The sequence below is a fragment of the Meriones unguiculatus genome, chromosome 21 (genome assembly GCF_030254825.1).
Source record: "Meriones unguiculatus strain TT.TT164.6M chromosome 21, Bangor_MerUng_6.1, whole genome shotgun sequence".
Lineage (NCBI taxonomy): Eukaryota > Metazoa > Chordata > Mammalia > Rodentia > Muridae > Meriones > Meriones unguiculatus.
Window position 1 is genome coordinate 50,582,376 of NC_083368.1, and position 72,089 is coordinate 50,654,464.

Consider the following 72,089-nt stretch of genomic DNA (forward strand, 5'->3'; position numbering starts at 1 on the left):
ATATCTCTGAGGCAGGGATAATGTGAAAGGATTTTGAAATCTCTACTTGTGATAAAATGTTTAATGTGTTGACAGTTAATTGTTCACATTGCAAGGTGCTGAGCTCTAACTCAGAATCCTTTACACATGGCTATTTGAGGCAGTGCGACACTGTTAACATAGAGCAAGAGAAAAATTTCAGATGTCTCTGAGGACTTTTTTTCCAACACAGGGTCTCATTATGTGGCCCTGGATGGCCTGAAACTCACTATGTGGAGTAGGCTGGTCTTGAAGTCATAGAGAGCTATCTGTCTGCCTGCAAAGTGCTGGGATTAAAGGCCTATAATACCATGCCCGGCTCTGCAAATCGTTTTATTCCATTAAGAAGATACAATGTAGAGGTAGGGGTTCTCAAGGCCTCACCCCTAACTGAGGAGTCATTGGCAATTGATGGTTGAGGGAAAGAACCCATTTTTCTTCACAGCTGCCTCCACTAGTAAATGAGGGTCAGTGGGTCATTTAAAAAGGTGCAAAACCAGGAGAAGGGACTTGTTGGGCAGAAGACAAGGTTCCAAGAAAATGGTAGGAAGTGAGATAAGAGATGGCAAATGAGATAAAAAAAATTATATATAGGAATGAAATTGTCAAAGATTAATTTTAAAGAAATCTAAAGGTGTGAAGGTGTAAATGACAACCCCATATGTCTCTGGATCTGTATGAGAGACTTGGTCCCACCTGAAGGTCCCTTGGATTGTTTCTCTCAAATTTGAGTGTTTGGTTAAACAAACAAACAAACAAACAAAGACCCTAAGGTCTCATCATCTCATCGTCTCATCAGAAAGCAGGGGACAGAACAATTATATGCAAAAAGCCAGTCATTTATAATCAGCAAGATTACAATGAGTCCGTTTCAGGCAAGGCATTTTGAATTTTTACTATTTGATGTCCATTTTTTGTTGTGCAATTGCACACATGCAGAGCACCATCAGTTAGCTTTCTTGAACTCCTGGAGGGAACCAGGCTCCTTTGCTGCTGTGAACTTCTCCAGGCTTCCTACTCCCTCTCAGATATTAGCTGGTCACACGGAATCTTGCCCCCTTTCCTCAGCCGCACTACATTTCCCATCTTCTAGTCATGGTTGTCCTGGAATTACTGCAATGTCCCCATGTAAGATAGGCTTAGGAAAAATGTGTTTCTGCACGCACTCTCCTAGTTTTTCCACTGATTGCACGTGATAAAGGTACCAGGAATGTGACTAGTGACAGCTGTCTTATTCCCTCTCTCCTTTCATCTTACATATTTTCTAAGCAAACTGAGTTTTGACCATAACCATTACATTAGCACAAAGAAAAAAGCATACTAGTTGTGAAAGGGTCAGCTCTGAACTGGATGGAGATGACTCGCATTGGTGTAAAGAAACCCACATCACAAATACCTAGCTGCTCCCAGAAATTCAATCACTGCTCTCTAGAGTTTTATCTGGGCTTTTGTCTAGTCAAACTCATGTTCACAATTGTTTATTACCATAAACAATGGGTATACCTCTTGAATTACATACGGCCATTCAAATAAAATGTGAGAAAAAAACTTAAAAGAAATTAAAATGTGTGCAAATCAGAGAATACTTACTATTATATATTTTAACTTCTAATGTTCTTCATATGATCTTAAATAATTGGAAAAAATTGATTATTTGAACACACAGAAACATAATAGAAAGCCAATGACCAGGGTTGAGAACAAGATCAGATAAATGGTGATGTCTATGTCAAGGGTACAATATTATAGTTATGTAGGGTAATACTACAATATCAAATTAATATTCTGAGAATCTAATGTGTATTATGAGTATTGTAGTTGCTAATACTGTATTATATCCCAGAAATTGCCTATTTTAGCTCTTTATCATATGCAAAAGTGATTTTAGCTCTTGTATCATATGCAAAAGATGACAATGTGCAATGATGGATCTGTTGATTTTCTTGTGTATGAATACATTTTCATATATTAGTAATACATTAAAGCATCATGTTGCATCCATAAAACATGCATAAATGTCTGTGTGTAGTGAGTGGGGACTTTTTAGTGGCTCCCTTTCTGATTGGGGGCAGTAGTAGAGAAACACTAATGAATATTAATGAGGAATTATGATAGATTTAAAATCCCTTTCGTACACCTTAGAAAGGGTCCACAGAATTCACCTACTGCAGTATAACACTGCACTGAGTAAACAGTGTGAGGCAACATCCCTTAGACTTTCAGCACATTTTTCCTGATGTACAGATTGCACATTTTATCTGTTTCCGTCTTAGACAGCAGTGTGATCTTACCCATCACGAGCTCACTCGCTCACACACATGCTAACCAGGCAGCAGCGTGTTCACTTCCTTAATTAACATCAACATTCTACGCCAGTGGTCCAAACTAGGGAGTTACCTCGCTTACGCTTAAAGCTGTTTGCTTATTGTAAAGATGTGTGGAACCTACCTAGTGTGGAAAAACTGAATCTTTTTAGTAATATTAGCACATTCTTGGAATATTCTGTTTGTTCAGTTAGCAACCGTACAATGCGTACTGGGATTAACTGAAGACTTTTTTTCCTAAGTAAAGATAAAATTCATCCAGTTTCATAAATTACATAAAAAAAATCCAGTTTTTGAAAAAAAAAAGCATTTGTACTTGCATTATATGTATTTTGTCTCTAACTTTTTGTATTGACATGTCATTCTTTGTGTTACGGAAAGAACCACATTTCCTTGCCCACAGTATGATCCTTGTGACCTCTTTTGGACCTCCGAGTTTTTAAATCAATAACTAACTCACGTGCTTTCTAAGTGTTAGGCTTCTACAGAACACTTTTGTTTAATGTGATGCTGTTGTGAAACCACTAAAATCAGCTGCTGGTCAGAGTGCACCATTAGCACTCAAGGAGCCTGTGGAAAAGGACAGTGCGGGGCATGTTTGGGTACAACTTCTGTAGGCACTGTCTAACCAACACTGAGACCACATCAGTGGGAGGAGCCAAGATTTTCAGACCTTTACTGCTTCAGAACTCAGAGTGGAATAACAGTTACAAAGCAGTGTATAAATTGATGGACAATAGTTATAGGTTTTGCTTAGAATCCTGCTGATGCTCCAGAGTTCTGTGCTCTGGATCAAAGGATCCATAATACACTACTTATGACCCAGAACAACTCAATGCATCACCGTTTGTAGAGAGAAATATAGTGTATCTAGCTTCTATTGAGTCATCTTGTTTTCAGAACAGCATAGCTGTGCACATAGATTCAAAGACTGCTGGCTTTGTTACTGTCAAGTCATCGTTAGAAACATTAGTTATGTACCTAAGACTGGGTCTGCAGTGTTATATAATAATGACACTTGTCTGGTCCAATGGAAGCAGACATTTGAGAACAAAGGTTGACTTGATGAAGCCAATGCTTATGAATTCCCCTTAAAAAAGGTCCCAAACCCTGGCTTTAGGGCCTACAGGGGCTTTGCTAGCCTTCAAGTTGGGTTGGGGAGGCTACTTCTTGGTAGTTCTCTAAACCTCAGAACCTTTGGGGACCTTAAGAAAAGCATAGATCTGGGATGGATCTGTGATTGGTTACCAGTCACAAGAGGTGCATGACTGTCCAACGTAGACTTTCCAGAGACAGCTTTCTGCAAAGCAAACTTATTGCAGATGTGGTAAGCTACCATTCCTACTGACCTATGCAGAGAATTGGGCCCAATCTAATAAAACAGAGACCACATTATTTTGTAATCAAGAGTGGCTGATGCTATCATCAGTCAAAAGATGGCAACTAGGAGATAATTTTAATTTCAGCAGAACATTGTAGCAGACATATTTAGACAATGAGATTTAGAAAATAGTTCACTTGTCTTTGACCTATTTTTATCCCCTTTTGTAAATTGCACTTAATTCACAGATTAAAAAAAAAACATTATGTGTTTGGTTGAGATTTAATTTTGATTTATTTCCACATTATTGAAAAACTAATTTTGTCACTTGAGATATAATCTTGTTATTGATAACAAGCTTGCCAGTCTTGACAAATGTTCAGTTTTTCCAATTTTCTTCTGAATCAGAGTTTGCAAGTTTTCTCCCTCCGAATTCTTTGTCATCCCTAAGCACGAAAGTATGACTACCCAAAGAACTCTGTTGATATCTGGGTTGCCTTGTGGATGGCTTTTCACTGCCAGAGTTGTGGTATGAAGAAGTCCTGGGAGCAAAATGCAGCTGACTCAATACGTGCCCGAAGGACTGACTCATTGTCACAGGGGTCCAAACAGAGACTGGATTCGTATTTGGGATAAGCCACTGTCATGGCCACCAGAACCACCATCCACTGCAATGTTCTGCAAGAGCTTGCATGCCCTTGATAAGACAGGCAGGAAGACTCAGCAATGTCCTCAAGCATGTGCATATAGCAAGATGCCCAGCAGGAAGGGCTGCGTGATGGTGTCCCCTGAGGCCTGTGTCCACAGGACTGAGCACTGTCAGTGCAGTTCTCACTCATCCATTCACTTAATATGAATATTTCTGTTCTATGTCTCCGTCCTCTCCACAAAAGCTACTCTGGAACTCAAGATTACGCCAAGTGCTGGGATTACAGGCATGTGCCACCACTCCTAGCTTAAGATGCCATCTTTAAACATGCCTGGTCCTTAGCTCTCAGACAACTGGTCCTTGTCAAGAGACTCATTAATAAAGTTCAAGAAGGCAATTTTTTTTTTTTTTTTTTTTTACTCACCTCCTGTATTACACCTTTGCAGAACAGGACATGCCAGAATGGTCACGTGTGTTACGTGCCTCATATCAAACTAAAACATATAGAAACTATCCAGTCTCTTAAACTTAACAATCGATTGAGCCTGAGTCAAGATAATAAGGGTGCTGCGGTTGGAGAGAAAGCCCAGTGTGTAAGGGGGTTTGCTGCCAACTCCTGTTCAGTCCTGGGTCTCGCATAGGGGAAGGAGAGGATGGATTCCCACAAGTTGTCCTCCGACATCCTCATGTATGGATCCATCTTCTTCAGCCTCTGGAGTGCTGGGATTAAAGGTGCTCCACCACAGCCCAGCCGAAGTTTTAGCCTTATAGGGAAAGAACTATCAGATGACAAATTCAGTGCTATTCTCACTCTGCTCTTCATGCCTCTGTCTTCCTACAAAGGCAAGCTCACCTGTTCACCTCACACGAACACTGTTTCATAGAATGTGCTGTTGCCTGGTTCTCAAATCAATAATAGAAGTCAGTCAGCTTACTTTTACCTTTTTCTTGCAGTTCTTGAAAAGAATTACATCTCTGTGTGTATGTGTGTGTGTGTGTCCATGTGTCCCACAGTCAAAAGAGCCTCTCTGGCCAAGGCTGAAAGCTACAGTAGTCTATGGTATCATCATAGATATTTAGAAGGGATTTTAACTACTGTTTGTTCAGGAAAAACATTAGTAGTAGAGTCCCCACAGGGCCTGGGATCTCCCTAACCACAGGCTTTTGGCAAGTCTACGGTATAAGGTGTACATTCCCTCCTGTGAAGGAGGCCTCAGATCTAATCAGGAAGGAGTTGGTTTCAGTCCAGACTAGTCATGCCACTATTTGAAGTAAGCTTTATTAAATACCAGCCCAGGATAAGGGGCATTGGCCGGGTCCACCCATGTAATTCCCAGGGCATGGCGCTGAGTTACATTATGAAGGCAAAAGTCACATGGCTGTGTTCTTCCCATCTTCTTGCAATCAGGTGCAAGCATACATCAGACATAGTTCCTGCCCCCCCCCCATGTGCCACTGGGCACACCTCGCTTGGTTGGACAATGTTGTAGTACACAGGGGCTCACAGCTTAAGTCAAAACACCTGTGTCTCTTTGCTTTCTGGGCCATTTAGTTTCAGGAAGTGTGGAGAGCAATCCCCACGTGTTATGAAGAGCAGATGCCAAGGTGAGGCTCCTTTCCATTCTGTTTCACCTCCCAAGCAAGTGAAAGAAACGGAATTAGAAAGTTCTCATGTGAAAACAAAACAAAACAAAACAAAACACCCAAGTGTTACAAGCAATATGCTGAGACTCATAGCCAAACTTTGGGCAGAGTTCAGGGAATCTTATAAAAGAAGGGGGAGATAGAAAGACCTGGAGGGGACAGGAGCTCCACAAGGAGAGCAACATAACCAAAAAGTCTGGGCCCCAGGGTCTTTTCTGAGACTGATACTCCAGCCAAGGACCATGCATGGAGATAACCTAGAACCCCTGCACAGATGTAGCCCATGGCAGTTCAGTGTCTAAGTGGATAACCTAGTAAGGGGAACAAGGGCTGTCTCTGACATGAACTCAATGGCTAGCTCTTTGATCACCTCCCCCTGAGAGGGGGAGCAGCCTTACCAGGCCACAGAGGAAGACAATGCAGCCAGTCCTGATGAGACCTGATAGACTAAGATCAGAGGGAAGGGGAAGAGGACCTCTTATCAGTGGACTGGGGAAGGAACATGGGAGAAGAAGAGGGGGGAGAGGAATTGTGAGGAGATGAGGGAGGGGGCTACAGCTGGGATACAAACTGAATAAATTGTAATTAATAAAAAGAAACAGCAAACAGCAACAACAAAAACCAAGTGTGAAGACAATGAGAGACACTAAGACACTAATCATGTTTTCTGGCAATAATCTGCACTTTGGAGGTATAGAAAGCAGGGCATTTTCAGTTCTCAAAGAGTTTATATTGCTTTGGTGCATTTCCTCACTTACCAAACCAATGATTGTGTTACTGTCTTCAGGTCTACTCATTTAGCACATTCCTGTGCTCTGACAGTGACACTTAGTCACCCTGATTGAATCGAAGGGTTGGGAGGAGGGGAACACCAACAGCGACTGAGTGCCCAGGGCCAGGCTCTCCACCTCCTCCTTAGGAGTCTGTGTAAGGAAGTGTCCACTAAGGTGCCACTCCAGTTAATAACAGAGGAATAAAATATGTCCTAAAATCGGTGCTGTGTCCTAGTGGAAATCATCAACTGACAAATCTTATCATTCAAGAGGTCCCCAAATCTGGAAGTTAGAGTCTGTTTCCCAACATCAGCGAAACAAGGGCTCGGCTTTGTCTGAGGCTATGGCTTTCAACTTAACGGATGCAATCAGGGTTAGAGTCAGAGAAACTGCCATTTAAAGACCCCAGAGTGCAGTCTGAAAAACCCAGCTCAGTGCAACAAGGAGCTTGTTTGTCTGACTTTAGACAAGACACCGTCTAGCAAAACCTCCATTTCTAACTTTCTTTCAGAAATTCATGCAACACGGGAAAAAGCTTTTCTGTTTGTGTGCTTCTTTTGCAGACTGTATTTTAATTACAATGTTTCTCTTTGCCCTTTCCTCCCTCTAAATCCTTCCACACACCAGTCCCTGCTCTCCTTCACATTCATGGACTCTTTGGGAAGGAGCTTTTAAGGTCCTGTAATGCAGCCTTTTGGCTTGGCAGAACACTGACTAATCATCTCAGACAGTTCATAAAAAGAGAAGGAAAACGATTTTGAAAAAAAAAATGACAAGGCTTAAATATGATAACAAGTACAATTTCTATTGGAATTCTATGTAGTTTAAAACATTTAGGGCACAGTATTTTTTTCACAAAACTACTAAAGTAATTTTCAGATTTTTTATTTTTTTTTATTTTTTATTTTTTTACTTTTAAAAGTGGAGTGTTCTGCAATTTAAGAAATGCTGACAAGGATGTTTTAGGGCTCCCTCGCCAGTGTTGGCTGTTTTAGAGTCTCCTGGCGCCATCTAGTGAAAGCAACAAGCAATAGCATCTGTGTTTGACCCAAATGCTTTCTGGTGCTGAGGCTGCTCTCAAAAGTGCCAGTGAGCATTTTAGCCAGAGTCCTCCCTCTTGATTACTTTCTTTAGGTGTACAGATTTTAGTAGGTTTAACCAAAAAATTTGAGCACAGGGGCCTTTCCTGAGACTCATACTCCGACCAAGTACCATGCATGGAGATAACCTAGAACCCCTGCACAGATGTAGCCCAGTGGCAGTTCACTGTCCAGGTGGGTTCCATAATAATGGGAACAGGGACTGTCTCTGACATGAAATGATTGGCCTGATCTTTGATCACCTCCCCCTGAGGGGGGAGCATCCTTACCAGGCCACAGAAGATGACAATACAGCCACTCCTGATGAGACCTGATAGACTAGGATCAGAAGGAAGAAAAAGTCCCTATCAGTGGACTTGGGGAGGGGAGTGTGTGGAGAAGGGGGAGGAAGGGAGGGATTGGGAGGGGAAGAGGGAGGAAACTAGAGGGGGGATACAAAGTAAATAAAGTGTAATTTAAAAAAAAAAAGTGCCAGTGAGTGAAGTGGGTTTTGTGAGTTAGTAAGAACAACTTGTCAGAGAAAGGAATTTAAGCCCTACTTTTAAAAAGTTCAGCTTGAGCTCTGACAGCATTCATAGTTTATAAAACAAACACATGAAACTTGACCAAAGTTTGGAAATCTGATGAATTATGTATATTTATGTATATGTATGTGTATATGTGACTGTGTTAGCAATACAGCAATAAGCTCATCTCCCCTTTACAACTTATAGAACTTCCAGTTTAAATAATCAGAGCAAATCCCCCTTTGGAAAAAACCTGCTATTTTATGAACGTTTTGTTAATGGCAGGGGTGAAATTCACCTATGACTAGAAGCTTCAGAAACTCCAGAAAGGTTTCCTTGTCATGTTTAATCTGATGTTCCGAATTCGTTTGCCAGAATGTTTGCTTTCCAAAACAAGAAAGTTGACAAAACTGAAACCTTTCAGGATGCCTCACTAACTGGCAAAAATGAACAAACAAACAAACAAACAAACAAACAAAAAGTGACTGCGACATTGCTATACATTATCTTGAGAACAGATTTGAAAGAAGAGCAATTGAGATCTTCTAGAATGAGCTGGAGGCAGAAAGCAACTCCAGAGGATGCTTGCGCCAGCTTTCCCCAGATTCTGTCTGTTTCCTGTAGCTTCCATAATGCTCGATTGGCTTCAGAGCCATGTTTGTATTTGTCTCATTGTCAGGGAAGGATGTCTTCCTCCCCCCTGCTCCCTGCTGCCCTCTACTGACACCTGAATGAGGGTGACAGCCACACGTTCCCACTCTGGAGTGACAGACAGTCTTGGCTCCATGACTTTCAACAACCTGGATGAACATGGACCACAGTTTTGTTGTTTTTCTGTCTTCATGTTTGTTCAAGGCCACACAGTGATAATCTAAACCCTCACTGTTTCTTGACTGCCTCTTTTCAGTCTCTGGCTAGGAAGAACAAAAATTTTATTTTGGACCTCACTCCCCCTCCATAGCCATTGGCATCTTCAGTTAACCAGCTTTTTCAGATTCACATCTAAGATATATGAGGGGGTAAAGTAATAAAAATAACACAAACACATATATACATACACATACACACACATACACACACACACACACATACACACTGAAAACACACATTGCTAGATTATTCCCATGGGTTCCAGGGTACGAATTCTGCTTGTCTTCTCCTAGCCCTCTTTTTTTTCTCTATTTTATAATTAGTACTGAGAGTCTTAGCTGTACCATTGAGGAGAAATAAGTGCAAGCACATCTATTTCACCCGTTAGAACTCACCCTCAACATCGATACCATACCGAGAATGTTCTTTGTTGCAGTGCGGTGCTCTGCATTTTACCACGGAGGAATTACCAAACACATTTCATCAGGTACAGAAGGGACCTTTGTGTGATCTTTCCCTTACAAAACTGAAAGGAGAAAATTGGGAAGCTAGTCTGCCATGGAAGATAGAGGAAGGGTAAGTTTTCTGTTAAACATCTTAAAATTACAGTTTTGTGATTTAGTCAATGACACGCATCCCAGTGAGCAGATTAATGAGGTGGTTTCTTCCCCCATTAGATGGGAAAAGAAGCACAGCACAAGACTGGGTAGTTAAGGAATCGGGGCTTCTACAAAGTAAAGTACAAGGCTTTGCCGCTGGGTAACCCTGATGAGAAGCTGTCTGTGACCACGCCAGAAGCCGCCCAACATCTGATAGAACTCATAAAACTGCCAGGGACAGCTACATGTGCCAAGCCATCCCCCATCAGCTAGCACCTTGCCAAACTAAGTAATGACTCAAATGCTCTCGGTCCATCGACTCTTGTGGGTTCTGTGGAACAGCTAACCGAAGCCTCAACATCACTCCTCCCTCAGAAAGCGTAATCATAGTCAAATTCAGTCCTAGGCTCAGTTTCCACCATATAGAAAATAGCAAGCTTTTTATTGTACACGGACACCTAAGTTTTTTTTCCTTTTGAAATATAAAAATTAAGTGATTTTCATGCTTGATGCTTGGAAACAATTTTTGAAGAGAAGGGAATTCTGCATCTGAATATTGTAGAATTTAAATATTCAAACACTAATGTTGCACGTGAGCTGATGTTAGGCCAAGTGTGGTAGTGATGATATGTTAAAGACAAGCGTGTTTACTCCTGAAAGCAAAGAGAATTTTTAAAAAAGAAAACAAACAACAACAGCAAAACAGAGTTGCTTTCTGAAAAGCAACAGTTTTAAAGGACAGAGTTTATCATGAGGAAAACAGGAACCAGCGATGAAGAAGAGATTTCCCTTTATCTCAGAGAAGCAGCCGCTCTCCGAGCCGCCAGCATTCAGTTGAAACAAATCAGAAAGAACTAACTAGACTTGCAAGTTCTCCTCCCACCCCGACCCCAGGCTGCTGATTCAGATTTTCTGGGGATGCAGCCCCACACTCCGGCAATTTGTGTTCTGACAAGCCCTACAAGTGACTTGACATATATGTTAATCTCTGAATATCAGTATTTCACATCAAAATAAGGAGAAGTGTAAGTATTTCCCGCTGGGTGCACAAACTTTTGCTACTTTGCTTCTCTTAATTAAGAAATTATCAAATAGTCTAATAGTTTTATTACTGTAATAATTTTATGTTTTTCTAATGAAATGTTATTCTTAGTGCAATATGGATTTTCAAATGTATACTTAACTTTCAATGACACTAATTTCTTTTGACTTCATTACTCATTTGTGTAAGTCTTCAGACTTTATAGAAAGAATTTATTTAAAGAAAGCTTTATAGAAAGAATAAGAAAGCCCAACATATCAGAAAAAGCATACCTAAGCTGTGGCCAGACAGAGAGATGTGAAAGGAAGAGTTATGCCTTCTTGACTCGGGACGCAGTGGGCAGACTCAACAGGACCTCATGGAAACTCATAGGGACCATGCCACCTGCTGGGTTTTAGATTATCTTTTGGAAATTAAAGGGGGGATGAAAGTGATTTTTAAATCTCCAAGGCTAATTTTACTGGATGAGTAAAGAAAGGGCTCTCTGAGAAAATTATTTAATTAGAAAAACAAGCAATTTGTTTTCCTGGCCATATCAGTGACTAATCAATCACGCAGAACAAGTTTATGGAGCCAGTATTATGTGCTTGCATGGTAATAAATTGTGGAGCTGAAAGAGCGTCCCACATTTCATGAAACAAACCATTTAGGACAAAAAGGACACAAATAAACGCTCGGCAAGTCAGAAATTATCAGAAAGGTGTTTTTATAAGAAATCACGGCCATATATTGGTGTGTGTATGTGTGTGTTTGCAAGCATGTGTGTGCACGTGTGCACTGCAGGGGAATGAGCTCATTTACAATACAGTCTGACAATCTTTGCTGCCTTTTTCTCACTCCTGGCTTGAGTGACACAATGTAGTGCAGATGAAGCTCGGAGGCTTCTGAGGCAAAGTCACAGAAGGCCTGGAGGCTTTCTCTGCGTTCCTTCGCAGCACCCACACTCTGGATATCCCTGCTTCCACAGTTCCTTTCAGAGCACAGTAGACTTGACAGAATGAGAAGTCTAAGTCCCCTGGAGAGGCCACGTCCACTTCGTGGTTCTTGCCGAGTCCAGCCTCCATCTCTGTCAAGTTACTCTCCCCTTTGCTGTGCTCAACTCCCTCAGCAGCAACTACTCAAGGGAAAAGGGTCGCTTTAGCTCACAGTTAGAGGTTATAGTCCGTTAGGGAAGGGGAGGTTACAGCGGCATGGTCCTGAGGCATCTATAGTCAAGATGGCAAAGCCATGGATGCTTTGGAAGCCATGGAAGCTCAGTTCACGTTCTCCAACAGCGGAGGATCCCTCGCACAGGGAACGCTGCCAGCCATAATCTAGCTGGTTCTTTCCACGCCAATTAAAGTAATCAAGATAATCCTCACAGGCACACTCAGAAGCCTGTCTTCCAGATGATTCTAGCTTCTGTCAAGTTGACGGTAATACCCAGCACAGGCTTATCCGGACTCTTTACCAAGCACGCGGTAAAGAAGCCTTTGGAGGATTCTGCTTGAATGGATGGAGGTGATGGAGGTCTTCTTAGTTCACGTCTCAGTTACCATGCACAGACTTGACACATCTGGATTGAACCGTGTCCAAATGGGCCCAGAGAAACCATATCAGTATAAGCTTCTGGTTGCCTTAGGCTGCTACGTGTGTGACCTATGTTAAAAGGCAGTAACCACAGCAGGAGGAGTTCAGCTAAGGATCCACCGGGCGTGTGGACGGTCCTCTTATCATCGTTAGGAACACAGGGTTAGGACTGGAGATGGGTGGAAGCCTTAGTTCTACCGTCAATTAGAATCACACCACATACATAAGTCGTGTGGGTAATTAGCTGTGGCACTTATATTCTGGAACGTTCATTTCTATGGGTGACACTAGTAACTGACAAGGCTTCTCACAATGCTATCATCAGCCCATCAGTGCTTGTGAGAAAATAATCAAATCAAAACAAAAATGCCCCACAAACAAACAAACAAACAACAAACAGTAAGTTGTAGCTATGGCAGACGTGGGGTCTCTTTCCATTCTGGTGCTCACGTTACATGGCTTGCCCAGGGCGATTCGTTTATACCTGATGTCAAAATATCCTTTGTTTCTTAACGTGGATCCTTCAGTTTGGACTGTTTATGTATTTTTTAAAAATGAAGCATTTACATTAGTCCCTGGATTCAAATGAGTTATTCTGTGTTTGTCAGACCTTTGCCTTGGACTTCTGGTTCACAGTGAACAGTTCTGGCTAAACTTTGTGCTTTACGCCAGCGAAGACCATCTACTCAGATTTTCCCATCTCCTTTCAGCTGGAACACACAGTTACCCTCTTTGTCTCACAGTCAGCATGAAAAGCTCACTGATAAAATAAAGTGCAATAGGATGTGAGCAGAAAAGGCAGCCTAGCCCTGGGGTCAAGGGGTACAGAGAGTATGCAAGGCTTCAGCTCTGCTGGCTATTGATGGGTGAGGCTGCTGTACCCAGCCTCTGCTTCCGTCTTCCAGAGGCACAGCTGCCAGGGTGCTGTATCCTGGGGAACAGGAAAGTGCAGCCTACACAGATGTATGTGAGGGAACTGGGAGAGTCCGAGCAGTCGATAGAAGTCAGCTGAATGCCCTTGCTGTAGCAATGTTGTTGTTTGTTATAGAAACCACGTGCTCATTTATTTATCATGCTTTTAGTTACTCTTTCTATTTTTTCAATAAACTTTTCTGAGTTCAATAAGCTCAAAACGAAAGGAACAAATAGCAGATCATTGAGAAGGACAAAGTGGCACACGTTTATAGCTGCTTGGGAAGCTGAGGCGGGAAGATGGCCAAGGGTACAGCTGCACTACATACCAAGACTGTCATAAAGTAAACTAATGAAACAATAACCAGCTTGTAACCTAGTAATAGAGCATGTACCTACTGAGGAAAAGGCCTTGGATTCAATTCCCAGTCTCACACAAAAGAGGAAAATAATTCAAAGTACCTGTCTTGTGAAAAGGTTAGCAGTTCCTTTCTGTTTCTCCGTAACGATGAGGATGAACCCAATAAGAATGCATAAGTTTGAAGATGTTTTCTGTCAACCATGGATGCCATTGTGACGTTACTGACTGCGAATCCAGAAGACAAAAATTCTTTAAAGCTGCCTTGGCATCTACTGGTGTAGTGGCCATCTTAAAAGATGAGAGATAACTCCCACCTAAAGAAAATGAATCCCTTGGAATTCATTCCGGTAATTTCTAATATGTGTCCTCCCTCACAACTCAGCCTATTAGATAGCCTAGGCCGGAATGCATTGTACACCCAGGCTGGCCTTGAGCTGGCCATCTGCCTGCCATCTTCCTGAATGATGGAAAGGACCCACTTAAAAGTGAAGCAATAGTTACTAATGTGCTATCGCCGTTAGGCCTTCACAAGCAGCGAAGCCAGTGTATGTAAATGACATCAGACACCTCATATAGAAATTCAAGTAAATCAGCACTAATGGTTCCATTAAGAATCATCCCGGTGTGGTGTCACACGCCTTAATCCCAGCATTCAGGTGTCAGAGGCACATGGATCTTTGAGATTTCTAGGCCAGCCTGGTCTACAAAGTGAGTCCTAGGACAGCCAAAGCTACATAGTGAGACCCTGTCTCAAAACAAAACAAACAAAAACAAAACCAACAACCAATAAGTAAACGAATACACTAAAAATAAACAAAAAAATAAATCCCACCCACAGGATCAGTGAAAAGCTCCTGGAATTTCATCTGTTGAAATATCTTACCATATTATAGTTAGTGCTATAAATTATGTCAAATATTTAACATTGAGGCTGTTTTTATACATGTTGATGTGGGTGAAATATTTGTGGTAGACAGCCTTATAGGGAAACAAGGCTGTCATTGCTTCAAGAAACGTACGGAGGATTTCCACTTGGAATGAGGTGCGTTCTATATTGTATTTGTCAAGACGTATGAGTTGCTGACAGCTATGTGATAGCCATACTATCATGCGGTCTCATAACTGAGTAATTGGAGTTTATGCGGTGACACAGTCAGATTTGAATGGGGAGTGTTCATCACCAAAGAAGTGCATGCCTCCATCCTGCTTATCATCGACACTGATCATCCTAGAAACCTCTTTTGGTACCTTACACTAGTGTTAAACCTAAAAAGATGAACCTTCTGATTTTTTTAATGCTTTATTCAGAAACCATTAGAATTGCTTAATAGAACGATTTTGTGAAATGCCAACAATCTCTTGACATTTTTTTTTTAATGTCACCATGTCAAAAATCTTCCCCAGTTTTAGGTCATTCTAATTATAGATTCAAACAGTGCCAAAGGAAAAGCACTGAATTTTAATATGACACATAACTGCAAGGGAAAAACTGAACAAAGTCAACGAGAGACCCCATATGGTGTAAAAAAAAGTGAAATTCTGTGATTTTGTTTTGGAATATCTTGATTTTTGGATGCAGCTGAGCTTTTGATATTCTTCTGGCCAAAAATGCCTGTTGACTTTATCAGAATAAGTTTTTCCACCCCAGGTATTACATTTTTACTTTTAGGAGTTCACTGTTTATCTTGCTTGTTTTAAAATCTTCCATTATAATTTTTTAGGCTTCATGATCTCTTTTATATTATTGAACATTTAGAATGTACTTACAACTGTTTTAAGGACTTTATCACCTAACTCTATATTTGTGTGATTTCTGAGTCCATTTCTACTGACTTAATTTGGCAGTTTTTGCTTGGAGGCCACATGCTAAGAATTTTAACTCTTGGGTACTGGGTAATTATGTGTTTATGATGATACTGCTAAGCTGTATTCTGTGGCTCTGTTACTTGGGCACCATATGAACCTTTTGAAACCGTTTTATAGTTTTCTAGGAAAGGTTGAAAAACAGAACAGCTGCTTTTCTAAACCTATGCCTCCATGCCCCCCATATTTGAAGAGAGGTTACAGTCTGGCAACTCTTCCCAAGTCTGTGTGAGTGCTGAGATTGTTCCCATGATTTTGTTTTTGTTTTTGTTTTCCCTTGAGTGGGGGTTTTCCTCCTAATACACATGCTGATTGAGGAATCAATCAGCATGTGTATTAGGGAGGAAATTGTGGAAATTGAGGAAACTATGGCTCTCTGAAATACTGTCTGACTCTCCTTTCTCTTCATAGTTCTTTCTTTCTCGTACCCTACATTGAATTTTTTATTCCTTTGGCTTCCAAGGTTCTCTGCCCTTTCAATTAAGCAATCTTGCCACCCTCTGGTTGCAGTTTTCCCTCCCTGGAAACTAGGTACCAGGTACGCCTGCCAGTTTTATGTCAATTCACACAAGCTAGATAGAGTTATCCGAGAGAAGGGAACCCCAGCTGAGAAAATGTCTCTGTAAGATGCAGCTGTAGAACATTTCCTTAAGTAGTGACTGACAAGCAATCAGCAGCCCTTTCCCCAGCCTCTGTATCAGCTCCTGCCTCCACGTTCCTGCTCCGTTTGCATTCTTGTCCTGACTTCCTTCCGTGAAGAACAGTGATGTGGAAGTATAAACCAAATAAACCCTTTCCTCCCCAAGTTACTTGGGCCATGGTGTTTTATCACAGGGCTAGTAACCCTAACTAAGAAAGCCAGGTTGAACAAATGTTCTCTGCTTTACATTTAACCCATGTGTTCCTCCTCTTTGTTTCATCCTTGCCCTGGGCTGCTTGTTGTTTAGAGCACAAAATCTTTCCTTTATATATTTTTGTCCACTTTGAAGTTCCTTAATGTGCAAGTAAGTAAAGTTGTTGAAGATTATTGGTAAAAGCAGAAGTGTCTGAAAATGACATAAAACTAGACTCACCAGTTACATCAACCTTAATATGATCTTGCCATCTATCAGCCATTTATGCTTTTATTATTTTTACATTTGTTATACTTGAAAAGTATTCCAGTCTGGCTGTTCCTCCCCATCTCTCTTTTGTCATTCTGGAGACTGAACCCAGGTCCTTGTACATGCTAGGCAAACATTCTAGCACTGAGCTGTGTCCACAACCCAACTATCCCAGTCTCGATGAGAAATTGCTTGCTTACTCTATTCCTAGCATTTGTTTTTATTTATCAATTGTATAGTCATGTGTGTGCATGTGCCTGTGCAGAAATGTGTACATGTATGCCATGTTTGTCCTTGGAGGCCAGAAGAGGCTGTTGAATCTCCAGAGCTGAAGTTATAGTCAGTTGCAAGCCAACTGATGTGGGTGCTGGGAACTGAATTCATGTCCTCTGCAAGAAAAGTATGGGCACACACACACATACACACACATACACACACACACATGCACAAACACACAGAGACAAAGACAGAGAGATAGCTCTGTGCTCTTAACCACTGTGCAGTTTTTCTGTTCTAAGTCTAATATTTTAATAATTTACTGTAATGTTATATATTAGAACAATTCACAAAAATTTAGGTTAAATTCTTTCTTAATCTAAATAAAATAAGGATGTGTCAGAGTCTTAGTTCTGTTCACTTGCTCCATCATGAACACAGCTAAGCTTCCTATCTGAGCATGTGTCATCAGTGAGTTTACTACCATAACCCCTTCTCTCTCTGCATAGCTCCTTTCTCATTTAAATGTAGAAAACACTTCAATGTGTTTCCCCAAGGCTTGCTGTCCACCAGTGGATGCTCCTGTACTTATTAAAAATGAATTGTCACATAAAAAACACAGGTACCCGAATGCTGTGAGCTCTTGGGGAATTGAGTTCTTGCAGAAAATTACTTGAGCATGTTAATGTATTGGTTTTAAAATATGAGTACTTGATATGCACCAAGCACCGTAATTAGGAAGTTTAAATATGTTATTTTATTTAACAGTCACAAAAACTCAACAAAGTAGGTGCTTTTGTTCCCATGTCAGAATGTTCCGATGAACATGGGAAAAGTTAGATAATGCTCAGTTCCTAAGAAGTAGATCAGAAACTTGAACTTCGACAGTGATGTGATTTCTGACTATTAAACATATTTTTCTTTCACATGGCACTTGGCAAAGGAAGGACATAAAAAAATTTAGAGTTGTGGAAAGAATCCTAAGAATTCACCATGTGAATAGAAGCCCAAAAATGAGGCAGGGGAATGAATAATGAAGATTAGAGAGAAGACATGGATGCTGAGGGCCTCCAATGGATTACTCAAACAGCAGCCACTGAGTGGTCTTCAGAACCACACACACAATGAGATTTAAATCGTATTGTGCCATTGTGTTTGGCTACCCTGTGCCCGCTGCCTCTTCCCAAGGCCCACGCATTAAAAGCTGACTTTCCACTTCTGGCAGCATTCGGCGTGGGGCTTTGGAGAAACAACTGAATCTTTAGGACGCTGCTTTGACCACGGAGCTGATTTGCTGGGTTCAACATGAGACTAGATGATTGGACGGTGGTGAGCTGTGGAAGGTGCGGATGTTGGAGGCACTGGGCCATCACTGAAGGAGCTCCTTCCCCGAACCCTTCTGTTCTTTCCTCTCTGCTTCCTGACCACCATGAAATGAGCTGCTTTGTTGCAGCATCCTTCTGCCTTAGTGATATTTGCACTCACCTGAGGCCCAAAGCAATGGATCCAGCAAACCAATGAGTCCATGGTATCAGTCTTACCTTTGAAAGCATGACCAAAATACAGATCTATCGCCTTTAAGCAGTTTCTATTGGAGACTGATCATAGCATCAAAGAGCCCTAATATTTAGGTGGGTCTATAATTAGCTTGAGGAAAGGCTTTGTCCTTATTAGTATCTGTATTTCTGGGATTTACTATAGCAGCTATGACTAGAGAGATGATAGCATGTCAAAGGTCAAATCTATAAATTCTCTCTCATGAGTAGTTGGCTCATTTTATAATTGTGTCTATAAACATAACTTTATAGCCACAAAACTCGCAGTGCCAGTACAGACCCTGATTTTTGCGCCCTCCCCCCATCTTTTTCATTTTGTTGATCTTTGAAGTCCTAGATGACATAAGTATCATCCAAGGATGGAAATCTATGATATCAACCATCTCCTGGATCTTTTGGCTTCCACACATTGTAACTGATCATGTGGTTTCAAGAGAATCAGCCTTGATGACCCCTGAGTTACCTGGTCTTGAGGGAGTCACATTCCTTATAACCCAGAGGAATCACTGAATATTTTTCGTTCTCTATTGGACTCCTCCAGGAATGTGGTCTACTGTCTGCTTCCCTTGTGTCTTCCCAGGAGTGAAAACATTTCTGGCTTCTCCTTAACATGACTGTAGGCTGTCCAGACTCTGTGAGCCTTTCCTCAGATGCCAAGAAAAAAAAAATTACCCCTCTACTGCCTAAGAGACAAAGCATCATTATTATCCTTATTATTGTCTTTGTTTTGGAACCACATAAGACTTATCCAAAGTCCACCTAACCTGTATTCCTCAGCCTGAAGATTCTCATGGCCATTTTGCACGCTGATTTTAAATCCACAGTGATTTTATCTCTATAGGTTTATGTTGTTTAAAGGCAAAATGATAAATTCTGATTTGAATATGGTGTAACCTTACCTTCTTAACTTCTATGTCGGCATGTGCCCATGTAGTCTGTACTTATTTTATATAACTTCATGATATCAACATATATACGCCCATACATTTCCTTTTCCCATCTGCATGTATTTGTTTTATCTTTCCAGCTACAGGTTACTTTTGAAAAAATTTTCAGTATGTGCAAACTGCCTATCAATTGTAGCACTCCTTCAAAGTCTGCAAATGTCCTGACACTACATATTGGGTTTGCATCCTTCCATCAACTTTTTACCATCAACACTTTCTTGGTGAATAAAAAATAGCAAATTTTATACTAAATCCTGATTTTGTCAGAAAACAAGTTCCACCAGAGTGACGATAATTTTAAAATGTCAAGAACTATTGTTCAGCATTAGCCATGACCTACTTATTTCAAACAATTCTCACTATTGCAAGATTCTAGTATGACAATAGATTTGGGACAATCTTTAGGAATTCATGGTAATTAGGTTTGCAGATGCCTTTAAATCTCATTTTTTTTATTAACTCATTTTTTAAATTAAGGATTAAACACAATGGGAAAAAGAGTTAGATATGGCACGTCAGTTCAATTACATTGTAGAACAAGCTTAATATCAAATTATGTATGCCATCTATCTGTGGGCTTATCCAACTGTATAAAATAGTATCACGTTTTGTAAAACAAGGCTAAGTTAAAAGATTGAATCCAACAGAATCAGTATAAGGAGTAAAATGTGACATGTATTTTTGTAAAGAAAGACCCAAATGCATGGACAAACACCTATGCTTCAGAGGGATAGACGGACATTTTTTTTTTATTTTGTTCAGATTGTGCCAAGTAGAAATCTAGCTCCAATTATTCTGAGCACGTGTGTTACCAGCACGTTCATGCTAAGTTTCTTCTTCCCCATGGGCTCTAAGTTTCTTATTTTCACTTTCAATCCAATATTGATATTTTCCTATTTGAATGTTTTATAAAATCCAGTGTGGCCTATATGATTTATTGGAACATAAAAATGAAAAATTATTCTTCCCTCCAAGTTTTAGGTAGTTTGGGGATAGTTAACTTACAAAATGATTTTGAAGAGACAAACATTCTTCAGAATATAGCTACTCAAGAAAAATTATCAGAGATAAAGTCATCAGAGGCAAAAAGCAATGGAATAAATGAATGGTGGACAGAAAGTTGGAAGAGGTCTAGAAATTGGAGGCCCCAAACTAGTTTTGCCACAGACAGATTACCAGTTGGCTGACGTGTTTCATGTGTAGGGAAAGGTCAGTAACAGCAGGCTCTGCCATTTTTTCCTTTTTTGTTTTATTCTCTAAACATGGTCTCTCTGTGTACCCCTGGCTGTCCTGAAACTCACAGAGATTTGCCTGCCTCTGCCTTCTGAGCAGCAGCTGCCTCACTTTCAGTGGATAATTTCTATATCTCAGCATCTTAGATCTCTCAGCCTCCAATCTTTCACTGTACAGCTGTTCTGTCAGGAAGGAGCATCAGGTAGAATGAGGATGAGGATTTAGTCCACTCCCTCTCCTGTATCATTCCGAAGGCCACACTGCCTATAAAGATCAGTACTGTCCCATATCAGAACTATCATTACATTTTCTTGTCCTGCTATTTCATCAGTGATTATTTTCTTGCCCTGGAACTCCTAATAACTGAGAATTTCCAAAGGGTCAACAGTCCTTACAAACTGCAATTGTGATGAGAGCAAAGCTTTGGGTAGACACAAATCAAGTATCAGAGAACACAGTTAGGGAGTCATCCTGCCTCAGAAAGCCAACAAATGCATGTCCATTACCTGGCCTTCCGAAGGTGTAGCAAATGATGAATATAGCTCACAGGGTATTGCTGAACATGGTTGCCACTCCACCAAATCCCCCTCAGTCCATCCTTCAGCTACTATATGCTAAGTTTCTACCCACTAGGTCCTGTGATCTTCAGAAGACCACCCTGGGACTCTTGGAACAGTTTACTGGAAGTTCGACACAGCACCCTGCCTACTTCAACTTACACATAGGTGAGATATAGATGAGAGAATTGGATGGAAGCTGTGGCACCAAATTGCAGTGGTCATGACAATACTGATCAGGAATAATTTTATGTAGGAAATGGTATGTCTTTTATACTTTTAATGAAATGATATTAAAGTGCCTCATATTACAGAACTCTGAAAATTTCAGAGACTCTGAAGTCAATTTTTCTTCAGTCTTTCCCTGTTATGGAGTTTCACGAGATAAAAAATTCCATTGTTCTTGGAATTCCATCTCTTCCCATCATGAATTAAAACAAGGTTTTAAATCTTCTGCTCAGCAGAGACTTAAACTCTCCAGGTTTTGTTACATTTTCTTTGGTTTTATTTTATTTGGAAATAGAGAACAATCTGTCATGGTTGTCAGGATAATAGTCCTTAATACCCTGGAAAACTATTATTATGTTGATTTCTCTTGAGTTGACACAATAATTCCCTTCATGCAATTCCTTCCTTTCTGACTATTTAATCATCATGCTATTTTCAGATTCCTTTCAAATTCCCTTTCGCTCTTAGTATACACCCAAGGATAACATATTAGATAAATGTTTTTCATACAATGAATTAGTAAGCAGAGCTTGCATTTGATAGTTCTAATGAACACCCTGGAAGCTTACAGTCTGCTTTTTTCTAAAGTGGCGCATTAATGCCTCGCTTCAAGTGTCTAGACTCTATGAATGCGCATGTGAAAGAAGAAGCACAAAGGCAGTTTATGTGCATCTCAAATTTGCTAACCCTCAGCATTTTTTTTTTCTGTCCTTCAAAAAAATGGAATTTATCTGGATGTGCTGGCGATGCCTGTAATCCTACCGCTAGGGAAGTGAAGGAAGGAGTATCTGGATTTCAGGGTCATCCTTAGCTACATCTGAGATAAGTGACAGCCTGCATCAAGAGGAGAAAAAAGCAACATAGATGCATCATTTTATCTTTGACCTGGTGGAATCATAGAAAGAGAAGTAACTTGGGCTGTTGCAAAGAGCATTCAAGATGCAGGTTTGGAACCTACCTATTCTTTCTTCAAATGTAGATAGGCGCTTAGGCCAGTGGATTATCTTATCATGACTTAGGTTCTTTATGAATAAAGTGGACTTTTGGGTAAGTGCTGTGAAAACTGTTCTGAAGCTTCAATTCTACAGCCTGGAGTTTTAGTGAATGTCATGAGAGCCTTCAGTTTCACGAAAACTTAGGATAGATTTGGTAGCAAGGCCTTGGCTTCCTGGACAGGATGATCTTCCCAGTAGTGGCTCTGTTTGAGAACTCTTTTACTTCCACAAGCTTACTGGCTAATTTGTGATAATTTATGCAATTAGCTACTGGGTCTATACACTGTGCTGTGACAATCTCTGAACAAATCATGAGTAAGTCCTTCAATCTTCATGAGCTCCAGTTTCTACAGCAATAACAAAAAGGGAAAGAGAACAGAGGATGCTAACATCTCTTAAATTGTTATGTGATTCCAGCATTTGTTTAGAAGAGATCATGAAGGAAGCGAAAATATTTGAAATAGCAGAGATACAAAGAAGGAACGGTGAAAGTGCAGATTTTGGGGTTTGATTTGGAGTGTAGATTTGGAGTTCATTAGGTACAGTGCTTACCAGACATGGAGCCCTGAGCTCCACCTCCGGCATGAATTTGGTGTGGTGCTAGGAAGTTAGATACAGGTGGATTAGAAGTTTACCATCATCAGCGAGTTTTAGGTCAGCTTACGCTACATGAGACCGTGTCTCAAATACGAAAGCAAAAAAACCCAAAACATAACAAACAAACAAACAAAAGTAAGCCTAGGATAACTTTCAGAAAAGAAAGATTCTTAGAGTTAAACTAAACTTTGTGAACTGGTAAAATGGAGATAGGCATAATAACAGAGTGGGGGTGGTAAGAAAAGGAGAGAGAAAGGGGGAGATGATAGAGAAAAGGGACAGAGAAGGTATACCTATATTTTATTGTTACAAGCTTCCTATGACTATTCACTGTGTAGAGGCATTAAGAATCAGGAAACGCTTACAATATCCATGAAGCAGTATGCTTTTATTGACAACTGTCTTATGGCCTTGTTGGATGAACTAGAGAACAGATCTAATAGTTGGCATCTAGAACACAGCTCCCAGAAGATGGCAGCTACAGAAGTTATCACAGTGACTGTGAAACCATCTTAGTTCTTCAAAGAAGTCATTTACAGACTTGCACCCACTCTGCTCCCTTTGCCTGGTCTCAGGGAAAAGTCAGACCAAAGGCCCTTCAAGATTCTGTGGACAGGAACAAGGAGTGCTAAGCTTCTGTTTCCCGTCAAGGTCATGCTTGACAAAGACAGCAAGACTGGTGCCAGGGCTCCAAGGAGGTTGAGGCTGGGGACTAAAGCTTGACATTTTCCCTCTAAAGCTGTGGCCAGATGTTTCAGCCCCTGAGATGTGAAATGCTTTGGTTACGGTACCAGCATGTACCTTGTGAACAGAAACGAGAGCTGCTCTGAGCTCCCTGCTGTCTGAAGTCCTTTAATGACTTGTTTTCTGCTCATCGTTTGAGGGGTATATAGGGAGCTAGAATACAAATAAACATGTTGGCCTGAGTCACCAGCCACGCAGCTCTCCTGACATCAACTCTTGACTGTTTTCTCATCTCCAGTTCTCTCCGTTGAAGTTCCAGGAGGAACAGCTGGTCCAGTTTAGCCCAGAACAGTCCCTTCCTATGTATAGCTGCTACTCTTCAGGAGTACATTTCCACTCTGCTTTCCTGGGATAATGTTTCTGTCCACACCTCCAAAGCCTCAGATGCCTCTGCTCTATACCCACTCGGCTCAGAATCTTTTACATCTCTAGTCCTGATACTTAAGTACTTTTATGGCAATGGCTGATTTTATTGCTTTTCTTCCCCATTTGCTATCATGTTCTATGAAAAAAAGAAATCATGTTTGTCTTCTAGAAAGATTCCCACATAGATATATATTAAGCTAATGATAATAACTGATAAAATTCTGGAAAAATAAAAACAAAGAATGAGTGATCAGAAAAATAGGGGGAAAAAAAGCAATGACAGTAGTTCCATAAAATTCATGGACAAATGTGTTTTCCCAAGGAACTGTACAGTGTCAATCTCTGAGAGAGGCCAGGTAAGCAGAGGACTCACGGGCATACACCGCTTCAGCCTTTGGAATGAACAAATACTCAAAGGAGAACCATTATCAGAAGTGGTGAAAAACATGTCTGTGCTATGTCTATACATTTATAGACATAAATGTACATTTATAATCATGTATGCCTGTCTGTGTCCAAATGTCTTTCTCCACCCACTATGGTGTGGGTGTGTGGGTGTGCGCGCTTGTGCATGTGTCGGTAAAATGTTTAGGTAAAAGACATATATATCTATATATTCCTAAGTTGAGAAAAGAATCAATAGGAAGATTTTTGGTCACACCAAGAACCTAGAGGGTAGAAAGGAAGCTGAGCTTTCTAATTTTTGCCTGTGAGAGTATAGTAATACTGTCTTATTGTCATGTTTTATTTAAACCTGCAAGTATTGATTACATATACCATTTCCAGACTTACCAACTCTATCATTCTCTTGCAGCACTCATACCTGACTGTAGCCCAAGTGTAAAGGACTTGAGAAAAATGAGGCAATATTTCAGCACCAGTGATATTTTTGAATGTCATAAAGACAACAAATTAACTTTTTCATTTTTACATAAAACATTGTTCATATTACCTTGTAAGAAAAGCCTGAGAGAAAATTGAACAAGTGAGCTAGTGATACATTCATGCTTTGGAAGGAGAAGTTCATTCACGTATTCCATAAATGAATTTAGAATGGCCAAATTAAAAATGTATAGGATCATAATGTTGAAATGTGTGCTTTTGGCTTGAAACTTTGGATATTGTTCATTTAGAAGAATACTGGCAGGGTTTTCAGGGACTGTTCAAGAATCCATATTAGAAAGAATATATAAAGAGTCAGCCACTCTGTAATTTAGCACTATCTAAATTCCTGGGAGATATGGAGACTTACTGAATTTATATTTATTAGAATACAGTACAATAGGCAATCTTTCAATCAGTATGTTTTGTAAAAGAAAAAAAAAACAACACAAAGTACCTGCTTTGAAGAATGTGATTACCCGTGAAAAGAAAAAATAAAAAAAGAAGAAGAAAAAGAAAAAGCTCTCCCGGACGATGCCCCCTCTCGACATTGTGAATTCTTTTTTAGTGGAGCTAATAAAGACATATAGACAACGTCTTCAAAGTTGGGGTTAGAAGTCTTTTCACTGAGTAGTCTTTAAAAATTTATATTGACTGGAGAATATAGGCAAATGTAAAATGCTCAAACGATGGAAAATAAAATTCAGTTGAGAGGAAATCTATTTACCTCTCCTCCTAGTCAACTAATTCTCATTTTGGAAGCAGCCTCTTACACGACTCAGTTCCTTGGGGGTCTCCCTGGAGACATTCTTTGCATTTGTTAATATTTATACATTTATAATTTCACATCTATCAAGGAGGAGGACACTGCCACTCACTTCACTTTCCTCTCTTCCGGAAGTTTTAACGGTAAAAGCAAGGTAACGGTGGGCGTCCTGAGTTTCAGCGCAAGGACTCAGAAAAGACCAGCGGCGCCTATCTATGCCACTCTTCCCTGCCAACCACCAACAAGCACAGACCATTCTGGCTTCTGCTGGGATAAGAGGGAGAAGAAGAAAGGAATTTGGGTTGTGGCAGTTGCGGTTGTGGGAGCTAAGGATGGGCGTGGCTTTGGCCCTGCAGTAAATTGCCCCACCCACGCCTAAAAGAGGAGTGGTCAGGAAAATAAGGGCACTCTTGTTTGTTTTCTTTTCCTTTTAAAGTGGGGTTTCTTGATTGGTCTGGAAGGTTATGAACGGTAGGAGATGGCCCACAGTTAATTTCTGAGAGAGAGGAGCCATTTCAGGGTCTTGGTGAGATGTGTCGCGCGATATATGAAGAGAGCATTCGCTCTACTTCCTCTTGGAAGCCAGCCACAATCTGACACCCTTCAAATCTGGAAACAGAGCATTTGGAAAATTATAGGTGAGAGTAGGAAAGGAAGGAAAAAACCAGCTACCACACAGTTCCAGCCTGGGCTGTGGGCAAGTGTGTGGCACCCTTTTGGTAAACTCCCTAAAATATCTCAGGGACACTTGGGGATGTGGTAATTATTAGTTGGAGCTTCTGCCAACATAATTTAGAAATAAGTGGATTGCAAGTTTGTTTTTCTTAATTCCGAACTGGGCAAGGCCTAGGACAATTTGGTATACGTAAAAAGGGAAACTATTAAATATAGAACATATGTTATAACAAGGTTGTAAAATGGAAGCTTAGGTTTCAAAATGGCAAACACCTAGCCCAAGTTGGAGTCTTGGACAAGGGTTTCCAAGAGAGAATCTGAGAAGCAGATCATTCTTAGTCCTCCTAATCCTAACCAAGAACATCCAAGCATGAGAAGAGGGTTGAAAAATGAGTTCTGTGGAGGCTTTCATGCAAAGCTGTGCTGAGGGCCCATTACTCTTACAAGGACCCAGTTCTGACAGATGCCTGCCCCTCTCCACATTGATGGTCAGATAAGTATCCCTTCAGTTTAAAGTGTTCCTGACTCTCCGAAGGAATCTTAAGTGTGATATTCTGTGTCAGAATCAGAGCATCTGTGCCAGAAAGTAGTTCTTTTTGGGACCCCTCCATTAATCATAGCATTTACTTGGACTAGGACAAGGTAAGCATTTCTTATGAATGTGAGTGGCCATGGATAGAAAGGTCACCCTTGTATTTTAAGATCTTTTAGATGATGAAATAGAAATATCACTACATTGTTGGAGTTTGAGAAGTCTGTTGCCAGCATCACCCAAGTCCAGAGATCCTCAGGTGTTCTTTTTCAATTAATTATTGTTATTTTATTTTTATGTGTATATGTGTATGCTTGCCTGAGCTTATGTGTAGAAACTGGCTTAAGGAGCCATCAAGGCCAGAAGAGGGTCTTACATCCCCAGGAGCTGGAGTTATAGATGGTTGTGAGTCACTATGTGGATGCTGAGAAGTGAGACGGGTTCGCTGCAAGAGAAGCAAGTACGTTTACCCTCTGAACCATCTCTCTAGTCCCTTCCATGGGTGTTTGTAAGAAATGGAGAGGATTCTCCAGACAACTCACTAAAGCATCCCTTAGTAGAATCAGCTTTAAACAAATGCTAAGCTAAAGGTGTGCTGCTGTCCTACAAAAAAGCCTCTGCTCTCTAAATTCTTTCCCCCACTCTTGGCTGTACATCTAAAAGGCCAGAATCCCTCTCTGGATGTTGGCCAGCATGAAGGAAGGAGGAAAGATGAGACAGAGAAGTCCTTGGAGGAGAACAGGAGGAGTATGTCCAAGGCGAGGAAGATACTTCCATTGTTCAGATTTAGAATTTTTGGATCTACATGGGAATAAACATTTGAACTGATGTGTGACTATTAGCAACTAGCAGTAAGCAATCATTTTCATTTTGTACTCATCAGCAGGGGAGAAAATAGCTTTGCTGAATACATCAGGGCAATACTGTGGGACCACATCCCTGTGAGCTGTCTATGACAGGCAGCTCATGCCTGTAGACGAGGGGATAACTTGACTTTGTCAGCACTTTCCTTCCCCTCTCACAAATTCTTCACTTGAATGGTTTTCTTTCTTGCAGAGTCACTAACCTTCCCATCATGGCTTCTATGTCATTTCTTCCCCGAATTCTCTCAGATTTCTTTCAATCTCTTCAACATTGCCCTGACTATTAATTCTGATTTTTAGCAGGCTGATTTGCTCATTATTCATGAGTGACAGTGGCACTCATTTTCATATGACTGTTTTCTTCCCTTCAAGAAGTACAGAGCCTCATGAGGGACAGGCTAGGAGTGTCATACTCTGGTTCCAATGGACACCTGTGAGCCAGGATGGCCATGCTCTGACTACCTTCGGCAAGCCAGTAACTTTGATTCACTGGAGGTTTTTTTTTTTGGGGGGGGGTTAACCTCTGAAAACAGAGAACACTTAGTTGATGGCAACCAACAGGAGTCACTTTGGACCACTGAGTGAAAGCAGGTTATCAGTTTGACAGATTTTTTTTTAATTTTTACATTAATCACAGGTTGTTTACTTTGTATCCCAGCCGTAGCTCCATCCCTCATTCCCTCCCAACCCCACCCTCCCTCCCTTATCTCCTCCCTGCCCCTTTCCAAGTCCACTGCTAGGGGAGGTCCTCCTCCCCTTCCATCTGACCCTAGCTTATCAGGTATCTCCAGGACTGGCTGCCATGTCCTCCTCTGTGGCCTAGCAAGACTGTTCCTACCTCTGGGGTGGGGAAAGGTAAAGGCGCCAGTCATTGAGTTCATGTCAGAAATAGCAAGAAAGAGGACCTGGAGTAAGATGATCAGTCCTCACTTAGAAAGATAAATGGAATGGACAGGGGAAGTAGGAGGAAACAAGTAACAGGACAGGAGCCTACCACAGAGGGCCTCTGAAAGACTCTACCTAGCAGTGTATCAAAGCAGATGTGGAGACTCATAACCAAACCTTGGGCACAGTGCAGAGAATCAAATGAAATAAGGGAGACTTAGTATGACCTGGAGAGGATAGATGCTCCACAAGGACAAAATATATCAGGGTACGGGGGCCCTCTATGAGGCTGTTTCACCAACCAAAGAACCATGCATGGATATAACCTAGAACCCCTGCTCGGATGTAGCTCATGGTAGCTCAGTAACCAAGTGGGTTTTCCCTAGTAAGGGGAACAGGAACTATTTCTGACATGAACTCAACAACAGTTTGACAGATTTTAGGGTACCACATTATAAACACCCGAGGAATCACAAACTTGAAGCAATCAGCCCTATAGACCATCAAGTCTCATGTTTTCATCTTTAACAAAGGGTGTGTTTATGTTTGACTTAGGATGATAACCCTGTGGAGTAGATCAGTGATGTCACCTGTTTGCAGAGATCAAAGGAGATCAATAGTATTTTTAGCAAAGTCCTAGTGTTAACTGTTTGCTAAGTACAGACCACCATCATCGTTATTATAATCCTTATTTACTTTAATTCCCAAATTTCTTATTTGTATTACAAAGCTCTTAAATATTTCTTTCTCTTCTTCTTCTTTGTCTTTTAATTTATAAGCATTTTTTTTCCTTTCTAGTGCAGTGGTTCTCAACCTTCCTAAAGTTGTGGCCATTTAATACAGTTCCTCATTTTGTGATGATCCTTGACCAAAAATTGTTTTAGTTGCTACTTCGAAGTAGCTGTAACTGTGCTACTGTTCTGAATTGTAATGTAAATATCTTTGGAGATAGAGACTTGCCAAAGTGGTTGCGACCCACAGGTTGAGAATCAGTTTAGTGCAGGGACCCCCCCCCCCAACAAAACCATCTTTCAAGACAAATTAAATGACTTTCCAAACAATAATTCAGAAAACTATGCCCCTGTGACACTCATGGTTCAACTTCCTTCCTATTACCTTAGTAGTAAAGCTATAAAAGGGAGAAAACATGACCTAGTTCTAGAGTATTGCATTTGTATGATATTTTCAGACTTCTAACCCTCATTTCACATACATGGTTGTTATTTCATTTTGTCATACTTTCTTCTTGGTTAATTTCTGAGCACATGGAGAAGTTTAAAAGGTTTTTCTTTTCTTTTCTTTCTTTTTTTGTTTGTTTGTTTGTTTGCCCGTTTTTTTTAATGTGATAGTGGTTTGGGACTCTCACTGAGAAGCCTCCACTTATATGGGAATCCCCAGTATGTGGTCTTCTCAAAAGTATGTTAGCATCAGAAGCCTCTATGCTACCTATTTCAAGTAGAATTGGAATCCCTAATTTGCATATTATTGATGTTTTTACTCCTTGATAATGGGGGAGAATGAAAAGTAACATCTAAAAGAACAGTTCCTTGTATCACCACTATGGTGAACTGGGTCATTAGGAGGTCAAATGTGAACCACATATTTCAAAAGGATTTAAAAACACACTGAAAAAGTGCAAGTTAAGTATCCACTTAGCCTTTTTGAAGGCATGCCAATCTGTTCTGTTTCTATACTTGCTTTGGTTTCATAATAATTACAGTATACATTATACATAATACATATATGTATATGTATACATATAATGTATACATAATATATTAAATTACATAATAATTACATTACAGGGAAATACATCCACTGGGATTTATCAATTCTTTGAAATTTTAATAACTTTCTTTTTTGGCTACAGGCTCTATCTCAGAAACTTAGAAGAGTTAGGGATCTGATACATACATACAAACATCTCATCAGAACTTTTCTGCATTAACTCAGCAGTGTTGCTCCTCTTTTAGCCACTTTTTAGTTTCAATTTTACTATTGTCAAAATTAGTAAATTGGATAAATGTAAATTAAATTAATGACAAGAATGATCACAAGTTCTCATTCTCAGCATGTTATTTGAGGATAAGGCGTCTTGGGTGAAACGACTTGCAGTTTGGGGACCTATTTCTCAACTGTCATGTGCTCTGTAGCAGGAGAGAGCATCAGGATTCAAGGACTGAATCGTTGTGCTTTTGGTTGCTTCTTCCTGCTAGTCACAGATTGACTTGAATATCCCTTCTCCCCAATTCAAAGTCTGTTTAGTCAATCAGGAGGTATGAGAAAGAACGAAACTTTCTATGGTGTTTTTAAAATTCAATTTGTATTCAAAGCATTTCATTAAACGTCTTTAAACTCTAAAGTTTGGAGAAAAAAACTCAGCAGCAGGAAACTGTGCATGTTATAAAGTGATGAGACAGAACACAAGGCTTCCCATCTCTAGTTCATTATCCAGACTGATGGGCTGGTTAAATTAGCTTTCCTAGAGAGTTTTTATGTGAAACAATGCACCATTTCATAATTGTTCTACTAAAAGAGAAGGTAACACAGATTGAAAGCTAAGCGCTAAATACTGTAAACAAACCTGAAACACCTTTGTAGCTAATTAGAGGGATTTCAGAAGATTTTTTCCCCTTGATCAACTCATAAAGACCAACAAGAAAAACGGTAAGTTCAAGGCTCCATTCATGGCAAAAGGATAAAAGGTTCATGTTTAGATTTATATACTCTGTTCCCTAGAGAATGAATAGGAAATTAGACCAAAAATGAAAGCTCCTGAAGATCCTTGTACACACTGAGATAAATACGCATGTGTACAAACACACAAACAATGCCCCTGTCAACACCAAGTTAAGGGGCTAGGTCACCACAGCGTGAGTGGTAGCTCATTCCATTGTTCATCTTTGTTCTGGGAAGAGCAAAGAAAGCCCCATATTTTCTAAAAAAAAAAAAGAGTTCATAAAACCACTATGTAATAATCTGTTAGGGGATAAAGAAGAGTGGGAAGTGGCTCTGAGGTCACCTCTCACCTCCCACCACATGACTACAAGTGTTCTGGTCAGTCCCAGGTAAGCTAGAATTCAGTCTTTACCTGCAGATCCATCCATTCTAGCCAGGGAATCAACCACAGCAGATGCTTCTACCTCATGCCTACGGCAATCCCGTTGTGTAGAACTTGGTGTGGGCAACTGGAGAGTGACGAACATTTAATACATTTTAATGCAACTGGATTTCCAAGCTGCCTGCCAAAGCTTTTCATGTTGTTTATAATTTCATGGGTACCTGCAATAGAAATATTATTCATTCTTTTACCCAGGCTACAGTGTAATGACCCTGTCATGACTTCAAATTTTCATATTTCCTTTCAAGTTTTCTCACTAACTGCCTCCGGGATTTGTGGTCTAATCGGGAAAAATTAAATCAACTTTGTATTAAAGTGACTTTAAGTTTATAATACTTAGTTCTACTCATTTCACACCAGGTCAGACTTCCCATGAAGAGAATGAGAAGCAGAGAGTTCTAAATACTTCAAAAACAAGCCGTAAGTTTCAAAGTTATTAATATTTTATAGAGTCAGTCAATGTTTTTCTTAGTAAATCATTTGCTCTAACCTTTTATATAGTAAGATAGTGGTTGTTTCTTTAAGAAACTTTTTATTGATTCTTTGTTAAATTCAAACCATGCACCCCAATCCCACTCATCTCCCCATCCCTTCATACTGCCCTGCCATCCCAGAAAGAAAACAAAAAAAAAAAAATAAAAAACAACCAAACAACAAAAAACAAAAACATCTTTTCATGGAAGCTGCAGTGTGTCACACAGTATACCCTTTTGTCCAAACATCTTTACTTGCAAATAATGTTCACTCCAACGAGTCACTGGTTTGGTTTAAGGCCTCTGGCTCCTGCGACGTCGTCAATACTGGATGCTCATTGGAACTCTTCCTGGATAAACTGTTGTTGACCTGGGTCATGGCAATCCTGCAGCTTTGGTTCTGCAGGACTCATTCCTTCATGCACTCCAGCAGCTCGTAGATGGGATAGATGGTAAGGTGGGCCAGCTCAAAGCCCTGAATCTGGGCCTGGGTGGCAGCTGGGCTGATCAGCCTGCCAGCACTTCTGCTCCAGTGCCACCAGGGCCAGCTCTCCGACTTTGCCCAGATGAGGGGAGGGGTCAGCTCTTTTGCCTGCTGACAGTCAGCAAGGGGAGGGAGCAGCTCTCCTGCTCTTATGCCCTTGGGCAGGCTCCCATCAACAGGACCAGCTCTGCACAGCCCTTGGACCTCGACAGCCTCAGGCAGCAGCCCACACTGGGGGCCCGTGTACCTAAGGTCTTTGGTGTTAACATGGGCCAAGGACAGCTACACAGACCCTTGCTGCTGCAGGGCCAGACATGAACCCAGACATGGGCCTCAGTGGCAGCACAGGCCTAGACTTCACCAAGGCCTCAGGTGATAGAGCAGGCTACTCACATCAGCTGTCCCTCAGCACCCTCCTATGCACAAACTGTTCTTGTTCTCCCTCATCTCTCCACTACATACTAGCATATCATAGTGGTGCCTGTGGTGGATGGGCTGCGCTTTGGACTGGCAAGACAGCTCACCATGGTGATGTTTGTGTTGGAGAGCTAGCAGGCTGACCAGCACAGCCTCCTCTCAGGTCCAGATCCAGGGCTTTGAATTGGTCCACCCCAACATCTACCCTATTGATGAACTGCTGAGTGAGGGACCTGGCCTACAAATCCTAAACTAAGGGATCTCCACAACATAGGGCAACAGGATATCCAAGAGGAGTCCCCATGAGGCTACAGGATTGATGGTGTAGCAGAAGCCAGAGACCTCACACCAGACTGATGACTCACTGCAATGAACAATTGCAAGCCCTCAAACCAGCCCACTTGAAGACTCCATGGATCTTGAGGTCAACAGGAAGACATGCTAGACTCAGTCCTGGACACTGAGATGGTCAGGGGAAGGGCACACAATGGTGATGGTGGTAGGGGGTTCAGAAGCCCTGTCTTTGGGCTGTCAGGCAACTGGGTCACTGCAGGGGATCTGCTTTCAGATCCCAGCCACACTTTTCAGTGGCTGCTGCACTCCATTTCTTTTCCTGAGCAGATGTGCTTCACTGCAGAACCTTGGCGGCAGCTCCCCTGTGCTTCCCAGGAGCTTGTTTTTGAGAAGAAACTCAGAAGAGGAAAGTTGGTGAGATGAACCAAACATCGAGCTCCTCAGTAAGTACCATGGTTCGTCTCCCTAACTTCATCTTATGTTTTCGGGTATAGATTTAATGGTAAATCCGCCCCAGCCCCCAATCTCAGTTTGCACTTGACAGGTCCAGTCACTTATGTGAGTGTGGAGATCTTCCTTCAGTTGAAGGCCTTGCCGATCACAGTCCTTCCATAGGGTGAATGAGAGTGTGCATTCTGGGCTGCAATGAACGGAGGTCGGTTCCACGAGGGTGCTTTCCTGCCGAGGCCATGTCAAACAGTCCCTCACCTCCCGGAGATGAGACCTAGTACTGCTAAGAAGACAGACGCTGAGCTCTGAAGAACTACAGCTGTCTGAATGGTAAGTCTTAAGATACTTCTAGCTTTGTGATATTTGGAAACCATCAACTAATAATATGTGATCCTTGAGTGTGTGAATGAGAGGACTTATGATTCTTGTGCCTTCTCTTGGGCTCTTTTCCGTCTGTTGGTTTGTCCTGTTCAACTTTGATGTGATAGTTTTTGTTTTATCTTATATTTTACTTTGTTACATATTTATATATCTCTTAGAAGCTTGTACTTTTCTAATGAGAAACCAAAAGGGAATGGATCCCAATAAGAAGAGGTGGAGAGGAGTAGAGGGAGGAAAAAAAAAACATAATCAGGATATAATATATGAAAAAATAATGTGTTTTCAATAAAAGGAAAAAATAAAAGAAGAACACACACACACACCAGCACCGCCAGCATCACCACCACCACCACATACAACAACCAAACCTATTTACATAGGACAATGGTTCCCAACCTTCCTAGTGCTGTGAACCTTTCATACAGTTCCTCATGTTGTAGTGACGCCCCAGTGGCTACTTCACCACTGTGACTTTGCTACTGTTATGAATCTTAATGTAAATATCTCATATGCAGCATATTTGATATACGACTACCAAGGGGTCACAACCCAGAAGTCCAGAACTCCTGGAGAGGTAAGGCTAGTGTCTGTTTGAAATCTTCCACACTGTAACTCACAGAAGGTCAGTCTGCCTAACCATGAAGCTCTGGCCATTGAAGGATGACAAGAACCTTTCGGACTGGCTTTTTTTTTTTTTTTTCCGAGTAGGTTAGAGCTAAATCTGCCCATTTCTTTCTCCCGCCTTTGAGTTCATCATGTAAGCTCCATCGTTTGTCTGCACAGTTCTTTGTACTAATTAATTACTTGCTGAAGAATGTTCATTCTTGGCCAATGTTATAACGGATCTGACCTACGGGGCTATTCCGTATTTAGTCAGTGCCCATAGTACCCATTAAAACACTCTACTTTAGATTGGACTCTTATGTCCGCTTCAAATAAGAGGGTAAGACCCATATCCGGAAGGGCTGGCTGAGTCAGGACTTCAGGAAACCACGTGAATTACCTGGTAATTAGGCACACCCCACTGACAGAGCTCGAACCGCCAGACCAGCTTCTGGCTGTCGTTGCCTTAGGATTGGGGGGGAAATGCTCAAGGAGCCTGGGGTTTTGTTCTAGGACCTTCTTTCCCATCTATCTCACCAGCTTCTGTAATCCCCTTTCAATGGGAGGCGGGTGCCAGAACTTCCTTCACCGCGCATTAGAAAGCAATGGGGTTCTCCGTGTTTATCCTGTGTCTTCCCGAAAGCAAGCGGCTCCCATTCCAAGACTTTCAAACAAAATTCAAAACAGTACCGCTGGAGCAGCATTTCAAGGGAGGCCCCTGCTCAACCTGCCAGCTTCATGGTTTTCAGTCAAAGGAACTCCGGCCTCAGTCTTTTGAAACCTGGTTCAAGTAAATACTATTCTCATACCAGTTTGAATCGCATTTCCTCTGTCCACACAGCTTCTATAGCCTTGCCAGAAAGAGCACTAACCCCTCTACTTCCTGATTAAAAAAAAAAAAAAATCTGGCTGGCCTATTTAAATATGCTAATTATCTCCATCTGTAAGTGCTTCCTAGCTTTTTTTTTTTTTTTTTTTTGGCTCTAACTCAAATCCTAGCAATTCTTCCGAGAGGGTGTGTGTGTGTGTGTGGGGAGTATGTGCCTTACAGCCAGAAACCAAGGTGCCTAAAGATAGAACAGAACCTTTCTATACCTAATTACAAATGTGGGCATCCCACAGCAGTCAGAATCTTAACACCAAATATTTTGAAAGATAACGCATTTAAACGGACTTGTTTTCTTAGCTATGAAGAACGGTACCCAGCATACTTAAATCAGGAGAGTCGTTCTGACCCTATCCCAGACATGCAAGAAAATCAGCGTGCTATCCCGTTTAAGGCTTCACCTTTCCTACCAACCACAATTATATTTTGTCCTCAGACCATGTGTTTAGCTGTAAAAAATCGCATGGGCCACCACATGAAACCTCATACTGTGTGAGGAAGAAAATAATAACACCCTTGAAAAACCAGATACGTTTTCAAGATGGCATGTTTTCCTTGGCGTCTTGGAATTTATTTTTAAAATTGAAGGCAAGCCCCAGCGTCCTCAGCGGAAGCCACTCTTCTTCCTGTTTGAGTGGGGAGTGGATTAGACAAAACAGGGATTGAGATTATTGACAGACATGTGTGTGAGGACAACAGTTTCAAAGACTTTTTCTTTTTTTGGTGAGGTTCTTTATAGCCTTGCCTGGCCTGATGCTCTCTCTATGTCGACCAGGCTGGCCTTGAACACACACATCTCCTCCTGCCTCTGCCTCCCAAGTGCTGAGGTTAAAAACAGTGTATATACTAACAGGCCTGGCCCAGTTTCAAAATCCTTTAAACCATTCCCATGAAAAACAAGCTATTGTTTTCCTATATTTACAAATCAGTTAACACTTTATTCCTGCTGTTTTATAAAATTAAAATGAAATCTGTTTTTAGCTTTTAGGTGTATGCATAAAATAATATGTTAATGAGTATAAACTGATGCATTGATAAATCCAGCCATTAAAGATGTTTATGTACAGTTAAATATATATCTGTTTCTTCAAACTGTCATTGTTTTGTGGAAAAAGTATTCAAAATCTTCCCCTCTAGCTTTTAAGATACAGTTTCTGATGGGTATCCATAGTTACCTTATTGCTCATTAGCACGTCAAAATTTTGTTCTCTTTGCAAACTATAGCTTAGTACTCATTGGTCAACCTGTTCATGACTCAGTCCCCCCTCTACTCTTGTCAGCCTTTGATAACTATCAATCTTCTCATAAGTCCTGTGAAATCAACTTTTTACAACACCACATATAAGTAAGACCATGTGTTATCTGTCTTTAGTGTCTGGCTTATTTCATAATGTTCCATAATATTCTCCAAACCCATTTATGCTGATGGAAATGACAGGATTTCTTTCATTTTGTGACTGAATCCTCTTCCATTGTGCATACATACTGTATTTTTAAAAATTGTTAACATCCTTTAACGAACACTGAGGTTGTTTCTTTTTTTTTTCGGTTATTGTAAGTAGTGTGCTGGCTCTTTTTTAGGCCAGCTTGATACAAACTAGAGTCACTTTGGAAGAAGGAACTTCATTTGAGAAAGTGCCCCTACCAGATTGGCCTATGGGCAAACCTGCAGTGCTTTTTCTGAACTGATGATGGATGGGAGCTCTCAGCTCACTGTGGTCTGGGGTTCTTTTAGAAAGCAGGCTAAGCAAAGCATGGAGAGCAAGCCAGGAAGCTTCCGTGTTTTCTGCTTCCGTTCCTACTTCCAGATTACTGCCTTGAATTCCTGGCCTGAGTTCCCTTCATGATGGACTGTGATTGGGACACGTGAAATAAAATAAGCCATTTCCTCCCAACTTACTTGTGACTCATGGTGCTTTTATGACACCAACAGAAAACGTAGCTAAGAAGAGTAGTGTTGCAGTAAACAGCGAGTTACAGATACTTCTTTCTGTATTTCTTTCTTTCCACCCACCAGCACTTATCTCTTGTCTCCTTAAAACAGAGCCAAGACAAGCATTCAGTGATATCACATTTAGTTTTGCTTTGCATTTCAAGAATGGTTAGTTTCTGTGTTCTTTTTGCTTAAGATGAAGTGAATTTTTAATTTTTGTGTGCATGTGATTTTATACACATTCTTGATTTTTTCCCTAGCTCTGCCAAGAGCATTGTTGGAATTTTGACAGTGATTTTGCATTCACTCTGTAGGTGATAGGTTCCACCAGAATTTTAACAACACTTATTCTCCTCTATAAACAGGGCGTGGCTTCTCATTTGCCTGTGAGCTCTCTGGTCTCTTCACTGATGGCTCATAGCTTCTTGGCTAAGAGATTTTAGCCTTTTGTCTAAAACTCAAAATATATAAAGGTAAATACATGGAGTAAAAGTAAGCTGTTCTTTTCTCCTTTCCCAGAGATGACTATTAGGAACAACTAGGAAAGGTTCATTTCTGGGTTTCATATTATCTATCTATCTATCTATCTATCTATCTATCTATCTATCTATCCATCTATCTATTTTTATATATTTGATTGATCAATCGCTCTATCTGCTATCTATCAGTTTCTATCATCTGTGTCTATCATCTGTCTATCAGCTATCATCTGTTGTCTGTCATCTAATCTATCTGTCATCATTTACCCACATACTTGTCTATGTTGCTGTTTATTATAAATAGTGGGCCTGACACTATCTTCTTTGATTATAAAGCATTTTCATTTTGTTATAGCTTCATACAAGGTTTATATTCAGGGTTGAGAAGATGGCTGAGTTGGCTCAGTGCTTGGTGAAAAAAAACATGAGAGTCTGAACTTAATCTCTGAGAATGTACATAAAAACTCAGGCATAACCATATGTGTCTGTAAATACCTGTGTTGGGAGGAGGAGGCAGGAAGTCCCCTGGAGCTCACTGACCAGCCTGTCTAGCTGAATTATTGTGCTCTAGGTTGAATGAAAGACTATGTTTCAAAAAATAAGGTACATCTGCTTCAATCTCCTGCTGGGTGGAGTCTTTCAGAGGACATCTATGGTAGGCTACCATCCTGTTTCCTCTATTCAACCACTTCCAGTGTCTATTCTATTTGCCCTTCTGAATGAGAATTCAGCATCCTTCCTAGGGTCCTCCTTGTTATTTAGCTTTTTTTTTTTTGGTCTGTGGGTTATAGTATATTTATCCTACTTTATATGACTAATATCCACTTATAAGTGAGTACATACCATGGGTGTCTTTTTGGGTCTGGGCTACCTCACTCAGGATGATCTTTTCTAGTTCTATCCGTTTGCCTGCAAATTTCATATTTTCCTTGTTTTTAATAACTGAGTAGTATTTCATTGTGTAAATGTCCTACAATTTCTGTATCCATTATTCAGTTGAGGGACATCTAGGTAGTTTACAGATTCTGGCTATTATGAATAAAGCTTCTATGAATAAATTGAGCAAACCAAACTTTGGGCAGAGAGCCAGCAAGTCGTAGGAAAGAGTAGGGCAATAGAAGGACCCGGAGAGGACAGGAGATCCACAAAGAAACCAACAAAGCCAACCCATGGGGCCCATGGGGGCCTGTAGAGACTGATGTATCAACCAAGGGCGAGGTACAGAGAGGACCTAAACCCCCTGCTCAGATATAGCTGATTGGCAGCTCAGTGTACATGTGGGTTCCGAGTAAGGGGAGCAGGGGCTGTATCTGACATGAACTCAGTTGCCTGCTCTTTGATCGCTTCCCCCTGGTGTGTGTGTGTGTGTGTGTGTGTGTTGGGGGGGGGTCTTGCCAGGTCACAGAGGGAAAGGATACAAACAGTCTTAATGAGACTTGATAGGCTGGGATCAGATGGTAGGAGAGGAGGTCTCCCCCTTCGGAGAATAGGGTGGAAGAAGGAGTGAGGGTGGACCAGGAGGAGATGAGAGAGGGGGCTACGACCAAAGGTAATCACTGTCTTCTACACATACACACATACACGTGCACACACACACGCACACCACACTCTACATGTACTGACATGAACATGCTTACATAGAACAGGAAGGCTATATTATAATAAGTTTTCTTTCTTTCCTTCTTTCTTTCTTTCTTTCTTTCTTTCTTTCTTTCTTTCTTTCTTTCTTTCTTTCTTTGTCTTCCTTCCTTCCTTTCTTCCTCTCTTTCTTTCTTTCTTTCTTTCTTTCTTCCTTTCTTCCTTTCTTTCTTCTTTCATTTTTTTGTTTGTTTTTGAGATAGAGTTTCTTGGCTGTCCTGGACTCACTTTGTAGACCAGTATGGCCCCGAAGTCACAGAGATCTGCCTGCCTCTGCCTCCCAAGTGCTGGGATACCAAGTGTGCGCCACCATGCCCGGCTCTACTTAACTATTTTTCAGTTGCATTTATACCTAAGGAAAAAATATTCATCAGTAACAGGCAAATATAAAGGGGCATTGGATATAAACCCTAGCAGAATGTATATGCTAAATTTTCTGTATGCAGTAGCAGGAAAAGTTAAACATGTAAATATTGTCATCATGACCATTTAAAAATATTTTTATGTGTGTAAATGTTTTGCCTGTATGTATGTGTGGGTACTATGTCTATGCCTCATGTAAAACAAAACAAAATAAAATAAAACAAAGTCTGATTCTCTGAAACTCTGGATGGTAGTGAGCCATCATGAAGGTGCTGGAAACTGAACCCAGATCATCTCCAAGAGAACCACGTGCTCTTATGCCACAAGCTACCTCTCCAAACCCCATCAGTCCCATTTTAGTTGCTACTATAATGAGAAGTCTAAACAAATCTTTTAAAACTGAGTCTGTAATTGTCTTCACAGTTTGTTTTTGAGCATATCAAGTCGATTATGCTAAAGGCTGCAAAGATGACTGTGTCAAAACTCAACATCTGTTTTTAAAAGTGCTATATAATTCTGTCCCTAAACTTTCTATTCCCATCTTTCCTCTAGGCTATTTAAAATATTTATGAGATTTAAAAATTGGCTACATTATCCAGGAAATCGAGAACTCAGGGTTATCAAACACTGAGAGAGATAAAGAGTGAGAGCGAGAGAAAAGCCAGCTGCATGAGTACAAATCTGTTGCTATAAATACTGGTTTTGATTGACTGGGTTTAGATTTGATTTTTTCTGCCCTCTTAATTGTTCCCTAAGTTTGGCAAAAGAAACATTTCCCGTAGCTATAACCTAAATCATATTGAGCAAGTCATTTTGATGTGAGGTCAAAATGGCAGCATTATCACAATAGGCTCTTCCAGATTCATTGGATTATGTTTTTATAAGCCTTGAGGGAACATTTCTTGATCCAGTAAAGCTGTGTATTTTTCACTGAGTTGAATACATCCTTTTAAAGATTTGCAACAGTTCCTTATTAAGTGTTGTGTATCCACTGTAGAGAATTTGGAAATATATATGCAAAGACAAAAAAAAGACAAAAAAAATTTGACCACAAACCTGTTTCATCTTCCATAATGTTCTCCCAGCCTGGAGGGGCTAATACACATGTCCTGCTTAAGGCTAAGCCTGCAACAATCACTTATTCTCTGCACGTTGACTGGTTATAAGCCTTTGTGTTAACAGTCACCCACTGCAAAGAACTACTTTTCTAACCAAGGGTGAGAGCAACACTCGCTTACTGGTATAAACACACACATTTGAAAGTCAGATTGATAGCACATTCTTAAAGTAAAGGGTGTCTATTTCCCCTACAGTGTTACTTTCACTTTTTCTCTAAGTAAACCATATTTATTAATTGTATAAATTAATGGGTTTGCTGTGGCATGCCAGGAACACATCCAATATAATTTGATTATCTTCAATCCTCTATGTTCCCTTCTTCTAACTCCACGCCTTCCTTCCACATTCATGCTATCTCTACTGTTCTTCATCTAGGTGTAGAGCCTTGTGAAATTTCCCCCATTGGCACTGGCACGTTAACTGGTGGTGTCATTTGTTCAGGTCTTGTTTAGGCTACCGCATTGTTGAGATTACATGGATGAAGGTTCCTGTCCTGTACAGTGGACGTATCTTAAAGCAGCAACTATCCTGAGCCTCTGCCTCTTACAGTCTTTCTCTTCTCCTCTTCTGGGATGTTCCCTGAGCCTTGGGTGAGAGGGTTGCGTTGTACACGTATCAACCGGGATTGGGCACCACGTGATCAATTGTACTCTGAAGTTTGGCCATTTCTGACTTTTTATAATGATCTACTGAAAAAAGAAGTTTCTTTGATATGTGGTGAGAGCTACAGTTATCTATGGGCAGAAGGTTGAGTATTTACAGTGAAATTAGAAATTATACTAGCTTAGAAGTGGCACTAATAGGTTCTCGTGATCACATGGCCTCACCAGTCGTGGGTAGTTGGACAGCTTTTCAGCTGCAGGCATGAATGTCCTCCCACTGAGGTTCTCAGTTTAATTAGACAGATGCTGCTACCACCTATATGTTAAGTGCTACTCTTGTAGCTCTGGAGATGCTTTGCCGTGCTCATCATTTTTGTGTTTTGTAGGCATCACACCTGGGTTGGACTACTGACTGTTTTTCTCCCTTGGCAGTTTGCACGGCACCTCACAATTCTATGAGAGCTAGTTCTCACACAGGAGGCTGTCGGGTGGGGTCCAGCCAGAGTCCTCCATGGCCTGTATCCAAAGGGACTTACTTTCAAATTCTGGGAGGTAACCAAGGGCAACTACAATAGTCTATACTGTTTGTGGGGTTTCTTGAACTCTCCTAACCAATCGCTTGAAAGGAGGTTTCTCATGATTGCTTACTGGGGTTTATGTTGACTAGACTATGGCTTTTGGAAGGAATGTTATTTAACTAGAGGCACAATTTCGTTTAATTTATACACACATATTATATCTAACTCTTGGTAAATGTAAAAATATTATTTCATGTTTCCCCCCACAAATATCTTTGGTGTTATTTATCCCTCCTCTCTTTCTCTCTCTCTCTCCCTATCTCTCTGTTTCTATCTCTCTGTCTCTCTATCTCTCTATCTGTATCTCATATACTCTCCTCCATAGTTATCTCTGTTTCTCTATTCCCCCCTGCTATTCCCCTGTCTAGAGCCTCTCTCTCATTCCATTAAACATATTCTAAATTGCCAAATGCTCACTCTTGGGTGATAAATTATGAAGAGTCTAATAGCTATAGGGTGTTCTTCAATGCTTGGGTCTCTGACCTCAGTGTTAGCCCATCACACATAGACATTTTCTGAGGGTTTTTACAATATTTGTTTCTTATTAAAAATAATAGATTTTGGGATGAAGGCCCTTTTGGAGACATTCATTTTGATTCTTTGTTTGAACACAACCATGTGAATATGTAAGACTCAGAACTGTGGAAAGCATGTTGCAATTATCAGGCAATAAGATGGAGAGCAAAACCCACGTGAAACCCAACAGGAGATTAAAAATAATTTTGTTTGAGAAGCCAAAACCATACAATGGAAAAAAAAAAAAAAAAAAAGACAGCATCTTCAACAAATGGTGCTGGTCTAACTGGATGTCTACATGCAGGAAAATGCAAATAGATCCACATTTATCACCCTGCACAGAACTAAAGTCCAAGTGGATCAAAGACCTCAACATAAAACGGAACACACTAAGTCAGTTAGAAGAAAAAGTGGGGAAGAGCCTAGAACTCATTGGCACAGGAGACAACTGCCTGAACAGAACACCAACAGCACAGACTCTAAGATCAACAATCAATAAATGAAACTGAAACTGAAAACCTCATGAAACTGAAAAGCTTCTGTAAAGCAAAGGACACTGTCATCAGAACAAAACGACAACCTACAGACTGGGAAAGAATCTTCACCAACCCTACATCTGACAGAGGGCTAATATCCAGAATATATAAAGAACTCGAGAAGTTAAAAAGCAACAAATCAAGTAATCCAATTAAAAAATGGGGTACAGAGCTAAACAGAATTCTCTGTCCAGGAATATAGAATGGTAGAGAAACACTTAAAGAAATACTCAGTGTCCTTAGTCATCAGGGAGATACAAATCAAAACGACTCTGAGATTTTACCTTACACCCATCACAATGGCTAAGATCAAAAACTCAAGTGACAACACATGCTGGAGAGGTTGCTGGTGGGAATGTGAACTTGTACAACCTCTTTGGAAATCAATCTGGCGCTTTCTCAGACAATTGGGGATAGCACTTCCTCAAGATCCAGCTATACCACTCCTAGGCAAATATCCAAAATATGCTCAAGTACAAAACAAGGACATTTGTTCAACCATGTTCATAGCATCTTTATTCGAAATAGCCAGAACCTGTAAACAACCCAGATGTCCCTCAATCAGAGAATGGATACAGAAATTGTGGTACATTTACACATTGGAATACTACTCAGCAATTAAAAACAAGGAAATCATGAAATTTGTAGGCAAATGGTGGGATTTAGAAAAGATCATCCCGAGTGAGGTATCCCAGAAGGAGAAAGACATACATGGTATATACTCACTTATAAGTGGATATTAGACATATAATATAGGATAAACCTACAAAAATCTCTATACCTAAAGAAGCAAGAAGGAGGACCCTGGGTAAGACAATCAGTCCTTACTCAGAAAGACAAACAGGATGGACATTGGAAGGAGAAAACAGGAAACAGGATAGGAGCCTACCACAGAGGGTCTCTGAAAGACTCTACCCAGCAGTGTATCAAAGCAGATGCTGAGGCTCATGGCCAAACTTTGGACAGAGTGCAGGGAATCTTATGAAAGAAGGGGGAGATAGAAAGACCTGGAGGGGACAGGAGCTCCACAAGGAGAGCAACAGTATCAAAACATCTGGACACAGGGGTCTTTTGTGAGACTGATACTCCAAACAAGGACTATTCATGGAGATAACCTAGAACCCCTGCTCAGATATAGCCCATGGCAGCTCAATATCCAAGTGGGTACCCTAGTAAGGGAAACAGGGACTGTCTCTGACATGAACTCAGTGGCTGGTTCTTTGACCACCTCCCCCTGAGTGGGAAGCAGCTTTGCCAGGCCACAGAGGAGGACAATGCAGCCAGTCCTAATGAGACCTGATAAGCTAGGGTCAGATGGAAGGGGAGGAGAACCTCCCCTATCAGTGGATTTGGAGAGAGGCTTGGGAGGAGATGAGGGAGGAAGGGTGGGATTGGGAGGGAATGAGGGAGGGGGCTACAGCTGGGATACAAAGTGAATAAACTGTAATTAACATAAAAAATAAAAAATTTAATTAAAAAACAAAAAACAAAACTAATTTTGTTCACAAATGGAGTTGAGCTACAGACATTCTGCCCAAATAGTAGTCACTATCACTGTTTTTATCAGCTTTATCTGAGTGACCCTGATTAATCTTAAATTATTCATGCTGATACATATTTTAGGTCTATTTTTAATGGCTTTTCATATACATATGAACTGTTGCACTTTGATGTTTAGTACAGGACTCAACCCTGTATAAAGGGAAGGCTGTCATCTCTATGTATGTGGGTATTACTGCATACTTTCATCACTTAATGCAACCTAGACACCACCTCACAAACATGCTGAGAGATTTGGCTTCTAGGTGATTTTAGATCCACTTAGGTTGACAATCAATATTAAGCAGTAATTAGGCAATCTTTGTCTTAACAAATTTTGCCCTAGACTGCATTAGTGCACAGTCAAATGTGATTTGATTTTGTTACTCTCTGTGTTAACAAAGGCTTCCTGCGTGTTTACCCTTCTGAGAGGTTCAACTGGAATATATATATAATATGTTCTCTTGATAGATTCTATTTGTATTGTATAGCAATTTAAACATACATGTGAATTAATAGAAAAGAAAGGGCCATTGTGCATTCAAACACCAGATGGATTCTATATAAAACCTCATCCTACAGGGGATTTATTTTGGAATGATTCAATTATCTGAAGCATGATGACACATTCCAATTTGTTGCTAGAGCTTTGATTCTCATGGAGTTTGTTGCTTTCTTCGCTGTTATTATTCAGTACACACGATGCTATTACCTGTTAAGCTGACCACACAAGGTTGATATTCCTAGTTTGCATTATTACATATTCTGTATGAAAGTTGAATACATTTAAATAACATATTAGCTATGTAATGGCCTGTGTTCCTGGCAATTTTGGTTGGTTTGCAGCAAAAAAAAAAAAAAAAAAAAAAAGCCTGTAATTTTCATAAAAAATCAACCCCTCCTCTGTTAATATATGTCCTGGGTTCTTGGAGAAAGGTTGCAAGGTCTGAACTGTACAGGGTTGGCTAAGCTTGGCAATAGGGAACTAGGGTTTCAGTTCTAGTTACACTGCCTCTTGGGCGTTGGCCTAAGTCATTCATTGCTCTCATTTATATGGTAAGTTTCTGGAAGATTTCCAGATCAGCTGGGTAACTAGGTGGTTTGGGTAGGGAGGGTTCATAGAAGTAAGCTGAACACTATCATTGGGTGATGTCCTGGGGTCTGCTGTAGTGTGCCTTTGTTATCAGATGTGGTTAACTGTAAAGGTTGTTGAGAATGACAAAATCAACAACCAAAAGAAAACAGAGGGGGGAGGGATAGAAAGAGAGGAGTGAAGGAGGAAAGGAAAAGAACTCCCAAACTTTGGCTATGAGCCTCAGCATCTGCTTTGAAACACTTCTGGGTAGAGCCTTTCAGAGGCCCTCTGTGGTAGGCTCCTTTCCTGTTTCCTGTTTTCTCCCTCTTCCAATTTTCATCCTGTTTGCCTTTCTGAGTGAGGATTGTTCGTATCACCCAGTGTCCCCCTTCTTGCTTAGCTTCTTTGGTTGTACAGATGCTGAGACTCATAACCAAACTTCAGGCATAGTACAGGGAATCTTATGAAAGAGGGGAGAGATAGAAAGATCTCGAGGGAGCAGGAGCTCTACAAGAAGAGCAACAGAACCAAAAAATCTGGCACAGAAGTCTTTTGTGAGTCTGATACTCCAACCAAGGATCATGCATAGAGATAACCTAGAACCGCTGCACAGGTGTAGCCCATGGCAGCTCAGTATGCAAGTGGGAACCTAGTAAGGGGAACAGGGACTGTCTCTGACATGAACTCAGTGGCTGGCTCTTTGATTACCTCCCCCTTAAAGGGGGAGCAGCCTTACCAGGCCACAGAGGAAGACAATGCAGCCAGTCCTGATAGGCCAGGGTCAGATGAAAGGGGAGGAGGACCTCCCCTATCAGTGGACTTGGGGAGGGGAATGGGAGGAGATGAGGGAGGAAGGGTAGGATTGGGAGGGAATGAGGGAAAGGGCTATAGTTGGGGTACAAAGTGAACAAACTATAATTAATATAAAAAAGAAAAATTAAAATAAAAAAATTAGCAGCTATTATTAATTAAGGCCTGAACTAGGTAAGTAAAGAAGTACAGTAATGCCCTGAGGGGAAGGGCCCCCTCACTGCATTCTTTCCCTATCCACTAGAGATACAGTTGCTAGGAAACTGGCCCATGCCCCTAGGGAGGGATACCAGATCATTAATGGTCTGGGAGCCTTCCTATAGCCAATCAGTTCAAAATGTAGCATTTTGACCAATAGATGCTTGCCAGGCAGGAATCGCCCCTACCTTGGGCATGCTGGGAGGGACCAGAATTTTTAAAATCACCCAACTAACCTGCACGCAGCCCTTGGCTCCCACCGCTTCGGCGGTGGGGGGTGTGGGCCCAAGCTGCAGCTTGTAATTTACAATAAAAAGAACCTCATGTACTTACAGTGGAGTCTAGTTATTCCTGGTCTTTTGGGGTTCGTGAACTGGGCAGAACACTCCCAGTACTGAACTCTTACTATTTCCTAAGTTTATCCAGCAAGGAATTATATCTCTGATTCATTTACATGCTGTTCTGATTTATTTTGTTTATAAGCCAGATGATTTGTTTTCATGCCATATTAACATTACCCTTCTGCCTCCAAAACAAACAGATCAGCATCGTGGCTTGACTTGGTTTGTTGGTTAATATTCTCCTTGGGAAGACAGACTTGCAGACCAGAGAACTGGCTCACGGCCTATGAGCACTTGTGTCTCTTGCAGAGGATCTGGGTTTGGTTCTTGCAGAAGAAGACCTAAATGTGATTCCCCACACCCACTCAGTGGATCCACAAGGGAAAAGGGAGCAGAGGCAGTGGGCAGACAGATGGGTGTGGGGAGGGTGGTGGTGTGGTGAGGGGTGGGGGTGTTGTTGGATAGCCCAAGAGTGAGATGGGATGGCTGACTTCCAGAAGCAGCTTCAGGGAGACAGCTCCACTTTATTCAGGGTGAACAAGGGTTATATAGTTCTGGGGGGGGGGTGTGTGGAATCCTTTACATTTCAGGAATTCCATATACTTGTTGGGCAAGTTCTTATCTAGAGAAAGGAAATTGAATCTGCAGTTTTCGCCCTGGGCTACAGTGACTTCCCTCAGGAGTGAATTCAGGCAGAGAAAGAAGCCCCATGCTGAGAAAGGGAGTTCTCCATTCTGCTCTGAGCTGAGGAGAGTATTCTGGAAATGATGGACTGTGACCTCAAACAGCAGTCTTCCAATAGGATCCAATACCATTTTCTGACTTCCTCAGACACCAGATACACACATGGTACACAGACTTACATACAGAGAAAACATTCTTACACATAAAATAATAAAATAAATCTAAACCGGTTAAGGAACTAAATCGTTTGAAAAGGATGAATACCCAATAAATGCAGGTTAGGGAAGGGAGGGGTTATTCTGGTTCAGGGTTTGAGAGTATATAGTAAGTCATGGCAGGGAAGAAGTGACAACAGGGCCATGGGGTGACAGGGTACAGTGTGTCTGCAGTTAGAGTCTAGAAGAGAATACTAGAGCTCAGCTGCCTTTCTTCTCTTCTATGTGTTATTCAGTTAACGACCCCTTCTTGTGGGATGAGGCCACTTTATTAAACCCTTCTGGGATTACCTCAGATTCGCCCAAAGGTGGGTTATACTAATCTCTTCGGTCTTTTCATTCTTTCCTTTTTCCTTTCCTTCTTTTTCTCCTCCCTCCCTCCCTATCTTCCCCCTTCCTTCCTTCTTTATTCTTTTTTCTTTCTGAAAGGATATCATGTGTCTCAGGCTAGACCCAAACTAGCTACACAGCCAAGTTTTAACCCCATTGTCTGTATGTTAGAAATTGTGCTGGGTGAGAGTTACATGATGGGTTCACAAATCACATCAGGAGACCCGTTCCATGTGGGAGGTTTATTCGGGGAAGGGAAAGGGGTCGCAGAGAGACGAGGCAAAAGAGAGAGAAAGGGGGAGGGGCCCCACGAGTTCTCTTACAAGGTGATCCAGAGCATGTGCAGGTGGTTCCAGGTGACCAGCGGGTGGTCTTCTTGGTGTCCTCACAAATGACAGATAACTGGTTTGTCAGGTCCCTTGGGGCTGGTCGTAGAGATGCCCGCTTACGGATCCCAACATTGTACTCCTCCGTTTTTTGATTACAGGCATGTGCGCCACACCCGTGGGATTGAACCCAGGGTTTTATGTGTGTTAAGTAAACACCTTAACAATGGAACCTCATTCCTGTCTCCTACAAATTTCTTAATCTAAAAAAATCAACAGTTTGAATTATCTATAACACTTAGATTAGAACAGAAATATGAAAATAGGTAGAAAAAATGTTTACACATTAAAGAAAGAGGAAAATAAAACGGCAATGATAACGAAGGAATTGAAGATAATGGGGCTAACTCCGTTTTGTTTCTCAGACTCTATCTTAAGATGACTCTCTTTAGAGTGTCTTGGCCCCCACCTTCGGGTCTGGAGAAAAAAAAAACACCTGGCCCTCCACCCTGCAGGCAATCGTACAGACGTCTTGCAGTTTGACCAGGTGGCTCAGAACAAGCAGCCTAAAGGTCACCTCACTTGCTGAACCTCCCACCCAATCTTACACAACCCTGGAATGCCAAGGCTTGGAATTTCCTGCTTGCAGTTTTGTTTTTTTCCTTTAAAAACTCTGCCATCCTGAGACTCTTTCTAACCGGCTGTGTCAGGGACAATTGATGCCCAAGCTTAAGCTTGAATAAAGCCCTCTTGTGTTTGCATTGGACTCATATTCCTGGTGTTCTCTTCAGGGGTCTTGAGAGCCAGGTATAGCATTAACTTATTGGTTAAATAGTTGTATGCTTGATTTTGTTAGCAGCAGACAATAGAAATGAGTTAAAAACACTAAGCAAAAGTAAGTTAAGGAGCAGTGCATGTCCTCCAATCTTTGGGGAAATGTAAGGATGTAATGTGAGATGCAGGCGCTTTGCTTCCATGTACTGTTGATGAGACGCAGGAGGTGGAGACACTCCTTCTCTTCCACAGCACAGATGCCTCTGTGTGACACGTCAGAGTCTGAAACCCAAGATAGCAGATCCATTTATAGAACACCGTCCTGTGCCCAGCATTGCACAAGGCCACCACATTTACCTTTTGAATAGGTTCCCTTTTCATCTCTTCTGTGGAAGTTTTGGTAGAAAACATAACAGATTGTCTAAAGGCAAAGAAGGTAAGCAACTATCAAGGTGAGACTCAAACTCTTTGTTCAGTGTTCTGTGGATCTTTAATTATAAACATTTATGCAGTTTATAGTCTGGGTAATATGTATCCAAAATGGCTTCCCAGACATACTTGTGCACCACCCTCTTTATTTATTTATTTATTTAGTGTCTTTATTTATTTTTTTCTTCATCACATTGTTTTATTATCATTCATGTTATTATCTGCATGGCATACTTTGCACTGTCATGTGTAATATGGTATAGGACTCGCCATTAGTATATATTGCTTGCTAATTGCTTCTACTCTCCAGGCCCTGCCTTCGTATTTTGTTTGCTGCCAGTTCCACATTCATAAAGGGAGAGTGTGTGGCACCAAGTATCTAATACTCACACGTGCACGCAGGGACTGTTTAACACACATACTCTTATAGCTCCTCATTTCATAACTGATTTTCACCACTGTTGCTTTTATTTGCAGAAGTGTTACAGTTGTACTCTTTAAAATTAGGGACATTAGCATGGTAGGTGAGAAAAGATGGATAACTTGAGAGAGAATAAATGTCCAGTAAAACATGAAAAGAAAAAAACAAACAAACAAGCAAACAGAGCTAAACAAATGTTGCCCTATCATTTCTTAGAAAATTGGATCTGTCTCGAGACCCAATACCACTACTGGGCATATTCCCAAAGACCATCTATCCTACCCAAAGACACTTGTTCAACTATATTCATAGCAGCTTTATTCATCATAGCCAGAAACTGGAAAAGAGCCTCGATGTACCTCAACCAAAGAATGGATAAAGAAAATGTGGTACATTTACACAACGGAGTATTAGTCAGCTGTTAAATACAATGACATCATGAAATTTGCAGGCAAAGTGATAGAACTGAAAAAAAAAATCATTCTGAGGGAGGTAACCCAGACCCAGAAAGACAAATATGGTATGTCCTCACTCATAGGTGGACATTTGCTGTAAAGTGAAAGATAATCCTACTACAGTCTACAGACGCAGAGAGGCTAAGAAACAAGGAGACTTAAAGGGAGGATGCCAGAGTCTCCTGGGGAAGGGGAAATCGAGTAAATTTTGCACTGAGAGTGGGTAGAGTTGGGAACAGGAGATCAGCTGGGTCGGGGAGGAAGAAATACTGGGAAAAAAAACTGGAATTCGGGGCTTTTGAGGGTACGTTGGAAACTTAATACAGTGGAAACTCTGTGGAATCTCTGAAGGTGACGCCAGCAAAGACCCCTAATACCGCGGGACATGGAGCATGAACTGGTAGTCTTCTGTAAACCAGTCAAGGCCTCAAGTAGAGGGATTAGGACACGAACCCAGCCACAAAAATCTTCAACCTACAGATTGTCCTGCCTGCAGAGTTTGCTGAGAGCAGAGTGTAGCAGAATCATCATCAGAGAGATCAGGGAGACTTCATCCAGCACTGATGGGAGCAGACGCAGAGTCCCACAAGCCAAACATTGGGGGAGCTGGGGGGGTCCTGTGGAATAGTGGGAAAACAGATCGCAAGAACCAAAGGGCTCAGGGACACATCACTAGTATAAAGCCCAGAGGATCACCTGATCAGGACTCATGGGAACCGTAGAGATCAGGGAGCTTTTAGGGGTCTGATCTAGGTCCTCTGCATCTATGTTATGGGTGAGTAGTGTGGTGTTCTTGCGGAGATCCTAACAGCGGGAGCTGAAGATGTTCCTGACTTTTCTTTTGCCTGCTTGTAGGACGCTTTTCCTCCTACTGGACTGCCTTGCCAGCCCTGATGGTCTGTGCCTGGTCTCGTTGTAGCTTGTTATATTAGGTTGATGTCCTTGGATGCTTGCTCTTTTCTGAGGGGAGGTGGGAGTAGGGTGCATCTAGGAGAGAGGGAAGGTACACAGGGAGTGGGGGAGGCTAGGAGAAGGGGAGGGGAGGGAAACTGTGGTTGAGGTATAATATATGGGAGAAGAATAAAAATAAATAAATAAATAAATAAGATACTGGACTTGGGGGAGATACAGAATGTGTTCTATGTGGAAGACAACAAGTTGACAGTTGAAAACATCACACGAACTCAATAAGAAAACGAGTCAATGCTGTAGGTTTAACCAGGGACAGAGGTCGAGTTACAGAAAAAATGCTGTGCACAACTTTTATCAGAAAATGACTTCCTCACTCTGAAATCTGTGATGTTCTGCCTTAGCTTCCATGTTTTTTTGGCAATAACTACTGTACCTATGGGTTTTCTCTTTAGAGATTTAATTTATGTTTCTTGAGAGATTTTTTTTTTTAATGGTTTGTGGCTGTATTTTCTGGATGCTTCAAGGTGACAAAACAAAGGTGTCTGTCTGGCTTTTCAGCAGCATTGGAATTAGCCTTAAGAAAATTTAATAATGCAGGGACACTATAAATACAAGAATAATAGCTTTTTTCATTTACTGGCAACTGCCCTGGCCTTGAACTTTTAAACCTGTCTGGCTCATGTACCTTGAGACCTCTGGGAAATAAAAGCCTCTCTATTTGTTACAGTGGTTCCGGAAGCCAAATCTCTGCTGTGGCTGTAGCTCCATCACCAACTGTGAACACAGGATGGCTGCCCTGTTGACTTTTCTTCCTTGTCACCCCTTTCTGTGTCCGTGATCTGCCCTTGACTTTGAAGATCACTTAAAGAAACTTGGACTTCAGGTGCTCTCTGCAGCCTTGGCTTCTGCTCAGCCAGACTTCTTCAGTATCTGGTTCCTCTAAGTACAGGAACCTCGACCCTTTTAGTTTCAATTTTTCAAGACCCAAACTTCGCATGAACAGCCAAGCAGGGCCCTGCTGCTCTTATCTGAGAAATAGCATACCAGGTAATTATGAACTAGTTTGTGTTTTACTCCAAGTTCAGAACAATTGCATGTTTGCCAAGGAGTGAGGATAACTCTTCCAGATGGGAAAAAATTCAAGCTTTAAAACAAGCAAGATGCTCAGTAATGTGTGATCTATAATCACCGGAAGCTTTTACAGACAGAAAGTAGTGGTGAAGACAGAGAATATGGCCCATCTTCTAAGCCCTTGATGTACCTGGAATGGCATACTGTCTGGACAAGCAAGACTGTGCATTTGCTGCCCTGAATTCCTCAGAGCAAGCAGTTCATTTTACCAAGAGATGGTGTATGTATTCAGATAGTTTAGCTAGAGCACGGATTCAGGCACAATGAGCAAAGACCAGGCTAATACATTTGTGCATGCAAGCTGCAGAAAGTGAGCAGTTCAGACGCGCTAACACCGACACCCGTCAAGGTCTCTGCTACTTCACCATCAGACATATGCAGCAAGGTGCTATTACTTATTGTGTATCAGGGCTTGAGATGAGTTCTCCAGAAACAAGCTCTCTGCAAACGGGATGGGTCTCTGAAACGTACAAAGCATGGGTCAGAATAAAGGACAGGAAACAATGTTCCCAGAGAAGGGTTGCTGAGGCCAAAGAGCTCTGTTTGACCTCCACGAGTATATGTTGTGGAGAAGAAATGCTGCCCCTCTATCTCATTCTTCTCGTGGGAGGATGTGAGTACCATCTTGGCTACTAGACAATTGGGTGCTAGGCAGACAGGATGTCAGTGCTGGGTGTAGCTGTAGGTATTCTCAAAGAGCCAGCGGTCTCCTGCTGGAAGGGCTTAAGGCTTCAGTGGAGAAACAATTTCTCCTCCCAGGAGAAGGAAGCCACCAGTGTCAAAGAAAGCTGAAGACTGGGTTCCTTCCCTCTGACGGGCAAATGTCCCAGGTGATCTGGACAACCCCAGAGAAATTCCGAGTTATTTTCACACGACCTTGAGTGTTTCACCAGATCACCGAATTTAAATACCCAAACGGTTAGACTCATAGATGATCATACAATGGGATTTTGTTTTGCTTTAGTTCCATATGTTCTATCATTCTGATATCCATCACCTGGAATCAATCTTTATGCAAATTCATGTTATTTTTAACAAAAGTACCCACTTTGAATGGGGAGATGCTTAATGGAATACAAATGTATTATACCATTATAGCAATGCTGGATGGAGCAGCTTGTACCACAAATTGTACAGTATATAAAAGGTGACCATAGCACATAATTTTGGATGTATGTTTGTATTTATTTCTCTGACCAATGCATGAAATGTTTAGGTCACGTCCCCAAAACAGTTTACCTCGGTACGTTTAAAACTGCAACAATGACAAACTAACTTAACCTGTTTTGGCCTAAAAGAGGCCAAATAAATAGCATTAAAGTCTTCTAAGAACTACCTGTTTCTAAACATCACGAGGACTGTGTCTCTGTAGCTGTTTCCCACTCTGTGTATTACATTTATTGCTTCAGCAGAGTATTCTGTGTTTGAAAATCTGTCCTCCCCAAGATTCACACTGACATCATTGAAAATTTCTTACCACTGCAAAAGAAAAATCCCTTCCCCTTGTTCCAATAGCTTTTTTTTTTTTTTAAAGTAAATTCAGGAATGGTTTCTAAGGGACACATATGGAGATTTATGCCCATACAGGAAAAATAGCAAAGAAAGATGCTGGTTGTGGCAATGCTAGAAGAAGGAGGTGGCTGGAGCAGGATGGGAGAGCAGAGGTAACCACAAGGTGGAAGCCCTTATATCACAAAGGGAGGTTCCCAGCAAGGCGACCTTACACATTCATTGGTGTCTAGCTGTTAAGAACTTCATCCAAAACCCACCTCATAGTAGGAGGAGCTGTGTCTACCAAGCCAATCAACAAAAGACAAATCTGTACAAAGGTAGAAGCTGGGAGAGGGGACTTCCTAAACAAGGCTTTGTTACCATCGTGAGGGCTTTTCCTCTTCCCTTAGAAAGCAATGTCTCCTAAGGGGTTAAGTTTATCTGCATGGTTTTCGTTCTCCAATTTTGTCATTCTGTTGGACTGTTACTACTTTAATTATATTTCTTGGGAGTTCCCTTAAATGTCCATGAGCTCAATTAAAGCTTCTTTCTTTAATGTTTCAAAACAAACTTCAATCATATTTTTCCATGAAGACAGCTTTCTTAGCAGTCCCTGAAGCTAGGCAGTGTTTTTCATAAAAGATTTGAATTGCAGATGAATCTATGGCACAATTTTCTGGAACATTTGGATTTAAAAATACTCACATGTAAGTATTTTGTTATTTTTTTTTAAACTTTGGGGTGTGTTAATTAATGAAAAAGAACAAGTTCCTGTCCAATGTTGTAATTTAAAATAATTTGAAAGGCACAAGAAATTAGTGCCAAATAAATAGTGAGTGGAAAATAACAGTAAATTCTTAAAACCAAAGCACAGCTCTCTCTCTCTCTTCCTCTTTTTCAAATTGAAAATAGATTCTTCTCTCACACACCTGCCCCCACTCCTCCCAGCTACCCACCCCCACCTCACTCTTTTCCAGATCCACTCCCCCTCAATTTCCCTTCAAAAGAGAGCAGGCTTCCAAAACAACCAAACACAAAAAGCAAACAAACAAACAAAACAAAAACAAAAAGACACAGAGACACACAGCGCTCCCACAGTTAGGAGTCTCACAAAACACCAAGACGGGAGCCAGAACATGAGAGGACGGGTGCAGGCCCCAAGATTGCTGCTTCCGGCTCTGTGAACCCACTCAAGCCCTGCTTAGTTGACTTGGTGGGCATGTTGTTCTGGTGGTCCTTCATACCCTCAGACTCCAACAGTTATTTCTCCCCCTCTTCCTGGGGGGGGTTCCCCAAGCTATGCAGGGAGGGACCTCCAATTTAGACTCTTTCCCTGCTTGGATCTGTGAGTATAGCAGAGTATCATTCGGCATCATTTCATTGATTTTTTTTCTTTTTGGCCAGTCACCAAGGCACGGTTTTCAAAATTGTTATCAAAGCAACTTTCTTATTTTGTTTTATTTATTTATTTATTTATTTATTTATTTTTTTATTTATTTATTTATTTTTTATCATCTAAATTATTTATTTCATTCTCTTTGCCTTGTGTTAGTATTTATATTTGTTTTTTTTAATTTTTTTATCAGTTACATTTTATTAACTGTATCCCAGCCGTGTCCCGATGATCCCTCATTCCCTCCCAGTCCCTCCCTCCCTCCCTCATCTCCACCCTGCCCCTTTCCAAGTCCACTGATAGGGGGGACCTCCTCCCCATTCATCTGATCCTGTTTTATCAGGTATCTTCAGGACTGGCTGCAAATAGACAAATAGACTACTAAAGCGCAGGTGTTTTGGGACCTATAAACACAATGTAGGATCAAGACCGTGGATAAAGCCTTTGGTAGCACTTGGACACAAATTTCTCACAAGCTTTAAACAGCTTGCTCACATTCTGGATGATCTGATTCTGCTTGTGAGAGCCAGGAAGAGATTTGGCACTCACATTACGAAGAGCTGAGTCTATGTATAAGTTCCATTAAACAAAAGGTATTCAGTTAGGTTAAGACTGTCATGACCATGGCTTCCAAAGCCACCGATTGATACCCCCCCCCCACCGGCTTCCCCCAACTTTCTAATTTAACGTGCTTGGTGTGTTTCAGCCAGGCACTTGGTTAACATTTTGCATTTTTGCAGAAACTTCCATCTCGTTTTCTAGTCTGCAGCATGTGGCAATTAGAAAAGGCAGATGCCACACTCACTGCTCTGCCATTCTGCTGCCAGGAGTCGGCTGGATGAATGCGGGGGCCAGGCTTTCCTCATCACCACTATGACAAGCAGCTGGGCATTTGCCTATCAGCCCATCTGCCGGCGCCAAGCAAAAGCACTGAAGTATATTTCATAGACAATGCCATGACCAAAGAGAATGAGCTCCGGGAATGAGGTATCGCATGCCTCCTCAGTTATATTAGCTTTACAGAATGTTTATTGGTAAGAAAATACCACAAAAGAAATGGAAACCTTTAAGAGGCCTAAATGAAAGCGTTTTGGGGGTGGAGCTGGAAACCTGTAGGAGAAAGATAACTCTCCAAATTGGAAAGGAGTGTTTTCAGTCATTTGATTCATCCTCTCAGACATAGGAGTTGCAGAGAGTTACAGACAAGTGTCATGCAGTTCAGTCTGAACTCTTGTGATAGAAAACTAGCCTTTCTGGTGGAGTATTGTTAGAAAAGCTAGAAATTGGGATGGGATGGAGAAAAAAATTCTACAATAGTGCTCCCAGAGAAAGATGGTTGGATGGTTGGAGGAAGCCCTCTTCCTCTACCCCCATTTTGCTCTCTGTGATTTGGTGAGGCTCCGCTTTTCTTGACGGGGATGCTTTGAAGATAGGTTAGATCAGTTTAGAGAACTTCTACAAGTTCTAAGATAGCCAAGAGCTTCTTTTCGAGATTCAAAATTGGGATTTTTTTTTAAAATATAGATTCAAAGTTGGGTGTGGTAGTTCCTACCTGTAACCACAGCACGAGCACTTAGCAGGCTGAGAAAGGAGGACCGTTTACAGGTTTAGAGTAGCATCCATTATATAATAAGTTCTAGGCATTTGTAGCTAAAGTGTGATATCATATCACAAAAAAACAACCAAACAACTGAACTACCAACCAACCAAGCAGCTAAACAAACAACAACAACAATAACAAAATTGTCAATTTAAATACCTCTAACCAAGACAGGAGAGGAAATATATATATATATATATATATATATATATATATATATATATATGTTTTTATAATAGAAAGAACTGGTAGCTCCTATGGGTAGATAAGTGGGAGGCGAGGCTAAGATGTGTAGTCTGTAACTTGTTTCTCATGAACATTAGAAGCAAGAGATTGTAGTTCATCTCTCCCATTTATTTTACATTTTCTCACCTCATTTGCCATGGACATAAGTCATCTTACCTTTCTTCTGGCAAACATTTACATATGGCACCTTCTTAATTAAACAATCCAAAAGCATTTGAAATGCTTAAAAATCTGAAATATTTTGAGTACCAATATAATAATACATGGGGGAAAATCCCATGATATGAAACTTTGTTTCATGTGCAGAATTATTTTAAGTATTATACAAAATTACATTAGAACTATGTACATAAAGTACACACAAATTATAAATGAATGCTGTGTTTAGAACTGGGTCCTATTTCAAGACGTCTCATTATATAAATGAAAGTATTCCAGAATCTAGAAAAAAATCTGATAGAGCAAACACTTCTGGTCTCAAGCAGTTTACATAAGGGACAAACACCTTCTAATGAATTATCCCTTAATACTTAAAATCCTGACTTCAGTTTCTTTCAGAGTCCAAAGCACAACCTATGAAGAATGCCTCTTGATCATTTTCAACATCTATAATGGCATTGGACATGCAGATTTTTTTGTGCACAGTGGCTTACCTAAGGTAGCAGGTAACATCACTCTGTTCATATTCTTTGTAATATGTGACATAATTAGGAGTGCTATGCAAAATATTTTAAAACTGATATGGCCTAAGCACTATCTAATCAATATATCAATAATCAAATGCTGAATGCTAAGTAGAAAAAAAAACATTTTGGTTAGATATCACTTCTGTACTTAGTGAATTCATTGGCCTTTCAATGCTTTGATTTTATTTATCACTTCTGAGGCCCCTGAGCCAGTTTTTCCTCCATCACTTACCAGGTGATTTCAGCCAGGATGAGAATTCTTTTGTATAAGATAGATGATGGAACACTCTAGGGTGTTCTGACTTCTGCTCTGCTGTCTCTGACACATTCTAAGCCAGATGGAATTCAGCTATAATATTTTTGTAAAAGCGACACAATAATCATTCCCACAAAAGCACTTGTTTTATTTAAACTTGGTGTATTTAAGCACAGAAGTGTCAGGGACAGAAAGAAAGCATATTTTAAAGCATTTTACTGAATGTGAAATCAGGAAGTATGAAATCAGGAAGTTATATGAGTACTGTAACATTGATACCAAAAGGCACTCAAATCAAGTGTTTTTAGAAAACAGACAGGGGGTTTTCTATATGAAATCACTAAATTGTACATTCTTGCACACTCGACAGGCATTAGGCTGATGCCTCTACTAACTTACGTAACACCATCCAGAGAATGATGCAGAGTGGAAAAGGAAGTCTCCAAAGGTTTCGTTTATAGGATTTCAGGAGGGTAGGATAAGTTAATGGTGGTCATATGTGATCAGTAGTGGGCTGGGGAGAAAGAGGCACAGATGACTACTAAAATCAGCAATAAGAGGACTCCTGGGATCCTGCTGATGTGAATAGCTCAGTTATTTTAACATTGTTACCTGGTACATGAACCAACAGATTTGAAGAGAATTTATGCACACACCAGGATGCTCAGAGAGAGAAGCAAAAAGAAAACTCTAGAAATATAAATAAGACCAACACACTATAACAGATACCAGACTCCTGTCTATGACATTGTATGATACTATACCACAGTTTTGGAAAAAAAAAAAAAATTCCTTCTAGAAAAATCTTGTAAAGGGTCTCTCTGTTTTACTGCTTATGACTGACTGCCAGTGGACATCTTTCTTAATAAAACTTTCTGTTAAAGAATTCTGGGAGAGTATGTTGGGAAGAAGCAATATGAGACAAAGTAGACCAAAGAGTTAGAAAGAAACGTTCCAGGGTTGATGAGCACAAGAGACGTTAGAGAGTAGGGGAACAGAAGAAGTCCTGAGGTGGGAAGGACAGAGTGAGGACAAGAGAAGTCGCCAGAACTCTCGGAGTGTTAGAAAGTCACCATGAAGGTGGAAGCCTCAGAATCTGGAACAGACTGTAAACCTCTAAATACACACACACACACACACACACACACACACACACACACACACACATATGTATATATAAATGTGTGTGTATGTATATATATATATATATTTCTTGTTACATTTCTTGTGACTGTAATAAAACACCCAAGCACAGCTTAAAAGAAGGATTTATTTTATTAATAGTTTCAGAGGAATCTGACAATGGTTATTTGATCCCCCACATATAAGTAGGCCATTATGGCAGTGGTGGAGGAATATGGCAGAGGAAATCCACCTATGTTGGACAGGAAGCAGAAAACGGGAAGGGGCCTTGGCAGTGCGTAACCTCAAGGGCACTCCCCCAGTGACCCACCTACTTTCTCCAAAGGCCCCACCTCCTGTTTTTCAGCAGTTCTCAATAATGCCACCATAGTATTAACTTGTCAACGACTTAAGCTATTGATTAGCCTAGAGTTCTCTGAACATCTTTGAAAACTTCCTTACAGATGCAAGGGGTGCTTCTGTAATCTCTTTGGTTTTCCTTAATCTGACCGAGTTAGCAATCCTAATTAACTATTGTTAAAGTTTATAAAGGTGAAAAATGGAATGTGCTTAAATCGGTCTATTCACTGTTGACTGTGGTGGGTAGAAATTTCTCAGGCTTCAAACAAGAATTCAAAACATAGCTTCATTTTCCTGTGTTCAAATTAATTTCTATCTCTATGTGGTGATGAAAGATTCTGAGTCTACCAACTATACAGATAGACTCTGTAGAGGTTTTCTTTATAAACCAGTTCTTCATAATTTCACTGATCTGCCCTGGGGCAGGCCAGCATAGTGAGCACTTAGCATCCTGTGAGCAATTTTGGCTTTAACAAAGTGTTTAACAACCCAGACATCTACCTGCATCAAATTCTGCCAAATGTCTCGTAATAGGTAAGGCAAACATGGATGGTATTGGTCCTTCATTGTCAGTTCTTCACTGTCCCTGAGGTCACAGCCTTGTTCTTCCTAGTCTTCCTTCAAGAAGAGTACAGGACATTTGGATGGCCCCTGTTGCCTCAAATCATGTAGCTGCTTCTGCTTTGTGGCTAACTCCAGGGTCTTGCTGCAGCCCTAGGCTTCATGTGGGAATACAGTACAGAGCCATTATATTGAACAATCACGAGTAATAAAAGCTCTTACTCACTTTCAGCTAGTAAAATCTTCTAGTTCACAGCAGGCAAGATGAGTGATTACTTTTCTCCTCCGGTGGCGTGCATGGATCCTTCCAGAACCATGAAAGCTAGCCAGCATGGGTGACACTTTCTATTCTTGCTTGAGATGTTGTGTTCTATGTCCCAGGATGTGATGTTTTTAGCAATGGCATCTTACTGTCAGCTCTAGAAGGGCACCAAGAGCAATGGCAATAATCTGTAGTATTTGGGGGCCTATGTGACCTCACTGGTCAACAACTCCAAAGAAGTAACCAATTCCTATCACTGGGCTACTTGTTGGCCTCTGGTGTAAGGCCAATGTTGTGTCAGTATAGGCTAACTCTATAGGCTAACTCCTCCCCTCCTTTTTGTATGTGTCTTTGTATACATTTTAGGGAGTTTCAACAGTAGTAGGTTCCCAAATTCCTTTTAAAAATTCTCTCTCTCTTTTGCTTTCTTTCTATTTTCAAAAAAGTGTCCCTATTTAGCTCTGCCTGTTCTGGAACTTACACCAAAGACCAGAGTGGCCTTGAACTCACAGAGATCCACCTGCCTCGGCATCTTGCATGCTGAGAATAAGGGTGTTCACTCTCATGCTCTGCTTTTTGAAATCTCATTAGTGTTGGTTATCCCTTTCTGTACTCTTTTCTCTACCCTGCCTTCCATCCACAGCCCCATTCACTCCCTCCTCTTCCATCACTCCCCTTTAATACTTACGTTATGGTGTTCTATATCCCATCACCTGTGAGCCCCATGACCCTTTACAAGTTTCCTCACTTCTGCTGGTGTTCCATATGAACCTTCACATACCTGAAGGTTCAAAGCTCACTTCCATCAATGAGAGAAACCATGAAGTTTGCTTTTTGGATCTGGGTCGCCTCACTTAGAATGGTTGTCTCCAGCTCCATGTACTTTCAGGCTACAACAATGACCAGTGTGGCAAGACAGCCCACCGGTGCAGTAGTGGCAGGAATATCATGGGGTGATCACCCACTTCCTAGTTGGATTTCAGGCTCATTCTACAACTGAAACCCACATCTGACACAGATATCAGGGCTAAGAACCTGTGGCTAGACAGGACATAGGCCTTAGGAAAAAAAATCTTCTATTATTCTGCCATGTGGACAAATTGACTCCTAATGACCTATCCTTACCCTCACAGACTAGTTCATCTCTCAGCTCTCATCAGAGAAGCTTCTTTTTGGCAGTAGATGGTGATTAACACAGAGACTTACATTGATCAAGGTGTAGAGAATTAGGGACCGAGGAATGCCTGGCCTTAAACAGGGTATTAACGTCACACAACTCTACCCCAAGGCTACAGGATCATTCTGGAAGAGGGAGTAGAAAGATTGTAAGAGCCAGAAGCAATGAATGACTACAGGAAAGAGTGCTTTCCAGATACAGCAGGACAGCTGCACACCGGAATTCACAGTAGGTGGGAGATAACACGTGAGCCCTGTGCAAGCTTGAACCAGACAAAATTCCAGCATGAAGACAGGAGGTAGGCAGCCCCAGCTCAAGCGCCATTGGCAATGGAGCTGCTGGGAAGGAAAGTGTTGGCTTTCTTTATGGTGCAAATTGACCACAATCCAGTGCAAGTCAACACACACACACACACACACACACACATGCTCTGTGTATATATAATTAGTATGACTGTATTTGACAGGTCTTACAAACAGCCAAGAGGGCGTAAAGTTGGGTAGATGGGAAAGGTGGTGGATCTGGAAGGAGTTAGTGGAAGGGTGATAATGGCCAAAATACACTACCATTATACACATGCCATTAGAAAAGAAGTGATAAAGAGTGAGGAAAACAAATTTTTTTTGGTTACTGACTGTTTCCAGTCTAGTGTACTTGTCACAAGTGTGATAACTTTGGCACCTGCCGCTCTGGTGTGTACTTATTTCTTTCTCTTCAGTTACTGCAGCAGCTTTCACTCCACCAAAGTCCAAGTGAGCACAAAAATAAAAGGAGACAGTGAATACCTATGTTTACTATCACTGTGCCCTGGCTAATACCCCTTTGGAATTGAACTGGCATCTTTTCGTTACAGATTTGGGATGGCGTAGACTGAGGAGGCTCCTCCAAATCCCCATTGCAGCCCATCTTGGGAAGGTTCTCTTTTATCTTTTTCTGATGGGAAGCATAAGCCATCATTATTTTCTTTCTTTTTGTGTCTTTCCTGGTGCCAGATGTACAAGGACTCCCAGGATTCTCTCTTGATAGTCTTGCTCTCAACACAAGTAGGTTGTTACCGGAGAAACAAATCCAATTCACATTTTGCTCTCTTAGGCACAGGTCACTGACCAGCTCGCTGTATCCTGCAAACACTATGCATCTCTGGAGAATCTCCTAAGGACCCTCTGTACTGACTAGAGACCGAATGGGAAACAATTCCATCTCTCTCCACGTTAGAAGCTGGGATAGGTTTGATATCTCACTAATTCTTATTTCTCTTACTATCCAAATGTTCCATTTTTTTTATATAACCTGGATACAGGTAAATGAGTAAGAGTTACACATATTTTAGAACACTTGGACTTCTTGTTGCATAGCCTAGCACTTGACTTTGAAATATTGCATCGCTAGAGTCCGTGTCTCAGCTGACACAGAGCAAGCATTCATTCTCCTCTAGAGCCTCAGGTTCTTAAGAATGTTCACGGTCATGCTGTTCTAGTCTGGCTGCAAATTCCAACCATCTCCCAAGATCACTGACAGTGCTGAGAGAAGAAAACCATGAGGGAAAGCGTAACAACCTGCCACTGGTTCAGCTGAAGCGGTACCAACGTGAAGCAGGATTCTTCCCGCTCTGTTAGATGCTTTCAGTAGACCAGACATTGACCAGACATTAGGGGAGAGTCCAAAGTTAGGCCAGGAATTCTGTCTATTGCTAAGATGTTTTTAAAGCATGAATACTTCATTTACCCTCTGAAACATTTACCTTCTGTTGTGTGTGCAGGAAGTATGAACACAACACTAGTCTTATAAATAGCCTTTAAAATTTGGTGTAATGATGTCAGCATTTGCTTCACAAGATCAGCATAACCATCTTTAATTAAAATAGGCAAAACTGTGTTCTATTGCATATGCTGTGTTAATTCTGATACATCTCATCAGAGTAATAATCAGCAAAGAGGAGCTATGAGAGTAATTCAATCCTATGTTTTACATAGCATCTCTCGCATCTTGTCTTGGCACACTGACTGCACGGAACAATCATGTGGAATGAGGCTGTGTAGCCATCAGATGAGTGATTAGATTATATAGATGACTTTTGTGGTGTTTTACAGCCTTGGAGTCTACCTTTATATCTTTTTTGTTCCCTGATCATATCTTGTTAATAAGAAGATAATCTTCCATCTGCCAGCCACATTTTATACATTGCGATTGATGGCTTTCTACTGAACTACACTCTGCCATACAAAACAAATAAGCTTTTCACATTCATAGATCTGAGGCCATAAGCTGTTCAATAGCAAGCTCTATCTCTGTCTGATAATCCTTACAGGGGCTCGGTGTATTAATGGATAATTATTAGTAAAGTGCAGATATGTCACCTTCAAAAACGTTCACATATTCCCCACATCGGACTACTGACCTTTAGTCATAAAACATTTAAATTTGTGTTAACAAAATTTCTTCTTCACATATTTTATTAAGGCAAGGAATCCCGTTTTTCTTTCAACCTGAGTGGAAGTAAAATTTCAAGACAGGTTCACACAAAAACAGAAAGGAGTGGCAATGTGAGGACTGCCGTGTATGCTCTGCTTGTATCTTTACTTTGATACTGCTATATATCTATCTGTATCATCTCTATTTTATTTTTGCGTATACATTCTGGTCACTAAATTAAGCAGAATGTATCAAGTTAGAAAAAAAGACTTGATCATTTGTGACATCATTACACTTGTATGGTAAAATGGCAGTCATTTTTTCAAAGGTGCAGCTCACTAAAGTTACTGTGTAATCTAACTTCTGAGAATTTCCCTTACAAATTTAATGTGTGGCTCTTATTACACATTTATAAAAACAGAAGCAGAAAGGGTGACACACATTCCTATTAAATTATTTAATGTAACTCAATAGATTCTTTCTTCTAGCCATAGTCGTAGACACTAAGGTAAAGATAAAAACATTTACAGTGTGTTAATTTGAATATATTTTGAATATACTTAAATTTTTGTAGCCACGTAATATTTATTTTTAACATAAACATTTAAGAAATCATATCTTTCTCATTAAAAATAAAATTATGCCTGGCAATATTACCATAGTAAAGACTTTATACTTGGCAATAAGTCTCAGGAAAGACAAAACTCAGACTCTCATAGCTAATTCAAAAGAACAGCATAAATGGAAATAATAATGCCAATTTATTCATACATTTGATCTTCCCGTTTCAGAACGTTGCTAGCTAGAAAATGTCAATTAACCCTTAGTACTATCTACAGGGCACACAGTGTTAAAATGAAAACTAGAGCTGATAGTTCTTATTTTAAAGTGACATGGAGTATACAATATAAAACCAGAAGGTAAAAAGACACTTGAATGCATTTAAAGAGAAACAAAGGGAAATGAAAGACAAAGCCACAATGTTTCATAACAATGAACGGTCTGGTTACATATTTCTGAAAGAAGCAAAAGAATGAGGTGGGTAGGAAGTCTTTACATTTAAATCTATTACATGCAAATATAAAATAAAATTATTCAAGTTTGGAAACTACTGGAAATGTATTTTTGTAATGCAGATACTTTAAAATGTCTTTATTACAGATACACACATATAATGTATGTGTATATAGGTTGACAGCATACACAAGCGCTTGCTATGGGGTGTGTAGAAGTCTGTGGAGAATTTGTGGAGAGTGAGTCTCTTTTTTCATTGTCTGGGCCCAGGGATTGAACTCCGGTCTTCAGACTTGGCGACAAGTACTTTTACCACTGAACCATCTTGCTGATCCTGAGCATACCTGAAAAAAAAAAAAAATCCTCATTTATTTGAATTTTTATAGCTTTATTACAAACTCTCAGAAGACTCATGATCACAAGTTACCAGGAATTCAAGAGTCTCCATGATTTTCACATTATCATTAACGGTAAAAGAACATTTTATTGTTCGCTTTGTAGGAATTCAAATTTATAGAGCATCCAATGAACATTAGTAAATAGCCACATTTTATAAAAGTGACTTTTTAAAAGTTTGTTAATTTGCTAAGCTGTGCCTTATCATTTTCCAATTCAGATGTTGGTAGTTTAATAATATGAAAATGCTGTTACCAGGCAGAACTTTGGATTTAAGAGTATTTAATCAGGTGTCCTGTTTGTCTCACAAGAGTTCGGTGTTTAGATGAACTTCTGACTACACATCACCATCCTCTATCTGGGCAAAGTACAGATGCATCAGAGTCCATGACAGACATGTGGGTCCCCTTCCTGTGCTTCTTAAGCAAGGATCCCAGAGGGTGAGAATGTTGTTATGTGGTTGTAGTCTTGTGACTGGGCTCCATGACACAGCATTTTGATGGGTTGTAGTTTCCTGTAATGGTCTCCATCTGTTGGCAAAAAGCTTCCTTGATGAGGGGTGAGGACTATACTCATTTGTGGGTAGAAAGACAAATTTTATCGTTTAGTAAAGAAAGTATGCTACTTTAGTAAAATGGTGCTCGTAGGTTTTCCTCCACGATCTGCGATATGGCTAGCCATGGGTAGTTGGGTAAATTTCAAGTGCCAGTTATAACTTTCCTCTTGTTGAGTAGGTCTTAAGTCCAGTTATGGTGCTGTTGGTTGCCACAGCATTTGTGCCACTAGTGTATGCTTCGGGTTACTGCGCCAAGCTGCTTGCTGTTCTGGCTCATTGGCGTCAGAGCTCGGCAGGACCATTGGTTGCTCTTCTGATACTGTAAAACTGGTCCCCAGGAGGAGACGTGCAGTTCAGGGGCATTTCAGTGTCTCTGAGCCCTGTGTCTAAAGGGCATGGTCTCTTTGGTGACAGGAACTTACCTTCCGCCTCTGGGAATCACCCAACCGGTATGTTCTGAGAGTTGCAAAAGCCTATCTTAAAAGTTATACTCAAAACTTCAAATTTTAAAATGTATAACATACATATTATGGGAATTTATTGTCAAACATTATCTATAGACACTAGTCCAATTTTTTTTTTTTTTTTACAATAAACCAGGTAGGAATACAACTAACATACTTAAATTTTCCATTTGTGCTGATTAATGTTATTTTACAAGATTATTCCTTATTTGGAACTGGGGAGTAGGACTATGGACAGAATTAGTTTGTAGAAGAAGAGATAGAAGAAAGGCTTCATGTCAGAGTAGAAAATGTGGAAAATGACTAGAACTGAGGAAATTCTATTTTCAGGGCAAAGAAAAAAATCTGATATGGGAAATGCTGTGGTAAACAGAAATTGAATTGCTAGGTTTGGAAACAGCAGTCGTTGTTTAGAAGCTTAGCTGTAACCGTCAGCAACTCGTGTGCTGAGAGAGAATATGAATGACACATCGGCCCATTCATCCGCCTTTCAACATTCAGGAAGGGAGAGGGACGTTACTTCATTGTGAGAAAATGTCTTTAACTATTTGAAAAATGCATCTGACTATTTGAAAAAATTCTCACTTTAGTTTTGTCTGTAGATATCTGGAATGAAATTACAATACACGAGAAAGCGAAAGTTGTCTCAATGTATCACATACAGGATCTATCTATCATCTATCTACACATCTACACACACATATGTATATGTACTAGAGCAAGTAGTGAGGAATAAGAACATGAATGAAAGTCAGCTGATACTGTAACTGTTACTTCCCCTTCACAGCTGTGAAAATCAAGAGAGAATTTTTAGGGCTTTGTAGAAAAATAAATCAAAGTGTCAAAGTGTAACAAGTTCTTCCTGCTGATCTCTAGAAAACAACTTATTTACGGCAAACCTCATCTAGAAATGGTGTTAGTACCTTCTCCCAGAGCGCTTCTCCTGGTTTGTGTGAGTTCCAAAGGTACTCCTCTGCTTTTTCTTCACTGTGTATGGGTTTCAGCGGTTGAATAGATGAAAAGACCGAACCAGACAGGCTGTTTCTAATTCTAATTTCATGTTAAAAGTTGTGATGTAATAATTGTTCCAAAATATTTTAAAAATTCATCTGGGGAGATTTTAGGACCTGTTGGGGCACATTTATAAGCTCTGGTTGGTTCAACTTGGATTAACAGCCAGGCATTTGGGGTGGGAATTGAGGGCCACAAAGGAAGGTAATGAGGAGAGAGGGAGTAAGGGATATTAAAATTAATCAATGGACTTTGAACTGATGTGGTAAATGATGCAAGGGAAGTTTAGTGAGCAGATGACCAGAGGCCACTCTATCTCTCCCTTCTGTAAGCCTGGCCTAACACACATCATCACCCCTCCACGTCTGATGAGCAAGGATCTAGTTGAGAAAAGCAGTGGCAAGTGTTCTTGGAAGGAAAAAGCTCTACTCACCTGCTTCCATTGATGAGTAGCTGCTTTTAACATTGTCCCGGCGTGAATGTTTTAAGTACTCAAAGTTGGAACAATTTTACGTTTGGAGACTACTGGGTTTTGCTTTGACTGGGAGCTATGCATTCAAGTGACTTAGTGGCATGTGCCATTTGAATTGCTAACACTGTGACTCACTTGTTAAATATTTAGTAGATGGGGCTAGACACAGATCACTAAAGCAGACTTTTGGATCCTTTGGGGAATAACAGAAATAAAAATCCCAAGGCAGTCACTTAGGAATTTGTTTAAAAACATTTTCTGAGGGCTACAATCTCATTAGGAGATAGCTGATCTATGCTATCAAAAATTCACAAGTTTTAAAAGAGAGAAAAATGTCTTCAAACTTATTTAAATGAAGATTAGAAATTTCTGCCCTGTAGCAAAGGCAAATGAAAATGGGAGGAAAATACAGACAAAGAGCGAAAGTCCAATGGGAAATTAATCCAACAAGATGAGCAGGCAATTTATATTAATGATACACATGTTTTTAACAGCTCTTAAACCTGAAAATACATTAAAATTTATTCATAATGAGATAATTGTCAAAAATACAGTGAAATAGCATGTGTCGAAATGTCTAAAATTCCAGTCTGCTAGCACGGCTTACCAGACTGCCAATAAACAATCACCTCTTATCCTCAGTTGAGGAAACAGAAGAATTCTTACCGAAAATTAGTAGCAGTTATTTTCATTATTTACTTAAACATTTCATTTTTATTTTATATTTCCCCGTTTAGCATTGCCTCCATTATTGGTCCACTTTTGGCTCATATGTTTTCATATTCAACATTTTCTACTCCGATTTTCTGCTGAATTTGGGTTGTTCGATAGGTATCATCCAATAGGCTTATGTTAACAGTGACAGCCCCCAGCTCAAAGCACCTTGCTTTCCCCCAAACTTAGCCACAGATTTTGGTTGGATTGAAGGGTCCTATTTTTTCCTTTTTTTCTGTGCTTTTTATCTACTGTTTCACCATGATTTTTGAGAGGAGCAAACAAGAAGCTTGGAACAGAACAGTAGTTAGTTACAGTCCCAACTGATTCTTAGGTACGTTAAAAGGTGAGAACAGCTATTCTAGTTTTGATGGATGCATGATTCATATATTCTCAGCTCTTTGGTTCTATTTTCTTCCTTTTAATTTAATTTTATTTTTATTAATTACAGTTTATTTACTTTGTATTAAAGCTGTAACACTCTCCCTGTCCCCTCCCAATTCCACCTTCCCTCCCTCTTCTTCTCCTATTCCCCTGCCCCAGTCCACTGATAAGGGAGGTCCTCCTCCCCTTCCATCTGACCCTAGCCTATCAGGTCTCATCAGGACTGGCTTCATTGTCTTCCTCTGTGGCCTGATAAGGCTGCTCCCACTCAGGTGGAGGTGATCAAAGAGCCAGCCGCTGAGTTCATGTCAGAGATAGTCCCTGTTCCCCTTACTAGGAAACCCACTTGAACACTGAGCTGCTATGGGCTGCATCTGAGCAGGGGTTCTAGGTTATCTCCATGAATGGTCCTTGTTTGGTATATTAGTCTCACAAAAGATCCCTGTGCCCAGAATTTTTGGTTCTGTTGCTCTCCTTGTAATGCTCCTGTCCCCTCCAGGTCTTTCTATCTTCCCCTTCTTTCATAAGATTCCCTGTACTCTGCCCAAAGTTTGAATATGAGTCTCAGCATATGTTTTGATACCCTGCTGGCTAGAGTCTTTCAGAGGCCTCTGTGGAAGGCTTCTGTCTTGTTCCCTGCTTTTTCCCTCTTCCGATGTCCATCCCATTTGCCTTTCTTAATGAAGATTGAGCATCTTACCCAGGATCCTACTTCTTGATTATCTTCTTTAGGTGTTCAGATTTTTGTATGATTATCCTATATTATAGGTGCAGTATCTACATATATATATACCGTGAGTGTATACCGTGTGTGTCTTTCTTCTTCTGGGATACCTCACTCAGGATGATCCTTTCTAGTTCCCATAATTTGCCTGCAAATTTCATGATTTTCTTGTTTTTAATTGCTGAGTAGTATTCCATTATGTAAATGTACCACAATTTCTATATCCACTTATCAACTGAAGAACATCTGAGTTGTTTCCAGGTTCTGGCTATTACAAATAAAGGTACTATGTGGTTCTACTTTCAAATCCCAACTCTATCAATAATTGATTGTTTTGGTCTTGGCATATTCCTACAAACCTAAACTTCTTTGTCAATCTGATGAAAATAATAGTGTTTGTCTTACTTGCTTCATGAGTTTATCCTTATGGTGAAAAGGTTAAACAACAAACTCTATAGAACATTAAAAAGGTAGGAGGGATTGATATTATTGAGACTGAGACAGGCCATAATGATAACAAGGAATCCAATCAATGATATAGCTACATAAGTATCCTATTCTTTTACTAAGTCTCCCTCAGCAATTGTTAGAATGAGTAAAACGAATGTGTGACCCGTGCACTGGGCTACTCATAGCTCGTGCATAGGCAGATGAACTGGGGCACAGGCATAAGCATAAACGCTCAAGGGTCTTATTAAAGTTCTCTTCCCAACCCAAACAACTGCACAGTGTCACACCAGGATAATTGCTGTACCTACAACTACAGGGTAAAATCAGTCAGGAAATTGGATGTATTGTTACATAGCTTCACAGTAGAGAATGTGTTACAAATGAAACCAGAGGCTTAAGGGTTCTTGAGTGACAATAGAGAATGATTAGATGGATACTGCCATTGTGAGGCATGGTGTCGCTCCAACTCTGGTTACTAGGCTTTGAAAGAAAAAAGCTCAAAGATAGCTGTGGCTTTGAAGTGGCTTCCTACAATTCCAATAGCAGTATTTCTAGGAAGGTCAAAGGAAGATTAAGACATAGCCTCAGAGGAGAAGGAAAAATGACTGGTGATAATTGCCTTTTTTAGGAGAAACAAAGTAAAAGCTTGCATTAAGTGAGCTATTGAATATATCTATATTTATATAGCTATTGAACACATCTATAATATATTATCCACTGTGTGGAGAATGCCCCAGATGTACAGTATTCAAAATAAGCACTAAAGATCACATGTTCTAAATATAAAACAAATCAGTTCAATAAAGTGCTTCATGGAGCTGAATGCAGAGATAAACTGAAACACCGACAGTCTGTAGCAGGAAGACTCCTTACTGTTTCTGTATAGTAAATCCAAATGTTCTGCTTCCTTCATTTCAAATAATTTTGATTCCTACACAGCCTTCCGAGTTTATCTCCTGCCAGTTTTCAGCAAACAGTCTAGCAGAGAATGAAGACTATTCTGAGTCTGTTCACGGGCTGTGTGTGTACAAACCCAGATCCCAGCAGATGAAGCCCCACAGGGTCCAGGTCCCTCTACCTCCCACCCATGGCTTCCTTTACAGCTTAATGCAAATCGCAGAGGATGAAC

The 72,089-nt window shown here is 40.7% G+C and overlaps 1 long non-coding RNA gene across 1 annotated transcript; it reads left to right on the plus strand.

Moving 5' to 3' along the window:
• The first annotated feature begins 50,170 nt into the window (after positions 1–50,170).
• LOC132649694 (uncharacterized) lies at positions 50,171–57,014 on the plus strand. The gene is made up of 3 exons (XR_009588186.1): positions 50,171–50,297; positions 52,806–53,125; positions 56,921–57,014. It is a non-coding gene; the product is annotated as an uncharacterized LOC132649694 (long non-coding RNA).
• The last annotated feature ends 15,075 nt before the right edge of the window (positions 57,015–72,089 follow it).